Raw genomic sequence first — 72,089 nt, forward strand, 5'->3', positions numbered from 1 at the left:
CATGCATCATCATGTAGAGGTAGGAAGGTTGTTTCTAAATTTAGAAACTTCCTCAATGCATAAAACTCTCTATTTTAATCAATTACCAGACTATTTGTAATCGATTATATAAGTTGCTTGTAGTTTGCAAAGAGATTCTAGTTCCGGTTTAATCAATTACTAGTTATTCGTAATTGATTACATAGTTTAGTTGAGACCATGTCTGGTTTTTCATGAGTCTCTGCTTTAATTGATTATCAAGTGATCGTAATTGATTACTTCATTCTTAAAAGTCTTCCTAGAATCTAATCGGTTACATCAAGAATCTAATTGATTACATTGTTCTTGAAAGCTTTCCAAGTGTTGGGAAGATCACTTTAATCGATTAAAATGATAATCTAATCGATTACTTCTTCAATATAATTGATTACAATGGTGATTTAATTGAGTACAGGCAGTTATAAATATTTTATCTATAAATAACTACCTTGTGTTATCACTTTTAAGAGAGAAGAAAAAGTGCTAAGAATAAGTTTGTGCAACTCGCACCTTCTAGACTTTGTTTTCTGAAGCATTCATGGGAAAATTGAGTTGTTAACATCTTGTCAGATCAAGAAGAGATCCATTCAATCAAGCAAAGGTTCTTGCATTTGAATGATCAGGTTGTGTCTCTCATTTACTCATTTTTTCATGGGTTTTACATGTTATTAGCATATGCATGAATTTCTAAAGGCATGCTAGAAAGGGTTTTCTAGTTTGGGCTAAGGGTAGGTGTCTCTTAGGCTCTTATTCACAAAGGACCCCAGGGTTGGGTACCTTAGTCTCTTTTTCTGGCTTGGAACTAAGATTGATTGTCATTGCTTATAAGAATTCAAAGTGCATAGTAAAAATCTAATTCAGATTGAATTAGATAACCAAAGTAGCTTATCCAGAGATAACCCGTATAAATATTGGTGTACTTCTTCTCTTGATCTTATCTCTCTCTCTCTCTCATTGTATTCTTGATCAATTTGTTGAGTTTAAAGAAAATTTCTTTTTGAAAAAGAACTTTAACAAAAGGATTTTTTGTATGGGTGATTGATTTGATATTGGTTCTTAACAAAAGTTTGTGATACAATCCTTAGAAAAGAAAGTTTTTCAAAACTCTATTTTTTTAAGTTTGATTTGATTCAAAAACCAATTCACCCCCCTCCCTCTTGGCTTATGAGTTCCATAATCTTTTTCAATTGGTATTAGAGCTACATCTTGAAAGTTACTTAAGATCAAAGTTTTTCTAAAATGGGCTCTAAACAAATCACTTCCAAAGAGGCACCCTCTCTTAACCGACCACCATTGTTTGAGGGAGAACATTTTTTGTTTTGGCAAAAAGGAACAGAAATCTTTATTCAGTCAATCGATCCTGGTGCATGGAATGCTATTATTAAAGGACCATTTATAGCAACTAAAGAAGTGAAAGGTGAATTAGTGCCTAAAAATGGGATGAAATAAAAGATGATGAGAAAAGAAAAGTTCAAGATGATAAAAAAGCTATAAATACTTTAACTTTTGGTTTATCTTCTAATGAATTTTTTTGTACTGCAAGGTCAAAAAGTGCAATAGAAATATGGAAAATGCTTGAAGTCACTCATGAAGGCACTGAAGATGTAAGAAGAGCAAGAAATCACACTCTTGTATCCGAATATGAAGCTTTCCAAATGAAGAATGGAGAAACCATTTCAGAACATCAAACAAGATTCACCCATATTGTGAACCACCTTCTTAGTCTTGGAAAAATGTTTGAAGATGATGAGCTAAACATCAAAATCCTCAACTGTCTTACAAGAACTAGGGAACCAATGATCACAATGATCAAGGAATTCAAGGACTTGGCATCATTGTCGATGGAAGCTTTCTTCGGAAAATTGCTCGTGTATGAACATGAGCTAATTCAACAATATCATGTAGAATAAATAGAAAAGAAAATTAATTGCACTCAAGGTTAGTTCTTCAAAGGAAGAATGCAAAGAAAGCTTCAGTGATGATGAAGATGCAAAGAATTTAAGCTTGATGGTAATGAAGTTTGGAAATTTTCTCAAACGATCAAGAATGAAAAGGATGAGCTTATCCTCACAAGAGTGCAGAACAGCTGGCGAGTCTGCATTGATTATAGGAGGCTGAATTAGGTAACCAGAAAAGATCATTTTCCCCTGCCTTTCATTGATCAAATGCTTGAGCGCTTGGCAGGTAAGTCTCATTACTGTTTTCTTAATGGTTTTTCTGGTTATTTTCAAATTCATATTGCTCCTGAGGATCAAGAAAAGACCACATTCACCTATCCCTTTGGCACTTTTTCCTATAGGAGGATGCCCTTTGGCCTATGCAACGCCCCTAGTACCTTCCAGCGGTGTATACTTAGCATTTTCAGTGATTTTTTAGAGACTTGCATAGAGGTGTTTATGGATGATTTTACTGTGTATGGATCCTCTTTTGATGCATGTTTGGATAGTCTGGATAAAGTTCTTAATAGATGCATTGAAACTAACCTTGTGCTGAATTTTGAAAAATGTCACTTCATGGTAGAACATGGTATAGTTTTAGGGCATATCATTTCGAATAGGGGCATAGAGGTAGACCCTGCAAAAATAAATGTTATTTCACAATTGCCTTACCCCTCTTGCGTGCGAGAGGTTCATTCTTTTCTTGGTCATGCAGGGTTTTATAGGCGCTTTATCAAGGATTTTAGCAAAGTGGCCCTTCCACTATCCAATCTACTGCAAAAGGAAGTGGAGTTTGATTTTGATGACTGTCATACCCTAATTTCGTCCGGGGACCTTTGCTCGATGACGTGCGACCATTCTTTGGTCCTCGTGAGGTGCTTGGCACCCATCATTAGGCAATTTGTGAAATTCCAGGACATGCCGAAAAAAACCAAAAAAAAAAATATATTGATGCACAATCCGTAAGTTTCCGTGACACACCGGAAATCAAATGGAAGCATCGTTGCATAATTAAGTGAGGTTCCGTAACATTCCGTAAGTCAAAAAGGGGATGATTATGTAATCCACAAGGTTCCGTAACATTACGGAAAGAAAACAAGTATCGTTACGAAATTCGTAAGTTTCCGTAACTTTACGAAAAAAGAATCACCAAAAAACAGCAGAGGGGGTGTACTTAGTAAAAATGGGGGTGCAAATAGCACCCAGGCCCACTTGGGCCCTCCGGAATATTCCTCCAGAAGGCGGTTGCTTCTGGAGGAAGCAACCCTGCTCGCCTGGGCGAGCTGGGCGGCAACCACCTCCCCTATTTTGCTATAAATAGGGGAGGAAGGCAAGAAGGAAGGGGTTCAGCCCCTTTGGCACTTCTCTCTCTTTCGAATTTGCTTGGAAAAATCGTTTCCGTGAAGAAAATCTAAGCCGAGGCGCTTCCGAAACGTTTCCGTAACGTTTTCCGTGAAGAATTTCGCAAAGGTTTCAACCGTTCTTCGACGTTCTTCATTCGTTCTTCATCGTTCTTCGATCTTCAACGGGTAAGTACCTCGAACCAAGCTTTTCGATTCATTCTATGTGCCCGTAGTGGTCCACATTGTGTTTCGTGCATTTTTATTCTCGTTTTATTTACTTTTTATACCCCCTGTTGACGTGCTTAAGCCATTTTACTTAAGTCATTTCTCGCTTAACTTAAAAATAAAATAAATTTCCACCGAACGTTTGAATTGTATTATCCATTAACTTCGGTTAAAATAAATTCCGACCGTTCGGTCGTGCCGTAACCACGTTGGAAATCAAAAAGAGGTAAAAAATAATATAATAATCAAAAAGACATCTTTTAGTAAAATAAAGCGGAAAATCAAGTGGACGTTTTCTCTTTGGGATTTCTCATTCTTAATCGAATTGATTAATAACTAAAGTGAAACTAAAGGCTAAAATCAATTCGCCTAGTCAAGCTCGTCCATAAAAAATAGGCTTTTGAAGTTTGTCATTTCATTTCCTCACTAAGTAAAATGGATCATTTTTAAGGTCCAACGCCTTAAAATGATCACCTCTTAAAGTAAAAAAGAATCACTTGATAAAAAAGAACTACGTAGGTCTGATTTTCTCATCCCAAATTGAGGAATACGTAGGAGCAAAGGGAAACACCCTTGTCGACCACAAAAAGAGAAAATATAAAAAGGGTATAAAGGATATAGAGACATAAAAAGGGAACATAAAAAATCAAAGTCATGTTTGCACATTCGATTAAAGGCTGCCGTCCCTTGGGGCGGACGTGTGGGGTGCTAATACCTTCCCCGTGCGTAAATACAACTCCCGAACCTTTCACTTAAAAGTTCGTAGATCGCGTCTTTTCCGGTTTTTCCGACGTTTTCCTCAAATAAACGTTGGTGGCGACTCCGCGCGTATTCCTTTCGTGGAACACGCATCCCGCGAGTCCCGCGTCGCCCTCCCGACGAAGGGTAGGTTGCGACAGTTGGCGACTCCACTGGGGACTGTTTTTAGAGAGTTAGGCCATTTAATTTTGTGCAATGTTTTACCGTGACTTACCCCTTTGTTGGTTTCCTTTCATTATGTTCTTGTGTATATAAACTCTTTGTTGCTTTTAGTGCGTTTTAAATGTATGCATGAAATAAATATTTATTCATTTGATGCACACAAACACCAACACTATTTGCACACACTGTGAGTGAAAAAGGGCCCTATACCCGGGTTCATGGGAGCATAAGGAGTGGAGGTGAATCTGTAATCATGCTAGGTCTCCGACTTGCTTGATTACAGTGAACCCTCATCTAGAGCTTTTCTCTTTGAAAACTTATTGTTGCTAGTAGTCCCTACTGCTACAATATGTTCGTCAAAGGGGATGATACCTCTAGAAACCATCAAGAGAGATATAACTACCTTGGGGATTATTGCTAAAAGCCTAGTTAGTTCTCTCCCTTATAGGTCCCTTCAATAGGGGCACGAAGCAAACACGCTGCGTGCCATTTTTCACACTGCCATGCATGAGTATCATATACCCTTTTGCTTATGTTCGGTAAATATTGTCATACTGTGCACATTCCCGCATTGTGTCTTTTGCATAGGCATTGCATATGGGTTCTGTCTTGATCCCTACTGTAAACAAACCAACGGAGGGTCCGTGTCGCCTTCTTAAAAACGTGCGTTGGGGCATTTCGCTACCCCTAGATGTCGTATCTAAGAAGGTGACAAATTCCCCGGACCCCCGTATTCGTAAATTGCATCTGTGTCATATGCATTTCTTCATACATTCATCCATCCCACCCATGAGATATCGGAGTTTTGATTTGCACCAGCTTTTGTCTCACTTTAGTAAGCATGGGAACAAATCAAACCGGCAAGAGGTTCTACCAAGTCAAGGTCAAAAGCCCAGATACCACCAGCATCAAGGAATTAGGGCGGTTGATGGAACCCCTCCAAATGCAAGCCTTCCGCAAGACTTACGGAAAGATCTTAGAGTTGACCATAGCAGAGGTGTCCATAGAAGCCATTGCATCACTCACCCAATACTACGACCAGCCTTTGAGATGCTTCACATTAGGAGACTTCCAATTAGTACCAACCATTGAAGAATTTGAAGAAATTCTAGGATGTCCTCTCGGGGGAAGAAAACCATATCTTTCCTCCGGATGTCTCCCCTCTTTGAGCAGAATTGCAACTGTGGTCAAGGATTCAGCAAGAGGTTTGGACCGCATAAAACAGACTCGGAACGGCATAGCGGGCCTACCACAGAAGTACCTAGAAGACAAGGCGAGGGGTATGGCCAATCAAGGAGACTGGGTCCCGTTTATGGATGTGTTAGCTTTGCTAATTTTTGGGGTCGTCCTCTTTCCAAACGTGGATGGTTTGGTAGACCTAGCAGCAATCGACGCTTTCCTTGCCTACCACCATAGCAAGGAAAGTCCGGTGGTAGCTGTCTTGGCAGATCTATTTGACACATTTGACCGAAGGTGCGAAAGAGTAGCGCACGGATCATCTGTTGCCTACCCGCCCTCTGTGTTTGGTTGGTTTCCCATTTGTTCCAACAAGACACAAGACATCCATGTCCGCTCCTGAGCCATCGCTCGTGTACTGAAAAGAGGAGAATAGATTGGGACCAGCTCTTGGCCGGGATAGGAGGTAGAACAATCAGTTGGTTCCCCCGATGGAAGGAAGGAAAAGAAGGAGTCCTTTTCTCATGTGGAAGATACCCAAACATTCCGCTGGTAGGAACGAGGGGTTGTATTAATTACAATCCCAAGCTCGCTATAAGACAACTAGGGTACCCCATGAGGGGAGCACCGACGGAAGAAAGCATGTCTCCTTTCCTGGTGAGGGATCTCGGCGCACAAAATTCCAAGACTATACAAAGAATCCATAAGGCATGGGAAACCCCGTTAAGGAAAGATCAAGAGCTTAGAGGCATTCGTAATGGCATCATTGGTGGGTACCACGAATGGCTGAAAGTTCGCATACGAGGTTTAGATTGGCTCGCCAAGTTAAAAGTCGTCAGCGAAGAGAATTTTGAAGCACCAGAAGAGGACGAAGAAGTCCAAGCTCTCAAAAGCGAGTTAGGAAAGGCAAAACTCGCCAAGGAGAAGTTCAAGTTGGCTGCTACACACGTTCGGAAGGAGTGTGCCGGGTTACGGGAAGAGAATGCAATTACCGCAAGAGCCCTTGAACAAGAGACCAAGAGGGCTCGCAAGGAAGAGTATGGCCGGAACAAATTTCGCGGAGCTCTATGGGGTAGCAATAGTGAACTCAAGTTGCGAAGGGAAGAAAGGGACCAGTCGCGAGCACATAGCATGGTTCTGAAAGAGGAGTTGATTGCTTGTTCAAGGTCCAAAAGAAGCTTGTCTCAGCGTTTATGCGAGACAGAGACCAACATGTTAGCTATCATCGCCAAGTACCAAGAAGAGTTAGGTCTAGCCACGGCCCACGAGCATAGAATCGTGGATGAGTATGCCCAAGTATACGCGGAAAAAGAGGCTAGAGGAAGGGTGATCGACTCTTTACACCAAGAGGCAACCATGTGGATGGATCGGTTTGCTCTTACCTTGAACGGGAGTCAAGAACTTCCCCGATTGTTAGCCAAGGCCAAGGCGATGGCAGACACCTACTCCGCCCCCGAAGAGATTCATGGGCTTCTCGGCTATTGTCAGCATATGATAGACTTAATAATCGTTAGGAAACTTGTATGGTCTCTCAGACCTTGACTAGATATGACTTCCTTTTTGAAATAAAATGAGTTGGTCCCATGTTTCTACTCCAAAAAGCTTGTGCAAATCAAATCACTCCTACATCTCATCTCTAGCATGCATTTTCTTTCTTTACCCACTCCTCACGTTTGGTTTTTTAGGGAAAAACACCATAACTAAACGCGCCGCAAGGGATCCCTATCGCACCAGATCCAAATCTAGAACGATGGGTGATCAAGAGGAGACGCAGGAACAGATGAAAGCCGACATGTCGGCTCTGAAAGAACAAATGGCCTCCATGATGGAGGCCATGTTAGGTATGAAGCAGCTCATGGAGAAGAACGCGGCCACTGCCGCCGCTGTCAGTTCGGCTGCCGAAGCAGACCCGACTCTCTTGGCAACTACGCACCATCCTCCCTCAAACATAGTAGGACGGGGAAGGGACACACTGGGGCACGATGGCAGCCCTCACCTGGGATACAACCGAGCGGCTTACCCTTATGGATTGCCGCCCAACTATTCACCACCCATCTTGCAAGAAGATGCGGGCCACATTGCTTCTCCCGTCCATGAAAAAGAGCCTCCTCAGCAGCCCGACGAAGTCCATAAAGACCCTCAAGATTATGCTCGGAGGGATGTCGAGTTTTATCCCCCGATCCCCGAAGGGCCGGCACCAGGCACGTTGCCTCAACCCAACATCGCAGCATCGCCAATAGTTTTGTCTATGGAAGGGCCGCCCCCGGCAACTGAAGAAAGGAGGAAGCTCGATCTCCTTGAGGAAAGATTGAGGGCTGTGGAAGGATTTGGGGACTATCCGTTTGCAGACATGACGGATCTTTGCTTAGTACCCGATGTTGTTATTCCCCCGAAGTTCAAAGTGCCGGACTTCGACAAGTATAAAGGGACGACTTGTCCCAAAAACCATCTCAAAATGTACTGCCGTAAGATGGGCGCCCATTCTAAAGATGAAAAGCTGTTGATACACTTCTTTCAGGATAGCTTGGCCGGAGCTGCGGTAGTGTGGTACACTAATTTGGAAGCTTCCCGTATCCGTACTTGGAAGGATCTGATTACCGCCTTCCTAAGGCAGTATCAGTACAATTCTGATATGGCTCCTGACCGTACTCAACTGCAGAATATGTTCAAGAAAGAGGGTGAAACCTTTAAAGAATATGCGCAGCGATGGAGGGATTTGGCGGCACAAGTAGCTCCTCCTATGGTTGAGAGAGAGATGATCACCATGATGGTAGACACTCTGCCAGTGTTCTACTATGAGAAGCTAGTGGGTTACATGCCGTCCAGCTTTGCGGATCTGGTGTTTGCCGGGGAAAGAATCGAGGTTGGATTAAGAGAGGAAAGTTTGATTACGTTTCCTCCACAAACGTGAATGCCAAAAGAATCGGGGCGACAGGGGCAAAAAGGAAAGAAGGAGATGCCCATGCCGTCTCTTCAACACCCGCGTGGGTCAAACCCCAGCAAACACCTCATGGTACCCATCAGTACGCGCAACATCACCCAAGCTTCTCGGCTCATGCGGGGAACGCCTCTAGTTCAACACCCGTGCAGCCTAAGGCACCCACCCAGAGGGAAGCTCCCCAAGTTCCAACTCCGAACACGACTCGACCGGCCGGTAATTCCAACACGACAAGGAACTTCCCTCCGAGGCCATTGCCGGAATTCACCCCGCTCCCAATGACGTACGAAGATCTTCTACCATCCCTCATCGCCAATCATTTGGCCGTGGTAACTCCCGGAAGGGTCCTCGAACCCCCTTTCCCGAAGTGGTATGACCCTAATGCAACTTGCAAGTACCATGGGGGTGTCCCGGGGCATTCCGTCGAAAAATGCTTGGCCCTTAAATACAAGGTCCAACATTTAATGGATGCCGGATGGCTGACTTTCCAAGAGGATCGGCCCAATGTGAGGACCAACCCGCTCGCCAATCATGGAGGGGGAGCAGTTAATGCAGTTGAATCCGATAGGCCCCACAGGTCTAAACCTTTAAGAGATGTGGCAACCCCTAGGAGGTTTATCTTTGAGGCCCTACAAAAGGGAGGTGTAATTCCCCATAGTGGGTGTAAGGAGGATTCCTGTCTGCTACATTCCGGCGAGATGCATGACATGGAGACGTGTTTGGAAGTAGAGGAATTGTTACAGCGGATGATAGACCAAGGTCGACTAGAAGTCGGCATTGAAGGAAAAGAAGAGCAGCATATATGCATGCAATCTACGGAGGGGAGCGGTGTTGCGAAGCCCAAACCCTTGGTGATATACTTCACTAAAAGTGCAGCCTCGCAAAAGCCCGGGCACCCCTTAATGGCCAAACCTGTTCCTTTCCCGTATCAAAATAGTCACGCGGTCCCGTGGAGATATACACCTCCGGGGAAGAAGGAAGAAGAAGTCACTGACGTCAGCTCGCTGTCAGCTAAAGTAACAAGTATCACGGGGCTGAGTGGTGTGACCCGTAGTGGTCGTGTGTTCGCACCTCCGGACCTACCAGTCCAACCCGCCGACGTCAAAGGAAAAGGAAAAGTGGTGGAGGAACAAGATGGCGAAGCACCCCACGCTTCGAATAAAGATATTCCAGCAAAGGGGCCCCCAGAGAAAAAGGATGGTAGAAAGGAGGTGTCGCTAGAGGAAGCCAGCGAGTTCCTTCGCATAATTCAGCAGAGCGAATTCAAGGTTATCGAACAGCTCAACAAAACCCCGGCTAGGGTCTCGCTGCTGGAGTTACTTATGAGCTCCGAGCCTCATCGGGCTCTGCTAGTAAAAGTGCTGAACGAGGCTCACGTGGCCCAAGATATCTCGGTAGAAGGTTTCGGAGGGCTGGTCAACAATATCACTGCCAACAACTATCTTGCCTTCGCCGAAGAAGAAATCCCCGCCGAGGGGAGAGGGCATAATAAGGCTTTACACGTGTCAGTTAAGTGTATGGACCATATCGTAGCCAAGGTACTCATCGATAATGGTTCCAGTTTAAACGTGATGCCTAAGAGCACTTTGGAGAAGTTACCATTCAATGTTTCCCACTTAAAACCAAGTTCAATGGTGGTTCGGGCCTTCGACGGCACTCGCCGAGAGGTTAGGGGAGAGATCGATCTCCCAGTACAAATAGGCCCTCACACCTGTCAAGTCACCTTCCAAATAATGGATATTAACCCCCCCTACAGCTGCCTGTTAGGGCGCCCGTGGATCCACTCAGTGGGAGTCGTGCCGTCTACGCTCCACCAAAAGCTGAAATTCGTAGTGGAGGGGCACTTGGTCATCGTGTCAGGCGAGGAAGATATCTTGGTAAGCTGCCCATCCTCCATGCCTTATGTGGAAGCCGCAGAAGAATCGTTAGAAACTGCTTTCCAGTCTTTTGAGGTGGTCAGCATTTCCTCCGTGGACTCCCTCTTTGGGCAACCTTGTCTGTCCGATGCAGCGGTAATGATGGCCCGAGTTATGTTGGGGAACGGTTTTGAACCCGGGATGGGTTTAGGAAAAAACAACGGCGGCATAACTAGCCTGATAAATACTCAAGGAAATCGTGGGAAGTATGGTTTAGGCTATAAGCCCACTCAGGCAGACATGAAAAGAAGCATTGCGGGAAGGAAGAACAATGGTCAAAGTTCGCGTTGGAGACAAGAAGGTGAAGGAAGCCCGCCCTGCCACATAAGTAGAAGCTTTATAAGTGCGGGTTCGGGAGACAAAGGTCAAGCGTTCGCGATATGCGAAGATGATATTCCGAGTACTTTGGATTTGGTACGACCATGCTCTCCTGATTTCCAGCTGGGAAATTGGCGAGTGGAGGAACGCCCCGGCATTTACGCAACAAGCATAATGTAAACCTTTACGGTTTTAAAAGCTCTATAGTTGGGCCTAGGCTTTAGAGTTTTCATTTTGTTAAGGCTTTGTGTCTTTTGTTTTTGAATTTATAATACAAGGATCTTTCTTCATCTGTTCCTGGTCTCTACCCATTCTCATTCATTTGCATGTTTACTTCTTTTTCTAAAACGGCAGATTCGATGACGAGTCCCCCGAAGGTACTAATACCTGGGACCCGTCTATCAACTTCGAGCAAGAAATGAATCAAACGGAAGATGAAGGAGATGAGGATGTGGGACTTCCTTCGGAACTAGAAAGAATGGTCGCCCATGAGGACCAAGAAATGGGGCCTCATCAAGAAGAAACAGAGCTAGTAGACTTAGGAATTGGCAGTGGAAAGAGGGAAGTAAAGATAGGTACAGGCATTACCGCACCTATCCGTGAAGAATTAATAATCCTGCTAAAAGACTACCAAGACATCTTTGCTTGGTCATACCAAGATATGCCCGGTTTGAGTTCTGACATTGTGCAGCACCGATTACCTCTAAATCCCGGGTGTTCCCCGGTAAAACAGAAATTGAGGAGGATGAAGCCCGAAACATCCTTGAAGATAAAAGAAGAAGTGAAGAAGCAATTTGACGCTGGATTTCTGGCCGTCGCTCGGTATCCAGAATGGGTTGCCAACATCGTACCAGTTCCTAAAAAAGATGGGAAAGTACGAATGTGTGTAGATTATCGGGACCTGAATCGGGCCAGTCCCAAGGACAATTTTCCTTTACCACACATCGATATCCTCGTAGATAACACGGCCAATTTCGCTTTATTTTCCTTCATGGACGGTTTCTCTGGTTACAATCAGATAAAGATGGCGCCCGAGGATATGGAAAAGACTACTTTCGTCACCCTGTGGGGAACGTTCTGTTACAAGGTGATGTCCTTTGGACTCAAGAATGCCGGGGCAACTTATCAACGGGCCATGGTAGCTTTGTTCCATGATATGATGCATCAAGAGATCGAGGTCTACGTGGACGACATAATTGCTAAATCTAAATCTGAGGAAGAACACCTTGTCAACCTGCGGAAGTTGTTCGAAAGGCTTAAGAAATATCAATTAAGGTTGAACCCCGCTAAGTGTACCTTTGGGGTCAAATCAGGGAAATTGCTTGGTTTCGTTGTAAGCCAGAAAGGGATAGAGGTAGACCCCGAAAAAGTGAAGGCTATCCTTGAGATGCCGGAACCCCGTACAGAGAGGCAAGTCCGAGGTTTCCTGGGGCGTTTGAATTATATTGCCAGATTCATATCGCAGCTCACCGCCATTTGTGAGCCGTTGTTTAAACTCTTGCGCAAAAACCAAACTGATCGGTGGAATGAGGATTGCCAAGAGGCTTTTGGAAGGATCAAAAAGTGCCTAATGAATCCTCCCGTGCTTATGCCACCAGTACCTGGAAGGCCTCTCATTTTGTACATGACAGTCTTGGACGAATCAATGGGGTGTATGCTGGGGCAACATGACGAATCCGGGAAGAAAGAGCGCGCTGTTTACTACCTAAGTAAGAAGTTCACGACCTGTGAGATGAATTACTCCTTGCTCGAAAGAACGTGTTGTGCTTTAGTATGGGCGTCCCATCGCTTAAGGCAGTACATGCTGAGCCATACTACCTGGTTGATATCCAAAATGGACCCGGTCAAGTACATCTTTGAAAAGCCAGCTCTCACAGGACGAATCGCCCGGTGGCAAGTCTTGCTATCTGAGTTTGATATAGTCTACGTCACCCAAAAGGCGATAAAAGGAAGCGCTTTGGCAGATTATTTGGCCCAACAGCCTCTTAACGACTACCAGCCCATGCATCCGGAATTCCCGGATGAGGACATCATGGCCTTGTTCGAGGAAAAGTTGGACGAAGATCGGGACAAATGGACTGTATGGTTTGACGGAGCGTCAAACATTCTAGGTCATGGCGTTGGGGCAGTGTTGATCTCTCCGGACAATCAATGTGTACCTTTCACAGCCAGGCTAGGATTCGACTGCACCAACAACATGGCCGAATATGAAGCATGTGCCCTAGCCGTCCAGGCAGCAATTGACTCCGATGTCAAACTACTCAAGGTGTACGGCGACTCAGCGTTGGTAATCCATCAGCTGAGAGGGGAATGGGAAACTAGAGATCCCAAGCTGATACCCTACAAAGCCTACATCAAGGAATTGGCTAAGACTTTCGATGAGATCTCCTTCCATCATGTTCCCCGCGAGGAAAATCAAATGGCGGATGCACTTGCTACGTTGGCATCTATGTTCCAGCTAACACCGCACGGGGACCTACCCTACATTGAATTTCAGTGTCGTGGCAAACCCGCACATTGTTGCCAAGTGGAAGAGGAACGGGACGGAAAGCCTTGGTATTACGACATCAAGCGGTATGTCGTAAGCAAAGAATACCCGCCAGAGATTGCCGACAACGATAAAAGGACATTGAGGAGGTTGGCAGCCAGTTTCTTCATGAGCGGAGGCACACTGTATAAGAGAAATCACGACATGACACTCCTGCGATGTGTGGATGCCAAGGAGGCAAATCACATGATCGAGGAAGTCCATGAGGGCTCGTTTGGAACGCACGCCAACGGGCATGCTATGGCCAGGAAGATCTTAAGAGCAGGTTATTACTGGCTTACCATGGAAAGTGATTGTTGTGTCCATGTGAGGAAGTGCCACAAATGTCAAGCATTCGCGGATAATGTCAATGCCCCACCGCATCCCCTGAATGTCATGTCCGCCCCTTGGCCTTTCTCCATGTGGGGAATAGATGTCATCGGGGCCATTGAGCCCAAGGCCTCGAATGGTCATCGCTTCATCCTCGTAGCAATAGATTATTTCACCAAGTGGGTCGAGGCGGCTTCATATACCAATGTCACGAGGAATGTGGTGGTCAGGTTCATTAAGAAGGAGATCATCTGCCGATATGGTTTGCCAAGAAAGATTATCACGGACAACGGCACCAACCTGAATAACAAGATGATGGGGGAAATGTGCGAGGAGTTTAAAATCCAGCATCACAATTCCACACCCTACCGGCCAAAGATGAATGGAGCCGTGGAAGCAGCCAATAAGAATATCAAAAAGATTATCCAAAAGATGACCGTGTCATACAAGGATTGGCACGAGATGCTCCCATTCGCGTTGCACGGTTACCGGACTTCAGTGCGAACGTCAACTGGGGCAACGCCGTTCTCATTGGTATATGGGATGGAGGCGGTGTTACCATTTGAGGTAGAAGTCCCGTCATTAAGGATCTTGGCAGAATCCGGATTAAAGGAATCAGAGTGGGCTCAAACACGCTACGATCAGCTCAACCTCATTGAGGGTAAGCGCTTAACGGCCATGAGTCATGGGCGCTTGTACCAGCAAAGAATGAAGAGCGCGTTCGACAAGAAAGTACGCTTACGCAGGTTCCATGAGGGAGACCTTGTGCTAAAGAAAATGTCCCATGCTGTCAAGGACCACCGAGGGAAATGGGCCCCGAACTACGAAGGGCCTTTTGTTGTGAAGAGGGCTTTCTCCGGAGGAGCCCTGGTGCTTACCAACATGGATGGCGAAGAGCTACCTTCACCCGTGAACTCTGATGTCGTCAAACAATATTATGCTTAGAAGCTGGGGCAATTAAGGATGTCGCTGCATGTTCTCTATCTTTATGCGTTTTCTAGATTTCCCCCCAGGGATTTCCGGTCCGTTGTATCTCTTGTTACGATCTTTCAAAGAGATGAACATGGATTTGAGGCTTTTAGTCCTCACGTTAGTTTCACACCTTGCGTTAATTTGTGATCGCCTGAGCCCTTCCGCTCAGTTCATGGGATCCCCCAAGCGCTTAATTAGAATTGAACCTGAACCAACTTTCCCTAAATTTTCTGCGTTTGAAAACATTCATGCATACGCATACGCATACGCATGTATATTGTTGTGGTAAAACAGGGGCAGGATCACCTTGGGCTACCTTCTGGAGTGAAGACAAAACATGAACGGCAGAAACCAATCAAGGTAGGGTAATGATGCGGCCAAGATTGGCCATACCTGGTTGTTTATTACTTGCAGGTACTTAAGGATGAACGCAAGCGGGGATGGGGTCACGACCGACCGATCGTTGCCCTTCTCTGTGCGAAACAAGCAGGGAATGTCGCTGCAAGGCAGCCCCGTATCCTTTGTATTTTGCAGCTTTCTTTTACTATTTGTTTGTTTTAAAAAGGAAAAGAGTAATAATAAAATAAGTAATCAACGCCTAATTCTAACCTAAGTAAGTTCAAGTTAGGCAAAATGCTAATCCATGAGAAGGGAGGGGACATGGTTAATGTTCCCCTCAAAAAAAAAAAAAAAAAAAAAAAAAAAAAAAAAAGTGCAGGTTAGCTCGCCTGGGCGAGCTGGGCTCGCCTGGGCGAGCCACCCCTGCACCAAATTATAAAAATGACGAAAGGGGGGGCGTTTTTACATTCAAAAACTTCTTTTCCCCCCTTTCAAAAGCCATACCCACGGGATTGACGAATTTGCAGCCCTAGGGTCATCCTTTTTCGCATTTTTTGATTCCGTTTTGCGCTTTTGTTCATCACCAACAAGTAAGTATTCCATCCCTAAGCTTTCTAGCTTTTCATTGGTGTATTTTGATCTCCTTTTGGTGCTCTAAATTGTGGGAGTGTGCTCAAATATATGGGGCAATTTTGATTTGTTTTCTTGCTTGATTAGGTTGAATTAGGGGTTGGTATGAGATGGCCCTAGGCCTATAATGCATTTTGAAACAATAGGACATGCCACATTGTCCCCGTTCTCTTGCTATTGATGCCTAAACGCGCGCCCACCAAGTGTTCGGTGAAATGCCTCAATGGCATTAGCGTGTGACTTTTGTAAGGAGACAACCCATGGGGTATTTTGGTTTGTGCATATTTTCTATTTTTTGGAATATGTATTCATTCCCGAAAAAGGCTAGAGTAATTGCCCCACATATATCCTAGTCCTAGAAACTGAAATTTTATGCAAAAAAAAAAAAAAGCACAAAAGGAGGTGCATATTGGGTAAAGTTACCCTTTTTTGGCCAGCAATCAGCTATGGGCCACGCTACAATATTTTCCCTATGCCTAGAGGGTTAGGAATTTTGCTCATCATAAATGTGTAGGTTTAGAATAGGTAGCAAATACCTTTGGCAATTTACACTTTGGGTATGATAGCAAAATACTTGGATGTATGTACATATAATTTTTGGTAGTCAAAATGTCTCACAAAAAAATATACATAAATATGTTGCATGTTATGTAAAGAAGATACATTACCAAAAAATGTATACCTTTTAATTTGAATACAATTTTAGTCAGCAAAGGAAAATATACTTGAATTTGCATGCGGCTTTAGGTAGCAAAAACTTGAAAAGAGCATAAAATGTAGCACCTTATTGTGTAGATAGTCAAGATTCATCATGAAGTTTGTGTATGTATAGGTATTAGAAATACCAAGATGTGCACATGTGCAATTTTTGGTACCCCAAAATGCTTTGAGTATGCATGTATGTGAATTTAGCCAAGGAGGTGTGTGATGTAAGTAACAAATACACCTTGGAAGTACGTGTAAATAATCTAGGTAACGAAGCTGCCTTGATTGTATATGGGTGCATTTTTTTGGTTAATAGAATGTCTTGTGCAAGAGAACGTTTGTAAGGAAATATGCGCATAAGCTTCCTCTAAATTTACATTGATGTTTGTATTTATGGGAGGAGGTTGTATGTCATTTTTGTTTTAAGAATAGTATCCCACTGGTAAAACTAACTTTCCAAATGTTTGCCTTCGCAGGAAATGGCCCCGAGGAAGCTTGCCTCAAAGAGGTCCAGGAAGGACAAGGCAGCAGAAGGAACTAGTTCCGCTCCGGAGTATGATAGTCACCGCTTTAGGAGCGCGGTACACCAGCAGCGCTTCGAAGCCATCAAGGGGTGGTCGTTTCTCCGGGAGCGACGCGTCCAGCTCAGGGACGACGAGTATACTGATTTCCAGGAGGAAATAGGGCGCCGGCGGTGGGCACCACTGGTTACTCCCATGGCCAAGTTTGATCCAGAAATAGTCCTTGAGTTTTATGCCAATGCTTGGCCAACAGAGGAGGGCGTGCGTGACATGAGATCCTGGGTTAGGGGTCAGTGGATCCCGTTCGATGCCGACGCTATCGGCCAGCTCCTGGGATATCCGTTGGTGTTAGAAGAGGGCCAGGAGTGCGAGTATGGCCAGAGGAGGAACCGGTCTGATGGGTTCGATGAGGAGGCCATCGCCCAGTTGCTATGTATACCGGGGCAGGATTTTGCCCGGACTGCTGCCGGAAGACGGGTGCGGATCATGCGCACCAACATGACCACCCTGACTCAGATATGGATGACTCTGCTGCTCAGCAACATCCTGCCCACCGATCATAATTCCGACCTCCCCATGCCGAAGTGCCAGCTGGTGTACGCCATCCTGACACGGATGAGCATCCATGTGGCTCAGTTGATCGCTGATGCCATCTATATTTTTGCAGGTATGGCGCCCACTAGGCACCCTTTGGACCCAGATAAGTCCAACAGGGCCCTGGGATTCCCCGCACTGATCACAGGACTCTGCCAGTCGTTCGGAGTCCCCGTTGCACCTACCAAGGTGATTCGGCCGCCCATCACCCGGGTTTTTATTGAGAAGTACTGTACCCAGAGACAGGGTCAGGGTGATGCTCCACAGGCCGCAGGCGCGCCCCCACCACCTCATCAGGCTGGCCAGGCTGGGGCATTTGACATGGAGCAGTATTTACGGCATTTGGTTCGCCAGCAGGCGGCCAACCACCGAGCACATGTACGGACCCATGACTGTCTGTACCAGATGAGCCTTAGCATGCAGAGCCAGGGCTCCGCTTCTTTTTCATGCCCTACTCCAGACCAGTTCAGGGCAGAGGTTGCATGGCCCGGAGATTGGCCCGAGGCCCAAGCAGGAGAGGCACCCCCAGAAGCTCCCGGCGATGGAGAAGAAGCCCACGAGGATGAGGAGATGGCCGATTTGCTTGACTTCTTGGGAGGGAGTGGAGATACGTGACTGGGAGATCCCCAGATTCATGTTTTCTTTCATATTTCTTTTGTCATTTTTATTCTATGTTATTGTTTTGACTTGAGAGACTAACATTTGTTTTTGTTGTTTCGATTGTCATTTGTACAGCGCATACATTTTTGTTTAGATTGTTGCGTTAGTATTTATATATCACTACTATCAATGATGTTTGAAATTCTGGAACCGTGTAGAGTTCTTCGTTTAGGAACATCGTCCAAAAGTATATAGGTGAAATAAACAAAAAAAAATCATGATAAAAATAAAAATAGAAAAGGAAAGAAAATGAAATAGAAAAGAAAAGAAAGTGAAAAGAAAAAGAGAGCAAATAAGGAAAAAAAAAGGCAAGTAAGGAAAAAGGTAGAAAAAAGAAAAAAATAAGTTGTCAAGCTGAAAAACCAACATGCTGTTGAAAAGAGATGACTTCCAACTTTTCTTTGGAAAAATTCACTGATCATAACTAGTTTTTGAAAAAAATGTGTATGCACCTGAAGGGTGAATGCTGTGAAGATTTTCCCAGACGCCCAAAATGGACTCGGATGAATGCACAAATTGATAAAAGAACATATTTTGGAAACATTGGGTTGATCTAAAAATAGAGGGAATGAATCCTGAGCCCTAGCATCACATGACCATAAAAATTTGACACTTGAGTGTCCGCATAGGTGCATGCATGACCAGTTTTGCATAAAATTTCCAAATCATCATTTTTGCATTTGTGTCATGGAAATAATGTGGGGCATCCCTTTTTATCCTTGAACCAAACCAAACCCTGACATGTATCATGTCTAGCCATTCTACAAGCCTTGAGCCAAAATCCTGACTCACCATAATCCTTACCCTCGGAAGCAAAAAAGAAAAGAAGGAAAATTTCCCATCAAAGAGAAAGTCAAAAAGAAAAGAAAGGAAATTCCCAATCAAAGAGTGGGAGAAAGCAAAAGGAAAAGAAAGAAAATTCCCAACCAAAGAATGGGAGAAAGTAAAAAAGGAAGGAAAGAAAGTTCTTGATCAAAGAAACTAGAAGAAATGTGCAGAAAGGTCTTTTAACCAGACAATATCTGAACAATACAGAGTTGTCACCAAATGAACAAAAAGAAGGAAAGGAATCCACGACCTAAAATGGTCTTCTCCCTTTGATTACCAACCGAAATCCCGTGCGCTAGCGACCTTTTTTTTTCTCGCCCCGCACTAAACAAAAACAGAAAAAGAAAAAAAGCCAGAAAAATCAAAAGCCAAAAACACACAAAAGCCGAAAGAAGAAACCACCAAAAGAACCCATTCCCAAGGGAAGCCCTGTTGATCCATGATCACGCGTGTAATTTTTGATTTGATAGGAAATAATTTGCAAAGTCAAGTCATGACATATCTATGGTTCGGAATTAGGATGAAACACTTACCTGTGCGAGATTGATACACTTTGAGTGGATTTCTTCTATTTTTGTCGAACCCAGTGTTTCCTCTAAATGATCATTTAGAAACGAAATGCTAACATCCAAAATCTCATTTATGGTTATGGGAGATTTCATCAGCAGACTCTCCTTCCCCGGTAGACGCATTGTTTTTCACTCAAAAAAAAAGAGAGCATATGCTGCTCTAAATCAGTTGGAATATTTGTCTCTTTGCTAAAGCATGTTTGCATTTTAGCAAAGAAAACACTGAGACTCTTTCAAGTCTCACAAGTTATCCAGAACTACGTAGGTCTGAGTTCCTCATTGGAGGATACGTAGGAGCAAGAGCCTCGCTTTTGTCGACCATACCGCCTTTTGTTGCCATGACTCAAGAGCTGGTAGCCCGCGGAGATACCTTACGGTTATTCGCACCCTTTTGTCATCCAGAGGCGGCGGGCCCGATGACAAGCAGAGACCAAGTTTGGTCATTCTGCACCCTTGTATCATCCAGAGGCGGCGGGCCCGATGATACGCGGAGATACCTTACGGTTATTCGCACCCTTTTGTCATCCAGAGGCGGCGGGCCCGATGACAAGCAGAGACCAAGTTTGGTCATTCTGCACCCTTGTATCATCCAGAGGCGGCGGGCCCGATGATACGCGGAGATACCTTACGGTTATTCGCACCCTTTTGTCATCCAGAGGCGGCGGGCCCGATGACAAGCAGAGACCAAGTTTGGTCATTCTGCACCCTTGTATCATCCAGAGGCGGCGGGCCCGATGATACGCGGAGATACCTTACGGTTATTCGCACCCTTTTGTCATCCCGAGGCGGCGGGCCCGATGACAAGCAGAGACCAAGTTTGGTCATTCTGCACCCTTGTATCATCCAGAGGCGGCGGGCCCGATGATACGCGGAGATACCTTACGGTTATTCGCATCCTTTTGTCATCCAGAGGCGGCGGGCCCGATGACAAGCAGAGACCAAGTTTGGTCATTCTGCACCCTTGTATCATCCAGAGGCGGCGGGCCCGATGATATGCGGAGATACCTTACGGTTATTCGCACCCTTTTGTCATCCAGAGGCGGCGGGCCCGATGACAAGCAGAGACCAAGTTTGGTCATTCTGCACCCTTGTATCATCCAGAGGCGGCGGGCCCGATGATACGCGGAGATACCTTACGGTTATTCGCACCCTTTTGTCATCCAGAGGCGGCGGGCCCGATGACAAGCAGAGACCAAGTTTGGTCATTCTGCACCCTTGTATCATCCAGAGGCGGCGGGCCCGATGATACGCGGAGATACCTTACGGTTATTCGCACCCTTTTGTCATCCAGAGGCGGCGGGCCCGATGACAAGCAGAGACCAAGTTTGGTCATTCTGCACCCTTGTATCATCCAGAGGCGGCGGGCCCGATGATACGCGGAGATACCTTACGGTTATTCGCATCCTTTTGTCATCCAGAGGCGGCGGGCCCGATGACAAGCAGAGACCAAGTTTGGTCATTCTGCACCCTTGTATCATCCAGAGGCGGCGGGCCCGATGATACGCGGAGATACCTTACGGTTATTCGCATCCTTTTGTCATCCAGAGGCGGCGGGCCCGATGACAAGCAGAGACCAAGTTTGGTCATTCTGCACCCTTGTATCATCCAGAGGCGGCGGGCCCGATGATACGCGGAGATACCTTACGGTTATTCGCACCCTTTTGTCATCCAGAGGCGGCGGGCCCGATGACAAGCAGAGACCAAGTTTGGTCATTCTGCACCCTTGTATCATCCAGAGACGGCGGGCCCGATGATACGCGGAGATACCTTACGGTTATTCGCACCCTTTTGTCATCCAGAGGCGGCGGGCCCGATGACAAGCAGAGACCAAGTTTGGTCATTCTGCACCCTTGTATCATCCAGAGGCGGCGGGCCCGATGATACGCGGAAATACCCGAGTGGTTATCCGTATAAACATTCTTTTGCTATCTGTAAGACAGAACGCTTGATAGCATGCAGAGGCTGACATAGTCTTCTGCACCTTTTGTTCCTCCGGGAACAACAAGTCATTTACATGCGGAAATTTCATGGTCGCCCGCGACTCTCGTCAACCGAGAGGAGCGAAATTAGTGTCATACACTGATTTTCGGGGACCTTTGCTTGATGACATGCGACCATTCTTTGGTCCTTGTGAGGTGCTTGGCATCCATCATTAGGCAATTTGTGAAATTCTAGGAGCGACAAGTCATGGTCACCCGCGACTCTCGTCAACCGAGAGGAACGAAATTAGTGTCATACACTGATTTTCGGGGACCTTTGCTTGATGACAAGCGACCATTCTTTGGTCCTTGTGAGGTGCTTGGCACCCATCATTAGGCAATTTGTGAAATTTTGGGAACAACAAGTCATTTGCATGTGGAGATTTTATGGTCACCTGCGACTCTCGTCAAATCGAGAGGAACGAAATTAGTGTCTTATCTTTACTTTCCTTTTATCTCCAATAAAAGACAAGTAAAGAGGGGCAACTATCATACCCTAATTTCGTCCGGGGACCTTTGCTCGATGACGTGCGACCATTCTTTGGTCCTCGTGAGGTGCTTGGCACCCATCATTAGGCAATTTGTGAAATTCCAGGACATGCCAAAAAACCAAAAAAATATTGATGCACAATCCGTAAGTTTCCGTGACACACCGGAAATCAAATGGAAGCATCGTTGCATAATTAAGTGAGGTTCCGTAACATTCCGTAAGTCAAAAAGGGGATGATTATGTAATCCGCAAGGTTCCGTAACATTACGGAAAGAAAACAAGTATCGTTACGAAATTCGTAAGTTTCCGTAACTTTACGAAAAAAGAATCACCAAAAAAACAGCAGAGGGGGGTGTACTTAGTAAAAATGGGGGTGCAAATAGCACCCAGGCCCACTTGGGCCCTCCGGAATATTCCTCCAGAAGGCGGTTGCTTCTGGAGGAAGCAACCCTGCTCGCCTGGGCGAGCTGGGCGGCAACCACCTCCCCTATTTTGCTATAAATAGGGGAGGAAGGCAAGAAGGAAGGGGTTCAGCCCCTTAGGCACTTCTCTCTCTTTCGAATATTCTTGGAAAAATTGTTTCCGTGAAGAAAATCTAAGCCGAGGCGCTTCCGAAACGTTTCCGTAACGTTTTCCGTGAGGAATTTCGCAAAGATTTCAACCGTTCTTCGACGTTCTTCATTCGTTCTTCATCGTTCTTCGATCTTCAACGGGTAAGTACCTCGAACCAAGCTTTTCGATTCATTCTATGTGCCCGTAGTGGTCCACATTGTGTTTCGTGCATTTTTATTCTCGTTTTGTTTACTTTTTATACCCCCTGTTGACGTGCTTAAGCCATTTTACTTAAGTCATTTCTCGCTTAACTTAAAAATAAAATAAATTTCCACCGAACGTTTGAATTGTATTATCCATTAACTTCGGTTAAAATAAATTCCGACCGTTCGGTCGTGCCGTAACCACGTTGGAAATCAAAAAGAGGTAAAAAATAATATAATAATCAAAAAGACATCTTTTAGTAAAATAAAGCGGAAAATCAAGTGGACGTTTTCTCTTTGGGATTTCTCATTCTTAATCGAATTGATTAATAACTAAAGTGAAACTAAGGCCTAAAATCAATTCGCCTAGTCAAGCTCGTCCACAAAAATAGGCTTTTGAAGTTTGTCATTTCAATTTCTCACTAAGTAAAATGGATCATTTTTAAGGTCCAACGCCTTAAAATGATCACCACTTAAGTAAAAAAGAAACACTTTGTTCCGAAAGAACTACGTAGGTCTGATTTCCTCATCACAAATTGAGGAATACGTAGGAGCAAAGGGAACTGGCACGTGACGAGCCGGTCGGAAGTCTATACCGCTGATTCAATGTAATTGGAGGCTATAGATTCCTTTCTCTTTTGTTTTGTGAAACCTACCTTATTAAATAACAAAGAGATCTTGTTTCATTTGTTCTTGCGATTCCACCTTTTCTCATATCATTTTGCATGTTTTTGTTTTTTGTCTTGAATGGTATAGATGTAAGGATTAATCCTTTGAGGATCCTAACAACGAGGGTTATAATCGATTTTGACCGAGAAGTAAGTCAAACAATAAACGAAGAAGAGGAAGAGGACGTCCTTTCACCAGAGTTGGAGAGGTTGATCGCTCAGGAAGAACGCGAAATGAAGCCTCACCAAAAGGAAATCGAACTGATAGACTTAGGGACCGGGGAGGGAAAGAAAGAAGTGAAAGTAGGAACCGGTATGACCGCACCTATCCGCCAAGGTTTGGTAACCCTTCTCAAAGAATATCAAGACATCTTCACATGGTCGTACCAAGAAATGCCAGGTCTGGACCTCGACATTGTGCAGTATAGGTTGCCATCGAATCTTGGGTCTTCCCTGGTTAAGCAAAAATTACGAAGGATGAGACCTGAAATGTCTTTGAAAATTAAAGAAGTGAGAAAGCAGTTCGATGCGAGTTTCTTGGCTATGGCTTGATACCCGGAGTGGGTAGCCACCATTGTCCCTGTCCCAAAAAAAGATGGCAAAGTGTGAATGTGTGTAGACTATCGGGATTTAAACCGAGCCAGTCCTATAGACAATTTTCCCTTACCACACATTGATATACTAGTAGATAATACAGCTAAGTTCGCCCTTTTCTCATTTATGGATTGTTTCTCAGGGTATAACCAGATAAAAATGGCACCCGAAGATGTGGAGAAGACCACTTTCGTCACCCTATGGGGAACATTCTGCTACAAAGTGATGGCCTTCGGGCTAAAAAATGTTGGGGCAACCTATCAATGTGCCATGGTAGCTTTATTCCACGACATGATGCATAAAGAGATAAAAGTCTATGTAGATGACATGATTGCCAAATCTTGGACCGAGGACGAACACCTCGTTAATCTGTGTAAGCTGTTTGGAAGGCTGCAGAAATACCAACTGAAACTAAACCCCGCCCAAGTGCACCTTCGGGGTAAAGTCAGGAAAGTTGTTGGGTTTTATCGTGAGCCAGAAAGGGATAGAGATAGATCCTGAGAAAGTGAAGGCCATTCTTGAAATGCCAGAGCCACGCACGGAGAAGTAGGTTTGAGGTTTCCTAGGCAGGTTGAATTACATTGCAAGATTAATCTTGCAACTCACCCCTACTTGCAAGCCCATCTTCAAACTATTGCATAAAAACCAGGCGGTCCTGTGGAATAATGACTGCCAAGAGGCCTTCAAAAAAATCAAACAGAGCCTCGCGAATCCCCCAGTGCTCATGCCACCTGTAACAGGAAGACCTCTTTTCCTATACATGACTGTGTTAGACGAGTCTATGGGGTGCGTGTTGGGTCAGCACGATGACTCTGGGAAGAAGGAACAATCCATTTACTATTTAAGCAAGAAGTTTACCGCCTGTGAGATGAATTACTCAATGTTGGAAAGGACGTGCTGCGCCTTGGTATGGGCGTCACATCGTCTTAGGCAGTACATGCTCAGTCATACCACATGGCTTATTTCCAAAATGGATAACGTGAAATACATCTTCGAGAAACCGGCCCTCACGGGATGAATCGCTAGGTGGCAGGTACTACTATCTGAATTTGATATTGTGTATGTCACCCAAAAGGCGATAAAGGGAAGCGCCTTGGCAGATTATTTGGCCCAATAACCCCTCCAAGATTATCGGCCAGTGCACCCTGAGTTCCCGGATGAAGACATCATGGCCCTATTCGAAGAGAAGCGGACGTACGAGGATATAGACAAATGGATTGTTTGTTTCGATGGGGCATCTAATGCTTTGGGCCATGGAGTAGGGGCAGTCCTTGTATCCCTAGATGATCAATGTATCCCGTGGCAAGCCGGCACATTGTTGTGCGATAGAGGAAGAGCGAGATGGGAAACCATGGTATTTCAACATCAAATAGTATGTCGAGAACAAAGAATATCCACCAGGGATTTTCGACAATGACAAAAGAACGTTAAGGAGATTGGCTACTGGTTTCTTTGTGAGTGGTACCGTCCTGTACAAACGAAACCATGACATGACCCTCTTGTGATGCGTAGATGCCAAAGAGGCGAACTACATGATTGAGGAAGTCCATGAGGGTTCATTTGGGACACATGCCAATGGGCATGCTATGGCCAGGAAGATCCTTAGAGAAGGTTATTACTGGCTCACTATGGAAAGCGATTGCTGCACCCATGTAAGGAAATGCCATAAATGTCAAGCATTCGCAGACAATGTCAATGTTCCGCCACATCCTCTGAATGTCATGTCCGCCCCTTGGCCTTTTTCCATGTGGGGGATAGATGTCATAGGGGCCATCAAACCCAGGGGTCGAAGCGGCTTCCTATACCAATGTCACGAGGAGCGTGGTGGACAGATTCATAAAGAGGGAACTGATTTGTCAATACGGACTCCCTAGGAAAATCATTACTAACAATGGCACCAATCTGAATAACAAAATGATGCAAGAAATGTGCGAGGATTTCAAAATCCAGCATCATAACTCCACCCCCTACTGGCCGAAGATGAACGGGGCTGTGTAGGCTGCAAATAAAAATATTAAGAAAATTATTCAGAAGATGACAATGTCGTACAAAGATTGGCATGAGATGTTGCCTTTTGCCCTGCATGGATATCGAACCTCGGTACGAACTTCTACTGGGGCAATGTCGTACTCCTTGGTTTATGGGATGGAAGCGGTACTCCCATTTAAGGTAGAGGTCCCTTCCCAGAAGATACTAGCGAAATCGGGCCTAGAAGAATCAAAGTGGTCTCAAACACGCTACGACCAACTCAACCTTATTGAAGGTAAGCGTTTGACGGCCATGAGCCATGGGCGCCTGTATCAACAAAGGATAAAGAACACATTTGACAAGAAGGTGCGCCCCCGCAAGTTCAACGAGGGGGACCTTGTGCTGAAAAAGATATCCCACGCTGTTAAAGATAATCGAGGGAAGTAGGCCCCGAACTACGAAGGGCCTTTCGTTGTGAAAAGGGCTTTTTCTGGAGAGGCTCTGGTGCTCATCAACATGGATGGCGAGGAGCTACCCTCACCCATGAACTCCGATGTTGTCAAGCGATACTATGCTTAGGATCTGGGGCAATTGAGGAAATCACTACATGTTCTTTTATTTTTGTGTGTTCTCCTTGGTTTCCCCCAGGGATTCCTGTCCGCTGTAATTTTCTCGTCACAGTTCTTTAAAAGAAGAGAACATGGGTTTGAGGCTTCAGTCCTCACTTTGGTTTTAAACCATGTGCAGTTTGTGATAACCTGAGCCTTTTCGCTCAGTTCATGGGGTGCCCCAAGCGCTTAATTAAAACTGAACCTAACCAGCTTTTGCTAAAAAGATTGTTGCATTTGAAAACACTCATGCATACGCATACGCATGCATATTTTGTGATAACAGGGGCAGAATCGTCTTAGACCGTGGTCAGATGCCGAGACGAAGCTAAAGGCAGAAACCAATCAAGGTAAAACAGTAACGCAGTCACAGTTTGCCGCACAATGTCGTTACCTATTTTCAGGTACTTAGGGACGGACGCAAGTAGAGGCTAGGGTCACGACCGATAGATCGTCGTCCCTTGCCTAGCTCTGGACAAACGGAAAGCGCCGCTGCAAGGCAACCTAGTATCCTTTAAATTCCCAGCAATTATTATTGTTGTATCTTTAAAATATTGGATGTTTAATCTACCCTAAGGAGGGTTCGAGTAAGCGAACGCCGACCCATAGGAAGCCGCACTTATTTGATACCCAAAAAAAAATGCAGGTTAGCTCGCCTGGGCGAGCAACCCCTGCACGAAGAGGGTTAAAAAGGGGGAGGGGGAAGGTTTCTGCACCCAAAAACTCTCCCCCCTCATTCAAGAAACAAAGGCTCACGGGATTCACGAGTTTTGCAGCCCTTAGGTCACCATTTCTCACGTTTTTTATTCCATTTTGCTTTATTATTCATCTCCAACAAGTAAGTACCTCATTCTTGGGCTTTCTAGCTTTCCATTGATGTATTTTGGTGCTCTAAGTTGCATGTATTTGCTCAAAAACGCGAGGGATTTATCCTTGGATTGTTGCCTGTTTTTGATGAATTAAGGGGTTGTAGGGGATGGCCTTAGGCCTAGGTTGTATTTTGGAGTAATGGGGCATGCCACATTGCCCCTATTCCGTTGATTTTCATGCCTAAACATACGCCCACCAAGTGTTCGGTGAAATGCCTCAATGGCATTTGCACATGATTTTGTGAAACTTATCTTGTGGAACAAATTATGCACATATGGCATCCATTGTGAGTGTGTGGGCAGTTTTGTAGAAGCTAGACTAAAGTGCCAAAAGCATGACTTATGCCTAGGAATCTAAGTTTTTGGTTTTGAATGTAAAAGATGCATGAATATTAGAACATGTTTGAGAGGTTTTTTTACTAGAATTTGAACTTGCTGCCTCATGAGAAATACCTTGCGCCTAGGTAGCATGAAAAATACCTTTCAATAGTATGTATATATGTGAATATATAGCATGGAAAAAAAACCTTTCAATAGTATGTATATATGTGAATATATAGCATGAAATACTTTGCAAAGTGTGTGAATATATAGCATGAAAATGCCTTACAAAGTGTTTGAATATATAGCAAAAAATGCCTTTAAAAAATTTGTATATGTTGGATAGGTAGCGTAAAAATGCCTTTCAAAATATGTATATTTGTGAGTAGGTAGCATAAGGATCCTTTCAAAAAATGTGCCTATATGTGGAATGTAGCATGAAAATGCTTGTCAAAAACATACATGAATGTGTGTCATAAAATGCCTTTCACCAAAATGTTTTATGTGGGCGTGTGTAAATGCATGTATATAGGTATGTGTCATAAAATAGCACATGCCCCAATGTGATTGTTTTGTAAAGTGCATGTTGACACTTGCACCATATAAGTGTTGTTTGGCTCTTGTTCGTAATGATTGGTATTTTCTTGTAAACTAACTTTCCAAATGTTTGCCCTCGCATGAAATGGCTCCGAAAAAGCTTTCCGCGAAGAGATCTAGGAGGGACACCGCGGCTGAAGGGACCAGTGTCGCCCCCGAGTTTGATAGTCACCATTTCCGGAGCGTCGTGCACCAGCAGCGCTTCGAGGCCATCAAAGGATGATGAGTACATCGATTTTCAGGAGGAGATAGCTCGTAGACATTGGACGTCGCTGGCTACTCCCATGGCTAAGTTTGACCTTGAGGTAGTCCTGGAGTTTTACGCTAATGCTTGGCCCATAGAGGAGGGAGTGCGAGACATGCGTTCATGGGTGAGGGGTCAGTGGATTCCTTTTGATGCAGATGCCCTAAGCCAATTCCTTGGTGACCCGCTAGTGTTGGAGGAAGGCCAGGAGTGCGAGTTCAGTCAGAGGAGGAACAGGAATGACGGGTTCAACGAGGAGGCCATTGCCCAGCTATTATGCACACCGAGGCAGGATTTCACTCGGACCGCTACCGGGAGGTGGGTGCGGATCATGCGCACAAGCATGACCACCTTGACCCAGATGTGGATGACGTCGCTGCTTAGCAATGTCTTGCCTAGTGATCATAACTCCAATCTCCCTCTGCCTAAGTGTCAGCTAGTGTATGCCATCCTGACACAGATGAGCGTCCATGTGGCTCAGTTGATTGCTGACGCCATCTATTTATTTGCAGGTATGCCACCCACCAGGCACCCTCTAGACCCGGATAAGTCTAACAGGGCCTTGGGGTTTCTGGCATTGATCACGGGCCTCTGCCAGTCATTCAGGGTTCCCATCGCTTCTAGTAAGGTGATCCGACTGTCGATCACCCGGGCCTTCATTGAGAAGTATTGCACGCCTAGGCAGGCGCAGGGTGATGCACTGCAGGCCGTAGACGCACCGCCACCACCTCATCAGGTTGATCCTGCTGGGTCACTAGGCATGGAGCGTTATCTACAGCACTTGGTTCGCCAGCAGGCGGCCAACCACCGGAGGCAGGTACAGATACATGAGTGTCTCTACCGCTTCAGCCTTAGTCAGCAGGGGCAGGGTTTCGCTCCTTTTGCATGCCCTACTCCAGAGCAGTTTAGGGCTGAGGTCGCATGGCCCGGAGATTGGCCTGAGGCCCAGGCAGGGGAGGCGCCTGCAAGATCCCCGGGCGATGCAGAGGAGGCCCGCATGGATGAGGAGATGACGGATTTGCTCAGTTTCTTGGGAGGGAGCAGAGCCACATGACCATGGGATCCCTAGATTCATATTCTTTTTATGTTTCATCCTTTATCATTTACATGCTATTTTATTTCTATGACTAGAGGGACTAACGTTTGTTTTTGTTGTTTCGATTGTCATTTGTTTTGTGCATACATTTTGTTTGGACTGTTGCGCTAGTGCTTACTTCGTTATTGTCGATAATGTTTGTTGAAATTCCAGGACCGTGTAGAGTTTTCATTGAGCAACGTCGTCCTAAAATAAAATGAACAAACATCATGATAACACCAAGAATAGAAAAAGAAAGAGGCGTTGTGAACAAATGTCATATCTCTATATAAAGAAAGGAAAAGAGTTTTTGTATATAAAAAGTGTATGAAAAGATTTTGTGTGTATAAATAATGTGTGAAAAGAAATTCTTGTGTGTGAGCAATGAGTGTATATAAAGAAAATTTTTGTATAAAAAACGATTGTATGAAAAGGAATAGAGGTTTTATATAGACCATGTTGATATAAAGAGAAAAAGTTTTTTAATGCGTGTGTATACAGAAAAAGTTTTTCGTGTATAGGAATGTAGGTGTACAGAGAAAAAGCTTTTCTCATAGATAGCGATGGATGTATAGTTTTTAACATGCATAAGAAAAATGAAACAAAAAGGAAAGAGAAAGAAAGACCTCGAAGGTCAGCATGTTATGGTCATAGGAAGCACAAATCATTCGTAGAGAGCAAACATATCTTTTGGAAACAAGAAACTGACGCTAAGAGTTTATTTTCCAAAATAACCGAGATAAGAATGGATGGATTCGTTGAACCAATGAAAGAACATAATTTGGAAACGTTGGGTCTACTTGCATAAATCCCAAGCCTTAGTATCACAATGCCATAAAATGGATGCTTGAGTACCCACCTAGCAGTATGCATGACTAATTTTGCACGTTGTTTCCAAATCATCATTGGTATGCGTGCCTTGTGGAAATGATATGGAAGTTTAACCCGGAACTGACACCCTACACATGAATTTGTTTCGCCCCAAATATCAAAATCGGGCACGCACAATGAAAAGACCATGTTGAGACACAACCTTAGGCTACTTTGGACCTCATCCCATGAAGAGAATCCTCATCCTTTCCCCCGAAGAAGAGGACAGCAGAATATCCTCAAGGGAGAGCGAATAACGAATGCTAAAACCCGAATTCCCAATCAAAGATCGGAAGAAAAAGAAAAAAGGAAAGAAAAGGAAGAAATAAAAGGGAAGAAATGAAAAGAAAGAAAAGGAAGAAATGAAAAGAAAGAAAAGAAAATGAAAAGAAGGATTCCCGATCGAAGATCGGAAGAAAGCAAAAGGGGAAGGATTGGAGGAAAACAGAATAATTCCCAATCAATAAAGGAAACCAGGAAAGAGAACAGAAGATCGTCGGACCAGATAAATTTTTGGCGAGGTAAATGACCGCCGGCAAAGGGAAAACCCATTTTTTTGAAGTGGTTCTTCCTTTGGGATTGCCATTCAAGGTCGCTCCCGATTGGCGATGTCCCGCCCCACATAAACAAAGAGGAAAAGACCGAAACACCCAGCTTCCTCTCCAAAAACACCACCCTTGAGAAAATCCTATTGATCCATGATCGCGCGTGTAATCTTTTGGTTCGATAGGAAATCATGTGCAAAATAAAGTCATGGTGCAGCTATGGTTTGGAATTAGGGTAAAACACTTACCTGTGTGAGTTTTTTTATGCACCATGAGTGATTTTATTCCCAGTTTTGGTTTGACCCGACGTTTCCCCTGAATGTTCATTTAAAAGCTAAACGTTGACATCCTACCCTTCATTTTCGGTTACAAGGAAAACTATTTTGGCATATGCGTATTGTTTCTCTAAAATATGGTGCTCTCATGAATGATTTATTTTTCCTTGCTAAGGCATGTTTGCCTTTTAGGTGAAAGAATCCGGTGGATCATTTGGTCCCACCATCAAATCTTATTCGGAGCCCCATGAATTGATTACCATTCATGCATTCTCCACCATCGAGTCCGGAGCCCCACGAATTGATTGCCTAGCGCTGTTCATGCATCCTCCACCATCAAATCTTATTTGGAGCCCCATGAATTGATTGCCATTCATGCATCCTCCACCATCGAGTCTAGAGCCCCACGAATTGATTGCCTAGTGCTGTTCATGAATCCTCCACCATCAAATCTTATTCGGAGCCCCATGAATTGATTGCCATTCATGCATCCTCCACCATCGAGTCCGGAGCCCCACGAATTGATTGCCTAGCGCTGTTCGTGCATCCTCCACCATCTTATTCGGAGCCCCATGAATTGATTGTCATTCATGCATCCTCCGTTATCAAGTACGGAGCCTCCGGTGGGGGGAAAATACAACTTTTTTGTTATTTTCCCAATCGGTTCCTTCACCAAACATGTGTATACGTATATATTATGTTATTTTTGTTTGTTTGTTTGTTTTGTTTTGTATTGTGCAGAGAAAGAAGAAGAAGAGGCAGGAGTCACTTATTTCAAATCGTTTTGGGTTGGGACTATTGTGATTAAGATCAATTAAATTCCCATGATGGGCAAAGGATGGCCTTCAGGGGTCACCATAGATTAATTACGGAAAAGGAATAAGACGGACGAAATCAGTGTTTTATCTTTGCTTTCCTCCTATCTCCGATAAAAGGTAAGTAAAGAGGGGCAACTGTCATACCCTAATTTCGTCCGAGGACCATTGTTTGATGGCATGCAACCTTTTCTTGACTGCTTTGAGGTACTTGGCACCCATTGTTGCACAATACGTAAAGTTCCATAAGGTGCCAGAAGTCAAAAGAGAGCATTTTTACATGATCCGTGAAGTTCCGTAACATGCCGGAAATCAAAAGGAAGCATTGTTACATAATTCGTGAGGTTCTGTAACATTTCGAAAGCCAAAAAAGGGATGATTACGTAATCCGTAAGGTTTCGTAACATTACGGAAGGAAAACAAGTATCGTTACGGAATTCGTAAAGTTCCGTAACGTTACGGAAAAAGAATCAGCAAAAAAAGGCAGGGGTGTATTTAGTAAACAGGGGTGTAAATAGCAACCAGGCCCACTTGGGCCTTCCAGGAAGTTCCTCCAGAAGGCGGTAGCAACCTAGCTCGCCTGGGCGAGCTGGGTGACAAGCTTCTCTCTCTTTTCCCTATAAATAGGGAGAGGAGGGAAGAACAAAAACGTTCAACCCTCCTGGTATCTGAGGATCATTTGAAATTAGTGAAAAAAATTGTTTCCGTGAAGAAAATCCAAGACGAGGCGCTTCCATAACGCGTCCGAAACGTTTTCGTGCTTGATTTCGTGAAGATTTTCCGTCGTCTTTCGTTCGTTCTTCGTCGTTCTTCGGTCTTCAACCGGTAAGTTCCCGAAATCAAACTTTTCAATTGATTCTATGTACCCTTGGTGGTCCCCAGTTGTTTCGCGTACTTTTATTTTCATTTCATTTACTTTCTGTACCCCCTTTTGACGTGTTTTAGTCATTTATTTAAGTCATTTTCTCGTCTAATCAAAAAATAAAATAAATTTCCACTGATCATTTGAATTGTAACATCTGTTAATTTTTGTTAAAATGAAATCCGACCGTTTGGTCATGCCGTAACCATGTTGGAAACCAAAAAAAGAGGTAAAATAATAATATAATAATCAAAAAATATCTTTTAGTAAAATAAAACAAAAAAATCAATCGGACGTTTCTCTTTGGGATTTTTCTTTCTTAATTGAATTGACTATTAACTAAAGTGAAACTAAGGCTAAAATCAACTCACAAAATCAAGCTTTGTCCGCAAAAATCACTGAAAAAACGTTTTAAAGTCCAACGCCTTAAATGGTCCTCTTTGCTTTTTTATTGGTTAACATGGACCGTTTGAAAGCGTAAAATCAACACATCACTGCCTTTAGAAAGAACTACGTAGGTCTGATTTCCTCTTCGATGGAGGGTACGTAGGAGCAAGAGCCCCGCTTTTGTCGACCTCAAAAATAAAAAAGAAATAAAAGTTTAGATACATAATTTCACACAATTCTAATCCAAGGCTGTTGTCCTTTGGGTCAAACGTGAGAGGTGCTAACACCTTCCTCAAACGTAAAGATAACTCCCGAATCTGGAATATTCTTCATAACCGGTTTCCTTTGGTTTTTCTAACGTTTTCCTTTCAATAAACGTTGGTGGCGACTCCGGGCATTTTCCTCCTATGGAAGACGCACCCGTGAGCCTCGCCTCGCTCACCCGCAAAAGGGTAGGTTGCGACAGTTTGTTAAGTCATGGAAGCCCCAAATTTCCCTTATACTTGGTGGAGTGGGCCACTCAGGAATGACCTTTATTCTCTTAGGGTCCGTGGGAACCCCTTGATCACTATTTAAAAAATTAAGGAAAATAATGCAATAAAAGATACCTTTTTCTGTATTTTCGTGTTGATTACTCCTACCAAAAAGTATGACAAACCTAAGGTGTCCCATATGAGAACCTAGGTTTGTATTGAAACAAAAAATAACAACAAACCTACCTAATGAGTCCCTATGTATGCGAATCATGAAGATATTGGATGCATGGGTGATTTTAAAAAAGAGGGTTGCACCACTCAACACATTCATCATACCACCTATTATAGGGATTTGGTGCCTCATAATACCTATTTTGGGCACCAATAAAGCACAAGGATTTAAGCTCTTAAGACCCAAATGTTGCAGAAAGATTTTTGTTGTTGCAAAATGCGCTAAGTGCCGCTGCTGCACTAAGCCCCAAATGCTTACTGGAAATTACAACTTCAAGTTGGGTTTAGCGCAAGGCTAGGCTAAGCGCCAGTGTTTTCAAACTCAAACATCATGTTGGCACGCTAAGCGCAGCTGCGCGCTAACTGCGCCATACGAATTTCAGTTTTTTTTAAAAGTGGAGGCAGAGGCACTTGGGTTGCTACCCTTGCACCCAAACCTCTGTACTCTCTCATCCCTGAGCATTTTTGTTTCTGCTGTGTGCTTACTACCCTCTGTATCCCTTGCTTCCTCACACTCTGCATTACACATCCAAGTAAGTTCTTGATTTTCTTTTGCTATGTGTTTCATGCTTAACACCTTAGGATAGAGGATTTATTTTTCTTAGTTAGTATTGCTGTTAGGTTAGGTTACTTAGTTTTAGGGTTAGGTATTTTAGGACCTTAGCTAGTTTAGAAGCCCATTAGGGGCAATGTGGTTAAAAAGGGGTGAAAACCCCTGTGCATCTTTCTAGGATTCGCAATGAACGCGCTAAGCGCGCCTGCTGCGCTTAGCCTGTTCATTGCAATTGTTAATTTTTTCAGATTTTTGATGATCGCGCTAAGTGGACCATGTCACGCTAAGCGCGTTCATCTTGGCTGTTTAGCCAAAATGATGCAGACGCTAAGCACGCCTGTGCACTAAGCGTTAATGGTATACTGAGATACCCAGTGTAGTTTAGGCGCTAAGCCCAGCTTGCTGCGCTAAGCGCCACTTAGGTTCTATTTTTTTTACCTTTTTAATAAGGCTAAGTGCCCCTATGCGCTAAGCCTCAGTGTTTCTCTGTTGTGGCTGAGCTAAGCGCCAGCATGCGGCGCTAAGCCCCAGTCCTCTACTATTTCTAAAATTGTAGACTTAGGCTAAGCTCACCTATGCGCTAAGCCTATTCTGCAGAAAAAATGTTTTATGTGTCTTCGAGCAAAGCGCTAGCTTGCTGCGCTTAGCGCTTATGTTAATTTCATAAGGCACGCTAAGCGTCAGAATGCTGCGCTAAGCGCCCAGCTCTGATTTCAGTTTAATTTTTTTTTTCTTGAGAATAAACCTATGCTAATCTTGTGTGTTTTGTCTTATACTTTTCAGATGGCATCTCAGAAAAGAAAATCCATTGGTTCTTCATCTTCTCAGATCAAATATGACAGATACAAATTTTCTTCCCCTGAAGCATGGGATCGCTACACCAACAACATCTTCAGTAGAAAGATCATTCCTGAAAGAAATGTGCAACTGTCGTTTAATGACTTTGAGGAATTTCAAGAGGAGTTAAATAGGAGGAACTGGCATAAGAAAATCGCTAATTTGGAAGAGGGAAGCATATATGTGGCACTTGTAAAGGAGTTCTATGCAAATGCTTATGATCCTGAAGACAAGTCACCAAAGCAGGTCAAGGTTAGAGGGCAATGGATTGCATTTGACTCAGCTGCCCTCAATTCTTTTTTAGAAACACCAGTGGTTATAGAGGAAGGAGAAAGTCTTCCAGCATATGCAAGATTTGTGTTGCTAAGGCCAAACCAACAAGAGTTAGCAGCTTGTTTGTGTATCCCAGGCAAGGGATTTGAATTGAATTCAGACAGACTACCTTTGAAGATTTTAAGGAAAAATTTGACTACTCTTGCTCAAACTTGGAGTGCCTTTTCTTTTTCTAACTTGGCCCCCACCTCTCATACTTCTGACATCAATTTAGATAGGGCCAAGTTATTATATGCACTCATACAGAAGATGGATATGAATCTTGGATCCTTCATTTCTAGTCAGATTACACTCATGGCCTAGCATGACTCTGTAGAAGCAAGCTTCATGATGAATCAAGATTGATTCAAGGAGTTTTGATGATAACAAAGATGATGACAAAAAGCTCAAAAGTCAAGAACACTTCATGTTAACAAAGATGATGACTTCAAGAATCAAAGAATGAGTTCAAGATTGAATCAAGAACACTTCAAGGTTCAAGAGGAAATTTGATTTCAAGAATCAAGTTTCAAGATTCAAGTTCCAAGAATCAAGATCAAGATTCAAGACTAAAGATTCAAGAATCAAGAGAAGACTCAATCAAGATAAGTATGAAAAAGTTTTTACAAAAAACTGAGTAGCACATGAATTTTTCTCAAAAACCTTTTACCAAAGAGTTTTTACTCTCTGGTAATCGATTACCAGATTATTGTAATCGATTACCAGTAGCAAAATGGTTTTAAAAAAAACCTTCAATTGAATTTACAACGTTCCAATTGATTTCAAAATGTTGTAATCGATTACAATGATTTAGTAATCGATTACCAGTGTGTTTGAACGTTGGAATTCAAATTTAATTGTGAAGAGTCACATCCTTTCACAAAAAAGCTTTGTGTAATCGATTACACTGATTTGGTAATCGATTACCAGTGATAGTTTCTAAACAAATCAAAAGATGTAACTCTTCCAAAGATTTTCAAGTTTTTCTAAAGGTTATAATTCTTCTAATGGTTCTCTTGACCATACATGAAGAGTCTATAAAAGCAAGACCTTGATTTGCATTTCGATAATACTTACAACCTTTACAAACAACTTTTCCACATATTCTTTTACAACCTTTGAATCTCTTTGAACTTCTTCTTCTTCTTCTTCTTCCTTTGCCAAAAGCTTTCAAAAGTTTTCTGGTTTTTCAAACCTTGAAAACAAAACTTGTGCTATTCATCTTTTTCATTCCCTTCTCCCTTTTGTGTCTAACCGCCTGAATTCTTTTGTGTCTCCCTTCTCCCTTGTCAAAGAATTCAAAATGACACAGTCTGAGAATTCTTTTGATTCTTCCCTTTCCCATATACAAAAGATTTCAAAGGACTAACCGCCTGAGAATTCTTTTGTATCCCCATTCACAAAGTTTCAAAGGTTTAACCACCTGAGAACTTTGTCTTAACACATTGAAGGGTACATCCTTTGTGGTACAAGTAGAGGGTACATCTACTTGGGTTGTTGACTGAGAACAAGAGAGGGTACATCTCTTGTGGATCAGTTCTAGTGGAGGGTACATCCACTAGGTTGTTCAAAGAGAACAAGGGAGGGTACATCCCTTGTGGATCTTTGCTTGTAAAAGGATTTTTACAAGGTTGAAAAGAAATCTCAAGGACCGCAGGTCACTTGGGGACTGATGTAGGCACGGGTTGTTGTCAAACCAGTATAAAAACTCTTGTGTGTTTGTCACCTTCTTCCCTACTCTTTTAATTTCCGCTGTGCACTTTAATTCCCGCTTTTACTTTTGGTTAAGTTTCTTTTCTATTCTTCATTTACTTAACAACATAGTAAAAGCCTTAGAAGAGTAAATTTTTAATTAGTAAAGATTTAGGAATAATTAATTCAACCCCCCTTCTTAATTATTCTGAGGCCACTTGATCCAACAGACTCCTCGAGGCTCGGCTTTCCTGCCCTAATCACTGCTTTATGTAAAGCCCGGGAGTCCACTCTATATTAAGAAGAACTGTTGGAATCTTGATGATCCAACAGTCACATTCAGAGGACCTAGGAAGGCCAGGGGCAAGAGATCTAAGGCCCCTTCCACTTAAGCACCAGAGACAGGAGGTCCTTCTTCTTCTACACTTCCTCCCTCTTCCTCCACAGAAATCCCAAGGATTCCTCCAACATCCACACAGATTCCACTTCCAGCTCCTCTCTCTGCAGGTCCAGCAGATTTTGTTTTCACTCCTCAGATGCTTCACTCCATGCTCCAGAGCATCCATAGAGGGCAATCCATCATCATGCAGAGCCTTCAGGGCTTGGGCTTGCCCTCCATTATGAGCATGGAGGAGTTTGATGCACAAGTGGCTTGGCCAGGAGACCAGCCTTCTTCCTCTGGAGGGGGTGGGGCCTCCACAGCCCAGGAGCCTGTGACTGAGGATCCACCATCACCAGCACCATCACCAGCAGCAGCAGAGGAGGAGACCACTCCAGCTCAGACCCTACAACCATCTCCACCATTTGCACCTGCTCCTGAGGAGACTCAACCATTACCACTGGATCTTAATGAAAACCAGCCACAAGAGGAGCAGGACGTTTAAATTTTTTGCATTATGAACATTTTAGTTTAATTTCAGTTATTTTATGCTTTATGTCATTTAAATTTCAGCTTTTATATTTCAGCATTTTAATTTCAGTAGCATAGCTGTTTGTTTGCTTGTACAAAAAGCTTGATTGAACAGTGAATTGATTGAACATTGTATGCAGTGGCTTGTTTGGTATGGAATGAGTGTTTGAAAGTGATTGATTGAGCAAATGTATGAATTGAATGGATTGGGATGGTTGGATGATTTTTTTGATCAAGTTTTCCATCATTAGAAGAGAATGAGCATATGATTGGAATTATGTCTAAAAATGTTAGTTGGTTGTCAGATTGATTGTGAAGGAATGCATTAACCGTATCCCGATGAGAGTGTGATCTTTAAAATTTTGAGAGAAACGACTATCATTTAGTGTTGATTTTTGCATGAATCTCTGAAGTATGGATTGGATGCATGAACTTGAGGATGATTAAGGCCATGTTTGATTATGAATAGCTACTTAGCCAAAAAGCTAACCTTCTGATTGAATGAATTGATTGATTGATTGAACCTCGAGCCTATTCAGTTGTATCTTCTTCTACCTTATTTTATGTTGTAGGAGAGCATCATCCATATAAGATGGTTCAAGGCAAATTTGTTCCAAATTTGGGGGAGGCACTGGGTAAGGATTGAAATGGTTGAAGAAAATAGTATATAGACACTGTTTTTGTTTTCTATGTTAAAAAAAAAATTTGTAAGTATAAATAAAGTTAATAAGTGTGTATGCTATAAATTCAGGTATGAAAGCTAAGTGCCTAAGAAAAAGGGCAAGTATGGGGAAGGAATGAATGAAAAAAAAAATGAAGGTTATTCTATGGATGAATTGTTGGCAGCCTAACCCCATTACAAGCCTAGATAGTCCTTCGGATTCATTTTTATGTGTTCCTTGCTGTATGATATGAGATGAAATGCAAAGGTTGGAACTTGTGTTGGTTGTTTATGATGGAATAAGCCTAAACACTTGAGTTTGAGTGAAACAATGACTGTGAGGTTTTGGTTATTGATCCTTCCTTGATTTTTGTCATGCTTACTAGCTTATTTCAGCTGTGACTCTAATACTTGTGCTCCTATCTTTGAAAAGCTGCATTCTTGTGAGAAGTGATTGATTTAAGCATTCCATGATATTAAGTTCATATGGTTGATGTCCTTGATGAATCAAACACCATTTTCTTTTGATTAGCCACTGTCTGTGTCACTTGAGGACAAGCGAATTGTTCTTTCTTTGCCTGAGGACAAGCAAAACTGTAAATTTGGGAGAGTTTGTTAGTCGCTTTATACGACTAACTTTTGTATAGAAATCATTTTCCAAAGCTTGTATAGTTCCCCAATTTATGGTTATTTTGTAGTGATTTTTGTAAATAAATCTTGTTTTACGGTTAACACTGTCTCTAGAACATTTCCATTGGATTTAATGATGAAATCTGTGCATTTTCAAGTGAAAAAGAGGCTAAGTTTTGAATTAAAAAAAGTAGCAATTGGGCTAAGCTCAACAGTTGGGCTAAGCGCAGCTTCAGCGCACTTAGGCTAAGCGCAGTAGGTGCACGCTAAGCGCAGTAGGTGCCTTCAACTAGGCTAAGCGCGAGATTGGCGCTAAGCTCAATTTCACTTACTCACGCTAAGCGCGAAGGTGGCGCTAAGCAGAGCGTCGCGATTTCAGAGCTTATTTAAAGCCTGTCTTGTGCAGAATTAGGGTACAAGACCTTTTATGACACACTTTGTACAAAACGGCCAGGGCACAAAATTCCAGAGCAGCCACAGGCCTATTTGGGGAAAAGAGCCCTAAAAGCAGAAAAGGGGGGCAACTTGTGCATTGAAGCCTAGGTTTTGTCATTTGAGAGAGATTATTGAGTAGAGAGTGAGTGTGAGATGCTGAGAAGAGGAGGAGGAATCCCTCTTCTTGTGTAAGAAACTGTCATTCTCTGCTTTTAATCTCATTTATTGTTAGGGTTTCTTTGTAATGGCTGGCTAAACACCCTAGTTGGGGATTTCTAATGAACAACTGATGTAAATACCTAATATCTAATTGATTATGTTTTCTGTGTTCAATGCTTAATATTTGTATGCTTTTGGTTTGATCACCCATTTGTGTGCACAGTTAGGTGACTTTAGCATTGGGAAATGTATTGTTGCCTTAGAAATTCATTGAAGCAAGATCAAAACTTAATCGTACATGAGGGATCTGCGGGTTAAGTTTTGGTTTTAATTATGCTATTACAATAATGCTGCTTAGTTTAGGCCTAGTCTTACATGAGGGATATGCGGATGAAGATTAGGCTAAAATTCCGTAAGCTACTTGAGCTGAGTCTAGTCTTACATGAGGGATCTGCAGACAAAACTCAGTTTAAGTTAGTCTAAACCTAAGAGGGCTATCTAAATCGGGTGTAGTCTTACATGAGGGATCTGCAGATGAAGCTTGGATATTCAGCCTGACGAGGGATCGAAGGTTTAGTAATTTAGGCTACAACATAGAACACAAGAGCATGATTGATTAGAGAAATATATTTCTATGCATCAGCTTGTTTGTTAGAAAGACCCAACATATCTACCTACTGCTGTCATTTTATTTACCTTGCATTTTATAGTTTTTAGCATAAAAGTTTAGTTTAAATTGTGTTTGAAATTATCACTTATACATGTTATCTCAACAATGCTTCAATTCTGAACTTAATTCAGGCTAACATTAGTTCCCTATGTTCGATACTCGGATTCATCTGTTTTAATTTTAAATACTTGACGATCCGGTGCGCTTTCCGGTAAAACCCCATTGAAATTTCCTTGAGATATAAATGCACAAAAAGTAACTGCAATTGGGGGCAAGCACTTGTTGCTTATTATCCTTAGTCTATTTGTGCGTACATCAGGCATTATCATATAGAAGTAGGAAGATAGTTTCTAAGATAGGAAACATCTTTAGTGCTATATAACTTATTGGTTTAATCGATTAGCATTGTGTGTAATCGATTACATTAGTCTTTGAGAACTTGCAGATAGATCATAGCTCTAGTTTAATCAATTACCATATATTCATAATCGATTACATAGTTCATATTGAGACCATGACTATTTTTTGGGTCTTTGGTTTAATCGATTATGAGGATATAGTAATCGATTACATCGTTCTTGAAAGTGTTCCCAAAAGTGATCAAGAACACTTTAATCAATTAAATCAAGAGTGTAATCAATTACATTGTTCTTGAATGTTTTCAAATATTAGGGAAGAACACTTTAATCAATTAATTGGGAAATGTAATCGATTAATTTCATGAAATAATCGATTACATTGTCAATTTAATCGATTACAGACTTCAAACTTGGACTGTAGGTTCATAAACATCTGCACATTTTGAGCATTGGGATTTATGAAATAACATCTTTGGACACCTCGCTAAGCGCAATTCCACCTAGAAGAAATAATTCACTCAGTGAGACCCGCTTTCTAAGTGAGACTTGTAGACTATAAATACGTCCATTAGCGCAGAAAAATGAATTTTACACCTCTCTCTCTCTCTCCAAACTCTAACCCAAACCCTAGAAACCCCTCCTCCACCACCCACAATCACTGGTGACCACCATGAGCCACTGTAACGACCCGCCTCGTCGCTACGGTATCCACACTCTAATATTTTATAATTTCAATTTTTTTTTATAAAAAGAACTCCCTTAATTTTTGCTTATGAAAATAGATGTGATTTTGTTACAACATAAATTCATCCAATAACACGCCATTACTTAAGTGAATATGCATAATTACATAGGAACAATAATTCGGTACATGTCATACACATAACGAAAATTAAATATGTTCATATATATAATTAAAATTCCAGTTTTACATCTTTAACTGAACAAAATAAAACTTAAAAGCCAACTACGGAGGAGTTGATTACAAAACACAACTCTCTCCCAAAATAACGCCAACATCATCACGTCGGCTCGGCGGCTCCTCACCAGAATCTTACTCCCTACACCCTGCCACTGTCATTCTGCTCCCACGAACAAGGTTCATGATCATCACAGGTATCAACCACACGATACAAAATTGCAAGGGTGAGTTTATTATAAAAGAACCAATACCAATTCCAAATAACCACAATTAGCAAGGAACATAGGCAAACATGATAAGCATACACAACAATCATTATTCAACACTCATATCCAACAAATATTCATCATTCACATCCAATAATTACTCATCATCCATCCATGGACCCAATCAAGACTGCACAGAATGATGCATGCACCTGACTCAACACTCAGATGCAATGTGGTACGTACCAACAACAACCAAACCTCAGGAAATAGCCTAAGCGTGTCCACACGACACTCTCACTTAGGGAACTGTGCTGAGTTTTTCGAGACCACCCGGTTGTGCACGTAATAGCCCCCCTCCCATAGGTGATCAGCCTGGGAGCCCAAAGGTGTTCCCTACCAGGTGACAAGCCCCCTAGTACAAAGTACACTTGGCCACAGTTACTCTATTTCCTGTGTCGTATGAGCTATGATCACGGCCAAAAGTAAGTGCCAAAGACCATGGACCAATTAAAGCGCCTAAGCATCCCCTCAGAAATGCTTAGATTCTCTAACCACGCTAGTTACCCACGTCTGGGCCATCCGACAAGGTCAGTGCACTCTACCCCCCCTGACATACACTTCATACGACGTATGATCGTGGCCAAAAGCTAGTGCCAAAGACCCTGGAAGGTCAGTGCACAGTGGCCCCCACGATCATACACAACATCCAACGTATGAACGTGGCCAAAAGCTAGTGCCAAAGACCCTGAAAGGTCAGTGCACAGTGCCCCCCACGAACATACACAACATGCACATGCCAATGCATTTCCAACATCAATCAACAAATCGTATTTCCATGTCATTCACAACATAAATATCATCTCATCTCAATGACATTATCAACAACAACAACAACCTCATTTCATATTCACATATTCATCAATAATAACAATTCATGTTGATATGGCCTTTATTAACAACATCATCTCAAATCAATATCATCATAATTATCATTATCATCACATATCAATTAAAATCCTCAATAGCAACATCAACAACAATTCAAACAAACACAACAATATCATTTCCACACGCACGGTCTTCAAACAACACATTTCAAACAACCAAAACAATATCATTCATCACAATAAATATATATATATATATATATATATATATATATATATATATATATATATATATATATATATATATCGCATCCCATTAGTTAAAACGCAATTTTCTTTGAAGAAAAATCAGCATGCAACAGGGACAGGCAGATATCCTCATAGCTAGGTTCCCTGACCCTAGCTGTGGTGTTAAAACGGTAAATTTTATAATAAACTCCCCTTACCTATCGTGAGCTACCCCGCGGATTCCTCGTCGCGTCACTTGAGGATTCTTTTTTGTCCTTGCTCGTCGATTCCACACAAGCCTCTACCATGCCAAAACGAAGGAGACTTAGTATGGATTTCAGAAAATAAAGCTAGTAGCAGTGCTCTGGGTCAAACACCCACATCACTACATGAAAGAGCTGAGAGCATTTCGGGTTTTACAAAGGAACGTCATTTGGAAATTCCGACCACGCCAATGTGACCGGGGTTCAGTGTAGGTTACGAAAATAACATGCATTTCATGAAAGGATAACGTTTACAAAGTCTCTTTCTCTAAGGTTTTTCAAAGGAAGCATAAGACATGAAATGGCGGTTCCAAAGTAAGAAAAGATGCAAAGACAAGATGAAACTAACAAGAAACAAGCATAGAATCATGGTTACCTCGAAAGAAAACGAATGTTCAGATTAGGGTTTTCGTTCTCTACCGGAACCGCAAGCCAAGTTGGAAGATTCCGCTTCGGTTGAAGGGTTCCTCTCGGTGTGGGTTTTCAATTGAGAACAATGATGGTTTGTGGTGGCTAATGGTGGATGTGGGTGATGGAGAAAGTTCTTGGAACTTTAGAAATGGCTTTGGAAGAAAGAAAGAAGAAGAAATGACGTTTTTCCTAAGCTACACAAAAGCAAAGGCTGAAATGCTTAAATAAGAGATGCTCTCGGGAACGGAAGCTTCTAGCACACTCCAGACATCTTCTCAAAGATCCCAACGGGCAGATCATGGAAAATTGTCTTGTGAAGTTTCAAACCAAAATTAGAGAAGATCCAACAATTAACAAAGGCTGGGCAGCGTTTTTACCGAGACAGCTTCATGTAGTTTTCTCTAGAAGCTTCATTAAGAGGCTTCCTCTAGAAGCTTCATTAAGAGGCGTATAGCACACTCCAGATATCTTCTCAAAGATCCCAACGGTCAGCTCATGGACAAGTGTCTTGTCAAGTTGAAGACCAAATTTCGAGAAGATCCAACGGTTAACGAAGGCTGGGAAGCGTTTTTACCGAGGCAGCTCCATGTAGCTTTCTCTAGAAGCTTCATTAAGAGGCTTCCTCCAAAGGCTTCCTCCAAAAGCTTCCCCGTGGCTTCTTTGAGAAGCTTTCTCAAGAGGCTTCTTTGAGAAGCTAGATTCTTATCTATCCACACCCCTCTATTAACTAAATTAACTTCCTTAAAAATAATTACGGATGAAAATAACGTAACAAATAATCAAACATCAAACATAATTACTAATAATATATATATATATATATCAGGGTGTTACAGCCACCACCACTTGCTGCCACACCACCGCACGAAAAGGAACACTTCAATTTGAGCATAATCTTCAAAACTCAACTCTAGGATTCGGTAGAGAACAAAGACTTTAATCCTCCCGTCATGGTTTCTGAAAAAAGATGATCGAACTCATAATCCAAGAGGAGGGGGGTGAATTGGTTTTCAAAACAAAACAGGCTTTTAAAAAAACTTCTTTTGCACAGATCTTATCATAAAACTTTGATAAACCAATACTTAATCAATCACCTTTTACACAATATCCTTTGTTAAAGTTCTTTCTTTCAAAAAGATATTTTCTTTAACCTTTAGTAAATTGATTAAGACCAGAATGAGAAAGAAAGATAAGATCAAGAGAAGAAGTACACCACTTTTTACTCTGGTTCACTCTTTATCTCTAGAGAAGCTAATCTAGTTATCTAATCCAAACCCAAATTAGATTTTCACTATACATATAGAATTCTTACAAGCAATCTCAGTTCCTACCTTAGAAAAAGAGACTAAGGTACCCAAACCTAGGGTCCTCTATGAATAAGATCCTAAGAGAAGCCTACCCTTAGGCCAAACTAGAAAAACCTATTCTAGCATGCCTTCAACAATTCATACACAAAAAAGTAATGTGTAAAACCACACATGAAAAAGTAGAGTCAAAGATAGACACAACCTGATCAATCGTTTATGCAAAAACCTTGCTTGACTGAATAAGGTGTCTTGTTGAGCTTAAGAATGTCTCACAATTTACTTCACGAAAAGATCTTCATAATCAAATATTAGAAGTTTTGAGTCACTGTTTCTAATCACTTCTCTTCTTTCAGTTATTTCATCTTATATAATTTCGCACATAATGAACTTGTACTTAGAAGTGAGAACACAAGGTAGCTATTTATAGAGAAAACAATTATAACCGCCTGTAATCGATTAAAGTATTCTTGATCACTTATGAAACACTTATAGAATGAGAAGTAATCGATTATATCATATTGTAATCGATTAAAGTAGAGACTCCTGAATAAAACAATCATTGTCTCAAAAACAACTATGTAATCGATTATGATAAGCTTGTAATCAATTAAACCGATATGAGACATAACTCTGCAAGCTTAAAACAACGTGTGTAATCGATTATTATAAGATTGTAATCATTTAAAATAGAGAGTTTTGCCTTCTAAAGAAACTTTCTAACTTTTGAAATTTTCTCCTTACTCACACATGATGATGCATGATGCACATATGATATGATAGAGACTAAGATGCAACATACAATACAACAATCAATACAAATGCCACTCAAGAGAGTTGGGCGTGTAAATGAGAGAACTTCTTCAAGCTCTTCTTCAAGCTTCAAGGCTAAGTCTTCATGTTGCTCCCCCTATCTCTGACAATCTCCCCCTTTTTGGCTTTGATGATGCCAAACTTGAATTTGCCATTGAGTGCATCTGGAGGGCTGAGTTTTGAGAGTAGAGACTCACTTTTCTTAGTCTACCTGAAAATTTCTTAACACTAAGAAAAGTATCAATTCATATCATCATCATCATTATCAAGCATAGAGAAGTATCATTGTATATCTTCCTAATGATGCAATGCTAATGCAGTATGTTCTCCCCTTCTGCACAATGCGGTATACAATATGCAAAATGCTGAACAAATGCTAATTCAATGCAATATGCTAGTTCTCACCCTTTTTGAATTAACAAGGCCAAAAAGTTAGAACTATACATAAAATTAAAACAAACAATAGAAATATAAAGGAAAAGAGCCATAGCATTTCATTAATCATAAAAACTTTACAACTTCAATCATAAACTACTAAGCAAACTCATAACTTAATCAAGCAAAGACAAACAAAAACAAACACAACATAGGTAGAACAAACCATCAAACAATAGAAACAAGACTAAGGTTCATCCTCATCGGGGTTAAGGAGGTTACTAAGGGTTAGCCTATGTTTTCTAGTTGAGTAGTGATGTTCTCTAATGTACTGTGAATTTTAGCTGAGTGCTCTTAATGGAGGTGAAGCATAGCATCCATCTTCTAAATCATGAGAGACTCAGAAGGACTTCATTGATGTGTAGGCTCTTATGAAGCTTCAGCTTCAGCTTCTTCATCCATCTGATCCATGTTCCCTGCTACTGGTGGCTCTCCAACCATAATCCACTCATGTTCAAAAAACCTCATCCCAAGCTTCTTGAGATGCCTTTCGGTGATCTCACTAGATGCTTTGGTAAAATCCACTATCTCATTAGATACATCGACACTGAAATAGTCAATGAATCTTGAGGCAAGCACAACATACAAAAATTCATAGTCCACTAACTGACAACTTCAACATAATGTCTTCAATCAGAAGTACCCAATTCATCTTGATACTAGATTTAAGACCATATACAATTTGCAGATCATCATCAATTACCTGAGCATGATTACTTAACCTCAAAATTAGAATGTAAGTAATGAGTTACACGAGAATTTTGTCTTCTGCTGTAAGACCACCTACACCTAGGTGATTCCTCAAATTCCTTGTTGGGTGAAGAAGCATTCCCTTGGTAGGTCTGCATCTTGTTGTACCCATCAGCAGATTCTTCAAATTTGTAGACTCAACCCATGTCTAGTCCAGCTACTACCTTCCATACATCAGCGTTGATAACCATTTCTACTCCATTAACCACTCTAAGTCTAGATACTTGGGTATTCTCACATTCTTCATAGCATAAATCATCTTGTAATCGTTCTTCTTACTCTCATTAGTAAACCATGTATCCAACATGTTGAGAGCAGCTTAAGAGCATTCACCTTGCTTCCTCTTAGAAGACTTAGCTTTCTTATGAGCTTTGGAGGGGTTGCTCATCATTTTCGGAAGGGAAACAAAGGGTTTGGAAGCAGAAGAAGGTTGGGTTCAGAGATGGGTGTTTAGAGGAGGTGTTGGTGTGATTTGTGAATGGGTTAGGGTTGCCTTTTATAGAGAGGTTGGGATGTTCTAGTTGGCTGAGGTTGGTGGCGGAAGTAAATGCAAGAATAATGGTGGTTGATGAGGTGAAGACAAAGAAATGTAACGGATTACACGCAATAGACACGCAAGTAATCGATTAAAATGAAATAGTATTCGATTAAATTAGCCCTCATTTTCTCTCAAAACCAAAAGCTCCTATAAGTAATCGATTAAAATGCAAGCGTAATCGATTAAATATGCAAGAAAAACTCTCCTTGTGGCCATGGTAATCGATTAAAACGTTGAGTAATTGATTAAAACAAAACAAAATCCAAACAACTTACAGGCAAGTAATTGATTAAACGGATAGGTAATCGATTAAAACAAACAGTTTTAAACCAAAACACTACAAAAACTTAAATGGTAATCAATTAAAATACGGGGTAATCGATTAAAACAAAAGATTCTTAAAACTGATAACACATACCAAGCAATGGTAATCAATTAAATCAAGGCATAATCGATTAAAACAGGAAGTTTTGAAAACTTATAATACACTTAAACACACATTAATTGATTAAAACAAAGAGGAATCAATTAAAATAGAGAGAAATCATGCAATAATCAAGGCAAGCGTGTATTTTTCAAAAAAAAATGACTAAACAAACATATCAACAAACTAAGACACTTCAAGAGAAACCAAGAGATATAGATTGCAATATGGAACAAATTACATACAGTAAACATAACATCATTCAATGCTAGGTCCATCTAAGAGGCCTAGTTCATTTCTAATGAAGAAGAACCTATCTCTAGCAAGTGGTTTAGTGAATATGTCTACTAGTTGATGCTCACTATCAATGAATTCAATGTAGCAATCTCCTTTTAAGACATGATCTCTGAGAAAATGATGCCTTATCTCTATGTGTTTAGTTCTAGAATGCATGACAGGATTTTTAGTTACATTGATCGCACTTGTGTTGTCACATTTTAGAAGAATGTGATCAAGGTTTACTCCAAATTCTTCTAGTTGTTGTTTCATCAAGAGACTTTGAGCACAACAACTTCCAGCTACAATATACTCTGCTTCTATAGTGGAAAGTGCTACACAAGCCTCCTTCTTGCAATTCAAAGATACAAGAGAGCTTCCTAATAGCTAGCATGTCCCACTTGTGCTCTTCCTATCTAGTTTGCATCCTGCAAAATCAAAATCTAAAAAGATTGTTAGATTTAAGGAGGTACCTTTTGGATACCACAAGCCAACATTGGTTGTGCCCTTAAGGTACTTAATGATCCTTTTGACAGCTATTAAGTGAAATTCCTTAGGATTAGCCTGATACCTTGCACATAAGCAAACACTAAGCATGATATCTGGTCTACTTGTAGTTAAGTAAAGAAGTGAACCAGTCATACCTCTATATCTTGGCTCATCCACTAATTTACCTTTCTCATCTAGGTCAAGGTAGGTTGAAGTGGTCATTGGAGTTTATGCTTCTATGCATTTTCCATGCCAAATTTCTTAATAAGCCCTGTACAATATTTGGTTTGACATAGGAAGGTTCCATGTTTCATCTGCTTGATTTGGAGTCCAAGGAAGAAGTTCAACTCTTCCATCATAAATGATGTGAACCTGAGTAGGAGCGGATCGTTTGATACAGGCTACGGAGGTTTGGATGACGCCACTTCCGGTGAAGGAAGATAAGTCAGGGTAGACGCCACAAGGATTACCTTGATAAGTCTGAGATTGGTTCAATAAGGAACTCAGAGAGAAACTCTCACCAAATTTTATCAAATGCCAAAAGTTCCTTTATTGAAAACAAAAACAAATACTTATAGTGTATCTGAACAAAAAGATAAAAATAGACATGGGCCTTCTAAACAGTTTGGGCCAAAATTACAATAAAAATAAATTATAACTAAAAACTTATTTAACTTGGGCCTTCAACAACAATTAGTAGTCTTGGTAGTGCCTCTGCCTTTGGGCCTTCATCTTTCTCCACTTGGGCCTTCAATCATCATCAATGGCAGCTATACAAATGACCAGCCTTGTCTCTATGACGTGTTGGGCTTGTTTAAGTCTGCCTCTGGTCATGGGCCCTTCAAGTGCTTCATGGTCCTTGCCCTTGGTTATGTCCTCATCAATAAACATCTCAATTTCTTTTTGCATACAATTGGAAAATTCCTTACACAAAATTTCATTAGTAGCACCAAATATAATATCATCAACATATATTAGAACAATTAACAACTCACTATTTACTTTCTTAAGAAATAATGTTTTGTCAACTTGGCCTCTTGTAAAATATTTCTCAATTAGAAAACTGATCAATCTCTCATACCATAACCTTGGTGCTTGTTTCAAGCTATGCATAGCCTTTTTCAGCCTATAGACATGATTAGGATGTTCGTAGTCCATGAAACTTGGTGGTTGGTCCACATATACTTCTTCAATGAAACCATTGAGGAAGGTGCTCTTCACATCCATTTGGAATAGTCTGAAATCCATGATACATGCAAACACAAGCAGCAATCTTATGGCTTCTAACCTTACAACTGGAGCATTTGTTTCATCATAGTCGATTCCTTCTTCTTGGTTGTACCTTTTTGCAACCAATCTAGCTTAAACTGATTTAGCTCTTCATGCATAGCCATCAACTAGGGTTCATCACACAAGGCTTCATCAATGTTTCTTGGTTCAACCTAAGAAACAAAAGCCATGTTGTTACATAAAATCTTGAGTCTAGAATGGGTAGAGATACCCTTTGATATTTCTCTAATTATGTTGTCCAAAGAGAGGTCTTTCTGAGTTCTCCATTCTCTAGGGAGGTCTTTAGGAGTTGTGGTTGAGATCTTTTTGCTTTGTTTAAGTTATTCAAATTTGATTTCATCTTCAAAAGCAGAATCCTTTTCCTGAAAACATGCATCTTCTTCTTCCAAAGAATTATCTTGAACAATAAAGTTAGTTTCATCACATACTACATGAACAAATTCTTCAACGCTTAGAGTTCTCTTATTGAATACTCTATATGCTTTACTATGCAATGAGTAACCAAGAAAAATAGCCTCATCAACCTTTTTATCAAATTTTCCAAGAGAGTATTTACCATTGCTTAAAACAAAACATCTGCAACCAAAAACTCTCAGGTGAGATATATTTGGCTTTCTTCCTGTCGCAACCTACCCTTCAGCGGGAGGGCGACGCGTGACTCGCGGGATGCGTGTTCCACGAAAGGAATACGCGCGGAGTCGCCACCAACGTTTATTTGAGGAAAATGTCGGAAAAACCGGAAAAGACGTGATCTACGAACTTTTAAGTGAAAGGTTCGGGAGTTGTATTTACGCACGGGGAAGGTGTTAGCACCCCACACGTCCGCCACAAGGGACGACAGCCTTTAATCGAATGTGCAAACATGACTTTGATTTTTACGTTCCCTTTATGTTCTTATATCTTTTATGCCCTTTTTTATATTTTTCTCTTTTTGTGGTCGACAAGGGTGTTTTCCCTTTGCTCCTACGTATTCCTCAATTGTGATGAGGAAATCAGACCTACGTAGTTCTTTCTTATGCGTGAATCAAGTGATTCTTTTTTACTTGAAAGATGATCATTTTAAGGCGTTGGACCTTAAAAATGATCCATTTTACTTAGTAAGAAACTGAAATGATAAACTTTCAAAAACCTATTTTTGTGGACGAGCTTGACTAGGCGAGTTGATTTTAGCCTTAGTTCCACTTTAGTTATTAGTCAATTCAATTAAGAATGAGAAATTCCAAAGAGGAAACGTCCGATTGATTTTTTCGCTTTACTTTACTAAAAGATATATTTTTTTTATTATTATATTATTATTTTACCTCTTTTTTGATTTCCAACGTGGTTACGGCACGACCGAACGGTCGGAATTCATTTTAACCGAAATTAACAGATGATACAATTCAAACGATCGGTGGAAATTTGTTTTATTTTTAGGTTAAGCGAGAAATAACTTAAATAAATGGCTTAAGCACGTCAAAAGGGGGTATAAAAAGTAAATGAAAACGAGAATAAAAATACATGAAACCAAATGTGGACCACCATGGGTACATAGAATGAATTGAAAGGCTTGGTTTGAGGTACTTACCCGTTGAAGACTGAAGAACGAATGAAGAACGTCGAAGAACGGTCGAAAACCTTCGCGAAATCACCCACGGAAACGTTACGGAAGCGCCTCGGCTTGGATTTTCTTCACGGAAACAATTTTCCTAAGCAAATTCGAAAGATAGAGAAGTGTCTAAGGGGCTGAACCCTTTTCTACTTCACTTCTCCCCCTATTTATAGAAAATTGGGGGAGAAGCTTGCCACCCAGCTCGCTCAGGCGAGCAGGGTTGCTTCCTCCAGAAGCAACAACGTTCTGGAGGGCCCAAATGGGCCTGGTTGCTATTTGCACCCCCATTTTTACTAAATACACCCCCTGCCTTTTTTTGGTGATTCTTTTTTCGTAAAGTTACGGAAACTTACGAATTTCGTAACGATACTTGTTTTCTTTCCGTAATATTACGGAACCTTGCGGATTACATAATCATCCCCTTTTTTGACTTATGGAATGTTACGGAACCTCACTAATTGTGCAACGATGCTTCCTTTTGATTTCCGGTGTGTCACGGAACCTTACGGATTGTGCATCAATACCTTCTTTTGATTTCCGGCATGTCCCGGAACTTCACAAATTGCCTAATGATGGGTGCCAAGCACCTCACAAGGACCAAACAAAAGTTGCATGCCACCAAGCAAAGGTCCCCGGACGAAATTAGGGTATGACAGTTGCCCCTCTTTACTTGTCTTTTATTGGAGATAAAAGGGAAGTAAAGATAAGACACTAATTTCGTTCCTCTTGGTTGACGAGAGTCGCGGGTGACCATAAAATACCTCCGCATGTAAATGACTTGTTGTCTCCGGGGGAACAAAAGGTGCAGAAGACGATGTCAGTCTCTGCATGCTATCAAGCGTTCTGTCTTACAGATAGCAAAAGAATGTTTATACGGATAACCACTCGGGTATTTCTGCCCGTCAGCGTGACTCAAAAGTCAGTATGACAGATCTTGTGAGCGCGGAAGATAACGTAAATCTTCGCGTGTCAACGGGCTTGCCGGCCGCGATTGACGAAGGGCGCAGAAGACGACGTTAGTCTCTGCGTGCTATCAGGCTTTTCGTCTTACAGATAGCAAAAAAGAATGTTTATACGGATAACCACTCAGGTATTTCCGTCCGTCAGCGTGACTCAAATGTCAGTATGACAGATCTTGTGAGCGCGAAAGATGACGTAAATCTCCGCGTGTCAACGGGCTTGTCGGCCGCGATTGACGAAGGGCGTAGAAGACGACGTTAGTCTCTGCGTGGTATCAGGCTTTTCGTCTTACAGATAGCAAAAAAGAATGTTTATACGGATAACCACTCGGGTATTTCCGCCCGTCAGCGTGACTCAAAAGTCAGTATGACAGATCTTGTGAGCGTGGAAGATGACGTAAATCTCCGCGTGTCAACGGGCTTGTCAGCCGCGATTGACGAAGGCCGCAGAAGATGACGTTAGTCTCTGCGTGCTATCAGGCTTTTCGTCTTACAGATAGCAAAAAGGTTTTGAAAGAGCGGACAACCACTTGGGTATCTTCGCATGTAACGTGACTCCAGTGCCAGCATGACAGAACTTGTGAGGGTGGCTGACAAAAGCGAGGCTCTTGCTCCTACGTATCCTCCAATGAGGAACTCAGACCTACGTAGTTCTGGATAACTTGTGAGACTTGAAAAAGTCTCCACCGGAAGATGCTGGCATCTCCGGAAAGGGCGCAGATGACCACATTGGCCTCTGCTCGTCAATCACACTTGGGGTCACTGAATGACGAGGTGCGGATAATCGTAAGGTGTCTCCGCGGACTACCAGCTCTTGGGTCATGGTAACAAAAAGCGGTGTGGTCGACAAAAGCAAGGCTTTTGCTCCTATGTATCCTCGAATGAGGAACTCAGACCTACGTAGTTCTGGATAACTTGTGAGACTTGAAAAAGTCTCGGTGTTTTCTCCACTAAAATGCAAACATGCTTCAGTAAAGAGACAAATATTCCAACTGATTAGAGCAACATATGCTTTTTTGAGTGAAAAACTATGCGTCTACCGGGGAAGGAGAGTCTGCTGATGAAACCCCCGCATAACCATAAATGAGATTTTGGATGTTAGCATTTTGTTTCTAAATGACCATTTAGAGGAAACACTGGGTTCGACAAAAATAGAAGAAAACCACTCAAAGTGTATCAATCTCACACAGGTAAGTGTTTTATCCTAATTCCGAACCATAGATATGTCATGACTTAATTTTACAAATCATTTCCTATCAAATCAAAGATTACATGCGTGATCATGGATCAATAGGACTTCCCTTGGAAACGGGTTCTTTTGGTGGGTTTTTTGGCTTTTGAGTTTTTTGGCTTTTTCCTTTTCTGTTTTAGTTTGACGCAAGGCGAGCAAGTCACCGACGCACAGGATTTTGGTTGGCAATCAAAGGGAGAAGACCACTTTAGGTCATGGTTTCCTTTCCTTCCTTTTGTTCATTTGGTGACAATTCTGTATTGTTCAAATATTGTCTGGTCAAAAGACCTTTCTGCACATTTCTTCTGCTTCTTTGATCAGGAACTTTCTTTCCTTCCTTTTTCTTCTTCTTTTTTTACTTTCTCCCATTCTTTGATTGGGAATTTTCTTTCTTTTCTTTTTGCTTTCTCCCACTCTTTGATTGGGAATTTCCTTTCTCCTCTTTTTTTTGCTTTCTCTTTGATTGGAAATTTCCTTCTTTTCTTTTTTGCTTCCGAGGGTAAGGATTGACATTCTCACCCTGGGTCAAGGTTTATGGTAAGTTAGGATTTTGGCTCAAGGCTTGTAGAATGACTAGACATGATACATGTCAGGGTTTGGTTTGGTTCAAGGATAAAAAGGGATGCCCCACATTATTTCCATGACACAAATGCAAAAATGATGATTTGGAAACCTTATGCAAAACTGGTCATGCATGCACCTATGTGGACACTCAAGTGTCAAATTTTTATGGTCATGTGATGCTAGGGCTCAGGATTCATTTCCTCTATTTTTAGTCAACCCAATGTTTCCAAAATATGTTCTTTTATCAATTTGTGCATTCATCCGAGTCCATTTTGGGAGTCCGGGAAAATTTTCACAGCATTCAAAGAAGAGTTGGAAGTCATCTCTTTTCGAAAGCATGTTGGTTTTTTCAGCTAGACAACTTATTTTTCTTTTTTTCTCTCTTTTTTTTTTCTTTTTATGAGGTATTTTGCTACCTAAACATGTGTATATTTTTGTGAGGTATTTTTGCTATATACATGCATATCCAAGGTATCTTGCTACCTAAACATATATATATATATTTTGTGAGGTATCTTTTTGCTACATACATGCATATCTAAAGTATTTTTCACTACCTAAACACGCATACATATATTTTGTGAGGTATGACTACCTTCCGAGCTTGCGCTCGTTTTATTTAAATTCTTAGGATCATGAGCAACTAGGTGTGTCCCAATATGACTTGAGAAACAAAAGGTGATCAAATAGTAAGCAAAAATTTAAAAGTTACTAGGTTGCCTCCTAGTAGCGCTTCTTTAACGTCTTGAGCTGGACGCCTAATGATTTGTCGGTCATGGACCTAGTACTTTGCTTACCTTTGGCTTTGGACTTGGTCGCCTATTGGTCGGCCATGTGTCGTAGGCAACGCTCTAACCTTTTTATGGATGAGCTGAGGTGAACTCTAGAGGTGGTGGCGATGTGTCTATTGCCCGCTACCGGCCATCCCAATGCTGATGTGGTGTTTCGCCCTGCGCCTGCCTGGGGGCGCAGTACTTCTTGATGAAAGCTCGATTGGTAGGGGGGGCCTGATGACCTTGCTGGGGGCGACAGGCACTCCCTTGAACTGACAGAGACCCGTATTTAGAGCTGGCAACTCCAAGACCCTGTTGGCCTTCTTCGGGTCCACTAGGTGTCTTGCGGGCACAATCCCTGCAAACAATAGATGACATCAGAAATCAGTTGGGGGAGGTGCATACTTACCTATGCCACGACGACATGAACTTGCTGGGGGGGAACGGGCGCCCTGTAGGGCCGACAAAGGCCCGTAACCAGAGCTGGAAACCCCAGGGCCCTGTTGGACTTCTTCAGGTCCAATGGGTGTCTCTGTGGGTGTGATCCCTGCAAACAATAGATGGTATCAGAAATCAGTTGAACCATATGCATACTTACCCATCTGGGCAGGGGGAGATTGGCATTGCGGTCGCTGGGCAGAATGTTGCTAAGTAGCAATGTCATCTATATCTGTGTAAGAGTGGTCATGTTGGTGCGCATGATCCGCACTCGTCTCTCTGCAGCGGCACGGGTGAAATCTTGCCCCGGTATGCATAGTAGCTGTGTGATAGCCTCCCTCTCTGGTTGTGCTTGCACAGTTGGCCCTCCTCCAATATCAGGGGGTGGCCCAGGAACCGTTAAAAGGAAACTACTGGTCCCTTAACCGGGAGTGCAAGTCTCGGTTAAGCATTTAAGGACAGAGGACCTTAAATTCTCTTAAGGTGCAGATGTGGAGCACACTGAAAATGAGGACACGTAACCCTCTAAAGGTGAGGGCGTGCAGCCCTCTCAAGGCGAGGATGTGTAGTCCTCTGGAGGTGAGGGTGTGCAGCCCTCTGTTGGCGAGGACGTGTAGTCCTCTCAAGGTGAGGGCGTGCAGCCCTCTGTTGGCGAGGACGTGTAGTCCTCTAAAGGTGAGGGCGTGTAGCCCTACGAAGGTGAGGACATGCAGTCCTTTGATGGCGAGGGCGTGTAGCCCTCTGAAGGTGAGGACATGCAGTCCTCTGATGGCGAGGGCGTGTAGCCCTCTGAAGGTGAGGACGTGTGGTCCTCTGACGGCGAGGGCGTGTAGCCCTCTGAAGGTGAGGATGTGTGGTCCTCTAAAGGTGAGGGCGTGTAGCCCTACGAAGGTGAGGACATGCAGTCCTCTGATGGCGAGGGCGTGTAGCCCTCTGAAGGTGAGGGCGTGCAGCCCTCTGTTGGCGAGGACGTGTAGTCCTCTCAAGGTGAGGGCGTGCAGCCCTCTGTTGGCGAGGACGTGTAGTCCTCTAAAGGTGAGGGCGTGCAGCCCTCTGTTGGCGAGGACGTGTAGTCCTCTAAAGGTGAGGGCGTGTAGCCCTACGAAGGTGAGGACATGCAATCCTTGGATGGCGAGGGCGTGTAGCCCTCTGAAGGTGAGGACATGCAGTCCTCTGATGGCGAGGGCGTGTAGCCCTCTGAAGGTGAGGATGTGTGGTCCTCTGATGGCGAGGGTGTGTAGCCCTCTGAAGGTGAGGATGTGTGGTCCTCTAAAGGTGAGGGCGTGTAGCCCTACGAAGGTGAGCACATGCAGTCCTCTGATGGCGAGGGTGTGTAGCCCTCTGAAGGTGAGGGCGTGCAGCCCTCTGTTGGCGAGGACGTGTAGTCCTCTTCAAGGTGAGGGCGTGCAGCCCTCTGTTGGCGAGGACATGTAGTCCTCTCAAGGTGAGGGCGTGCAGCCCTCTGTTGGCGAGGACGTGTAGTCCTCTAAAGGTGAGGGCGTGTAGCCCTACGAAGGTGAGGACGTGTAGTCCTCTCAAGGCGAGGACGTGTAGTCCTCTAAAGGTGATAGGTACAAGTACCCAAGGGTCCACCCTTATGAGAAAGCAAGAAATCGACTCATCGAGAGGGCCGGTCATCCCAAATCCACAAGATTTTGACATTAGATGTAGGAAATCTATGCAGTTAACATGATTTTTAGGGATGCAGATGCATGCAACCTTTGTCGTGAAATTTGGTAAATGCGGACTTCATATGAAACAATGCAATGTAATGGAAAGTTGTACAATGTTCATGACATTCTTTCCCTATTTTGTGATTTTGATTTTGATTTGATTTTTTTTTTTTTTTTGGAAAACACAAATTGACTGTCCTTTTGAAAGAGGTGATAGTCCATGCAACCTTATCCTATCTTTTGCAAATCTCTCCGAGAACTCCCTCTGAGTGTTGTTCTGTTTGATTTAGTCATTTGACCATTTTGGAGTGACGACAATGGAGTCGTTTGATGTTTAATCAATCCATTGAAATCCTAGGGTTTGTCCCCCTTTTATTTTTGTTAAAAACATCGATGGGTGAGAACTTTTGATCGGCCCTTAGGTTCGCTTGAGGTTTATGCATGGTGCCTTTCATTGCCCCAGTGTAGGGCTATGAGGTAACCATCGTTGTCTTGTTTTCATAGCCTCGTAGCGAGGAAGAATGAAAGAAGGAGTTAATTCTTGCAAAAAGAAGTTTTTCAAGGACGAGAAATAGTTGAAGGATTTTTCGATGGATTAAGTCAAATGACTCCTATGTAGAAGCAAGATGTTTTGATGTTTTGATGATGCCAAAGGATCAAGTGCTTCCAAGTTTTATTCAAGACAAGAAATCAAGATATATGATCAAGTTGATCTCTAGAATCTTAGGAAGAAGTTTCCAAATTGAAAAAGCAAAAGGTTTGGCCAAAGAATTCTATCTAAATCATTTTAAATTGAGATTTACTCTCTGGTAATCAATTACCAACAGCTGAAAATGTTTATAATAGTCACTAGAAATTTGAATTCAAAATTTATAATGTGTAATCGATTACACATGGATGGTAATTGATTACCAGCAGTTTATTCAAATTTTAAAGCCTGTGATTGATTACACAAGTCTTGTAATCGATTACCAGAGGAGATTTTCAGAAAATAATTTCCAAGAGTCACATCTATTCAAATGGTTTATGAATGGCCATCAAAGTTGGCTTGGAAGCGCGAATTTAAAGAGAGTTTTCATTGCTCAAAAAGTTTATCCTCTCAAAAGATTAAGAGTTTTTCTGAACTGAACTGTCTTATACTCTCAAAAAGATTCCTTGGTCAACCACTTGCATATTCAATAAGGAATTTTGATTGGTCTTCATTGTACAATCTATCTCTTTTAAGAGAGATTTCTTCTTCTCTTCTTCTTATTTCTGAAAATGGATTAAGAGACCGTGGGTCTCTTGTTGTAAAGGATTCCTGAACACAAGGGAAGGGTTGTCCCTGTGTGGTTCAGGCTTTGTAAAAGGAGTTTTACAAAGAGAGTGAAAAATCTCAAGTGGGTTGCTTGAGGACTGGACGTAGGTATGGGAAGTGGCCGAATCAGTATAAATCAAGTTTGCATTCCTCTCTTCCCTTAAACTTCTTTTATTTATTGCTATTTATCTTTTTCTTCAAAGAAGTTTATTTTGAATTGTCTTTTGAGTAATTCATGTTAAGGGTGCATTGTTAATCCGAAAAGAGAGAGTGAAAGTTTAATTGGGGAATAGTCTTTGTATCTTAATTCAACCCCTCCCTTCTGAGGCCATTTGTCCAACATCCTAAACTTTCCAGAATGAGGTCACATGAACGTCTTGAAAACACAGTTAATCAAATGCTTTCCCCTCTTTTTTTTTTTTTGAAACTTATTTTTTTATTTTGAAACTTATTTGTTTTGAACTTTACTCGTTGTTTTACGGCACCCCCACCAACGTGCAAGACGAGTAATCTCTGATTGAACAGTCTTGGAAGTCAACACTCAGGAGCGCAGGTCGCTTGAGCAAACAGACCAATGGCTTGCACCCACATTCCGGTGAAAGTTGAATAAGCAAACATGCGTTTGTGAGAGGATGAGGGACAAAGATATCAACTTTATCCATTTCATTTAACATTGTAACTATGGTTTACAATAATGGCATAAACTTGGAAACCCTGATGAGTCATTAGAGACACCTAACAACAGCCTTCAAAATTGCCCCATGTGTGGCATCTCTTGTCAATGTCAGGATTTACATGCGATTCTCCTCAAATTTCAGCCAGCCCGCATCAATTTAACCTTGCACCTTACGCTTCAGAGCCCTACAATGCTCAATGGAATGCCCCAGGGCCCCTCCACGATATGCACATGTTGCGTTTGAGTCATACCCTCAGAAAAATGGGGGTTTGAGGGAACCTAGCAGGGGTTATGGCTACCATTGCATTATCAAGTAGATATGTGAGCAAGTTAGCATATGACACCGGAATTTGGGGTGAATCCTACAGGCTTTTCGCTGCAAAATTCATTTCTTGGTTGGTGTTTTGGTTTGTGCCAAAGGTGGTGTTTAGCATTGGTTGTGTGGTAGGTGGGTTTTGTTGTCGATTTAGGGATGGCCTTTGTGGATAACTGGGCGGTGGGTAAGGAGAAGGTTTGTTATTGGCTGAGTAAAGACATTGTTGGGTTGGTGGGAAACTTGGCCATACAGGAATGGCAGTCACAGCATGGGTTTCTCCCTCATCCTCACCCTCTTTATTTGCCCCAGTTTTCTCATTCGTCCAAGCAGGATGATTAAATTTGCCTCTTTTCAGATCCACTTCGATCTTTTTGCTGGCGAAGACCAAATCTGTAAAACTTGAAGGTGTGTAACCCACCATTTTTTTCATAGTAGAACACCGGTCACGTGTCTACTATCATTGTGATAATCTCTTTCTCTATTTTTGGGGGTGCTACTTGAGTTGCCAAGTCTCTCCATCTTTGGGCGTATTCTTTGAAAGATTCGTGCCCCCTTTTTGCACACTTTTTGTAGTTGCATTCTATCCGGAGCCATATCAGAATTGTACTGACACTGCCTAACGAAGGCAACCATTAGGTCCTTCCAAGAATGGACTCAGGAAGGTTCCTAAATTAGTATACCAGGTGACAGTTGTCCTAGTAAAACTTTCTTAGGAAAAATATATCAGCAGTTTCTCATCTTTTGCGTATGCCCCCATCTTCCGACAATACATCTTTAAGTGGTTCTTGGAGCAAGTAGTCCCTTTGTACTTGTCAAAGTCCGGCACCTTGAACTTGGGAATGACCATGAGCCTTTCCTTTAGATGATCCGCCTTTCCCTTTTCGGCCATAGCAGGAGGGGCTCTTCCCACCGCAAAATGCAATGGTTGTGGTTGTGGGCGAAACTGAAGGCCCTCCAAAGTGTTTTCAAAGGATATACCACCAACTGCGTGCCCTTCAGTGGCATATCCGAGCCAAGGCTCGAAGTCAACTAGATCGTGGTGGGGAATTTCATGTGTCTCCCCCATGGTTTGAGAGATATGTGCCTGATCAGATTGAGGTTATTGGTTCTCAATGAGTATCGGAGTGGAGTTATTGAGATTTTCATTGAGAGTGTATGCCACATTGGGTGGTGTATAGTTGGGAGGCAAGCCATATGATGGGAAGGCGTGCTCGTTTTGAATTTGCACATCATGGGGTCGTCCGTACTTCCCAAATCTTTGCCTACCATATTTGAGGTTGAATGATTCATTTGCTTGAGGCCAGATGGGAGCATCGGGTTCACCTTAGCGACAGCGCTAGTAGCGGCAACTATAACCGCATTGGCTTCCATTATCTTCTTCATGCTCATCATGGCCTCCATCATTGTGGCCAATTGCTTTTTCATGGCCTCCATGTCGGCCTTCATCTTTTCTTGCACCTCCTCTGCTTCACCCATTACTCTAACTCTAGCACGAGTTCGGTAAGGGCGCTGTAAAGCGTGTCCTTTTCTTTTTGATAACAATGATTAAGTTCATTTTATTTTATTTTATTTTATTTTTCAAGGAAAGAATGCAATGAGCAATGCAACCAATGAAAAGCATGGATGTATGCGAATGATGTACAGTTGAAGTATTGCGAATTTTTACGCAGGATATGGGGTTGAATCAATTTAGATTTTCAACATGGTCCATGACATCTTTGTCAAGGTGAAACTGGAAGTAACAAGGACATCAACAATCCTAAATATGTTTGGCAGTAGACGAAGCAGTGATGTGACTCGATTCATCTTTTGCCCCAATTTTGCAAGACGGTTACTTCCATATTTCAACTTGACTTGATGAACCTTTTTGTAAAAGCTTGAGCTTGGTTCAACCCTATAATCCAAGGAATGACAATTCTGATCACCAATACTTCAACAACATCTCATAGGGATGAATGACTCGGGCATACTTTAAGCTTATGCACGGAAAATGTAATTATGAAATTGAGATGCCCGAAGAAACACCATTTCCTAGTTAACCATGCATTAGGTACCATGTTCAATTATTTTGTTTTGTTGTTGTGTGTTTTTTTATTTTTAGAAATGGGTTTATGATCCCAACATGGTTGGCTCATGGTGCCTAACACATGCAACTAAGAATGTAGTGTGAAGTTTCACGCTTCCCCTTTTTTGTTTTTCTTTTGTAGAGGAAAACGCAAGGATGAGCAAACATGAAAACAAATGGTATGCAATTTTGCAGATCAAAAAGTTTGTTGAACGCATATGCATGATGATGCCATGACTCATGCAAAATGTGAGGCTGGAATATGATAACGGACAAATGCAGGAGCGATATGTTCATTATGATGTTATGAAGAGATGCTTATGCGATGCATGATATGAATGCATTTTACGGACACGAGAGCCCAGAAAATTATCTCTTCTTACTTGCACATTTGGGGGCGCAGTGCCCCATGTGTACAATTAAGAAGGTGATATGGACCTTCCGGCTTCCCGTGACAAAGGACGAGACCAACATACAATGCATGCTACAGATAAAATGCGGGAGTGACTTGATTCGCACTGATTTTTGGTGTAAAAACGTGGGATAAACTCATTTTATTCAAAAAGTTATAACAAGTCAAGATCTAAGCGACAATACAAACTTCCTTGCGGTTTCTAATCATATGGTCCATTAAGTCTATCATATGCTGACAATAGCTGAGAAGTCCGTGGATCTCCTCGGGGGCGGAGTAGGTGTCCGCCATTGCTTTGGCCTTGGCTAGCAATCGGGGAAGTTCTTGACTCCTGTCCAAAGTAAGAGCAAATCGGTCCATCCACATTGTTGCCTCTTGGTGCAATGAATCAATTACCCTTTCCCTTGCTTCCCTTTCTGCTGATATCTTGGCGTACTCATCCTCTAGCCTTTGCTCATGAGTCGCCGCTAGATTTAGCTTCTCTTTGCACTCATCGATGACGGCCCACATATTCCCTTCAGTCTCGCTTAACTGTTGGGACAAATTTCTTTTCGACCTAAGGCAAGCTTTTAGCTCGTCCTTCAAGATCATGCCTTTGACCCATGATGATTCCTTTCACCTCTTTGGAGCTTGAGCTCACTATTGCTGCCCTATAAAGCCCCTCAAAACTTTGCTTTGGTCGTGTTCTTCCTTTCGGGCCTTCTTGGTTTCTCGTTCCAAGGCTTCAGCGGTGGCCATATTGACGTCCCTTAGTTCATCATACTCTTTTCAGACTTTGATGGCTATGGACTTGAACTTCTCTTCGACTACCCGGGCTCTTTCAAGCTCTGCCTTTAGGGCTTGTACCTTATCACTTTATTCCGAAGCTTTAACCTCATCGTCTCTCACAGTCTTTAGATTTGGGAGCCAATCCAATCCTTGTGTTCGGATTCTCAGCCACTTATGATAGCCGCCGATGATCCCATTACTGCTTCCCCTAAGCTCTCTGTCCTTTCTTCACGCCGCATCCCATGCCTTGCGAACTCCTTGGAGTACCCTCGCGTTGTGGTCACTGAAACCCCGTGCGATGAAAGGCGTGATGCTTTCGTCTGATGGCACTCCTCTCATGGGGTAGCCAAGCTGTCTTATGGCGAGGACGGGATTATAATTAATACAACCCCTTGTTCCCATCAAGGGAACATTTGGACATCCTTCGCATGAAGATAGAATCCTGATTCTTCCTTCCTTCTAGCGAGGGAACCAATTAACAGACGCCCTTCCATGCTAGCCAAGAGTTGGTCCCAATTCACCTTTCCTTTTTCGACGCACGAGCGGTGACCTTGTAGCAGATAGACGGGCCTACCTTCTTAGAGAAAAAGGTGTGAAACCAGCCACTCATAGAGAGCCAGTGCACAACAAACAATTCTTGCGCCGCTCTTTTCACATCCTCGGTCGAACGTGTCATACATGGCCAAAATGGCGACGACTGGGCTTTCCTTGCCATGATGAAAGGCGAGGAAAGCGTCAATCACTGCTAGGTCCACTAACCCTTCCATATTCAGAAAGAGGACCACTCCAAAGATCAAAAGCGCCAAGATGTCAATAAAAGAAAGCCCATTCGCCTTGATTTTCCAAGGCCTTTGCCCTTTCCTCCAAACACTTCCTTGGTACTCCGACTACCCCATACCTGTTTTGCTTTACCCGGTCCAACTCTTGTGCTGAGATTTTCACTACCTTGGCAACTCTTGTCGTGGAGGGATAGAACCCAGAGAAAAGATATGGCTTCCTTCCTCCCAGTGGGCATCCCAGGATTTCTTCAAACTCTTTCACAGTCGGCACTAGCTGGAAGTCCTCGAATGTGAAGCACCTTAGGGGCTGGTCATAATACTGGGAAAGGGATGCAATCGGTTCCATGGAGACTTCTACCCTAGCTAGGTCCCAAATCTTACCATAGGCTTTGCGGAAGGCTTGCCGTTGAAGTTGACCCATTAATTGCCCCAACTCTCGTAAACTAGTGACCTCTAAGCTCTTGATTTTGACTTGATAGAACCTCTTTTTAAGCGAAGGATTTTGACTTGATCCCATGTTTTACTAAAGTGAAATAAAATCTAGTGCGAATCAAAACTCTGACATCTATCATGGGTGGAATGGATGAATGCATGAAGAAATGCATATGACACAGATGCAATTTACGAATACGGGAGCCCAAGAAACTGTCTCCTTCTTAGATACAACTTCTAGGGGTAGCAAAGTGCCCCAATGTATGTATTTAAAACGGTGACACGGACCCTTCGTTGGTTTGTTTACAGAGGGGATCAAGACAGAACCCATGTGCGATGCATATGCGAAAGGCGCAACACGGGAATGTACATAGTACGACAATATTCACAAACAAATATAAGCAAAAGGGTACATGACACTTATGCATGGCAGTGTGAAAAATGGCACGTAACGTGTTTGCTCCGTGCCCCTATTTAAAGGGACCTATATGGGAGGGAACTAAAAGGGCTTTTAGTGATAATTCCCAAGGTGGTCATATCTCTCTTGATGGTTTCTAGAGGTATCATCCTCTTCGAAGAACATACTGCAGCAGTAGGGACTACTAGCAACAATATGTTTTCAAAGAAAAAAAACTCTAGATGAGGGTTCACTGCAATCAAGCAAGTCGGAGACCTAGCATGATCACAGATTCACCTCCGCTCCTTATGTTCCCACGAACCCGGGTATAGGGCCCCTTTTTTTTTTTCAACTCACCGTGTGTGCAAATAGTGTTAGTGTTTGTGTGCATCAAATGAATAAATATTTACCTCAAGCATACACTTAAAAATGCACAAAAAACATCAATGAGTTATATATACAAGAACATAATGAAGGGAAACCCAACAAAGGAGTAAGTCACGGTAAAACATTGCACAAGATTAAATGGCCTAACTCTCTAAAAACAGTCCCCAGTGGAGTCGCCAACTGTCGCAACCTACCCTTCGGCGGGAGGGCGACGCGTGACTCGCGGGATGCGTGTTCCACGAAAGGAATACGCGCGGAGTCGCCACCAACGTTTATTTGAGGAAAACGTCGGAAAAACCGGAAAATACGCGATCTACGAACTTTTAAGTGAAAGGTTTGGGAGTTGTATTTACGCACGGGGAAGGTGTTAGCACCCCACACGTCCGTCACAAGGGACGGCAACCTTTAATCGAATGTGCAAACATGACTTTGATTTTTACGTTCCCTTTACATTCTTATATCTTTTATGCCCTTTTTTATATTTTTCTCTTTTTGTGGTCGACAAGGGTGTTTTCCCTTTGCTCCTACGTATTCCTCAATTGTGATGAGGAAATCAGACCTACGTAGTTCTTTCTTATGCGTGAATCAAGTGATTCTTTTTTACTTGAAAGATGATCATTTTAAGGCGTTGGACCTTAAAAATGATCCATTTTACTTAGTAAGAAACTGAAATGATAAACTTTCAAAAACCTATTTTTGTGGACGGGCTTGACTAGGCGAGTTGATTTTAGCCTTAGTTCCACTTTAGTTATTAGTCAATTCAATTAAGAATGAGAAATTCCAAAGAGGAAACGTCCGATTGATTTTTTCGCTTTACTTTACTAAAAGATATATTTTTTTATTATTATATTATTATTTTACCTCTTTTTTGATTTCCAACATGGTTACGGCACGACCGAACCGTCGGAATTCATTTTAACCGAAATTAACGAATGATACAATTCAAACGATCGGTGGAAATTTGTTTTATTTTTAGGTTAAGCGAGAAATTACTTAAATATATGGCTTAAGCACGTCAAAAGGGGGTATAAAAAGTAAATGAAAACGAGAATAAAAATACATGAAACCAAATGTGGACCACCACGGGTACATAGAATGAATTGAAAGGCTTGGTTTAAGGTACTTACCCGTTAAAGACTGAAGAACGATGAAGAACGAATGAAGAACGTCGAAGAACGGTCGAAAACCTTCGCGAAATCACCCACGGAAACGTTACGGAAGCGCCTTGGCTTGGATTTTCTTCACGGAAACAATTTTCCTAAGCAAATTCGAAAGAGAGAGAAGTGCCTAAGGGGCTGAACCCTTTTCTACTTCACTTCTCCCCCTATTTATAGAAAATTGGGGGAGAAGCTTGCCATCCAGCTCGCCCAGGCGAGCAGGGTTGCTTCCTCCAGAAGCAACAGCCTTCTGGAGGAATCTTCTGGAGGGCCCAAGTGGGCCTGGTTGCTATTTGCACCCCCATTTTTACTAAATACACCCCTTGCCTTTTTTGGTGATTCTTTTTTCGTAAAGTTACGGAAACTTACGAATTTCGTAACGATACTTGTTTTCTTTCCGTAATGTTACGGAACCTTGCGGATTACATAATCATCCCCTTTTTTGACTTACGGAATGTTACGGAACCTCACTAATTGTGCAACGATGCTTCCTTTTGATTTCCGGTGTGTCACGGAACCATACGGATTGTGCATCAATACCTTCTTTTGATTTCCGGCATGTCCCGGAACTTCACAAATTGCCTAATGATGGGTGCCAAGCACCTCACAAGGACCAAACAAAAGTTGCATGCCACCAAGCAAAGGTCCCCGGACGAAATTAGGGTATGACACTTCCTTTATAAAGTTCACAAAGAGTTTTCTTTAGAATAGGTCTAATAAGTACTATAGCAAATAGTATGTACAACATTAGCCCAAAAGTACATAGGTAACTTTGTTTCATTTAGAAGAGTTGTTGCTCCTTATTCAAGGGATCTATTTTTCCTCTCCACAATAGCATTCTATTAAGGTGTTCTTGGGATAGAAAAATTATGGTGAATTCCATTTTCTTCCCAAAAGTTTTCAAAAGACTCATTTTGAAGATCACTTCTAAGTGAAACAATGTTGAGATCACTCTTTCCTTTGTTCAATTTTCTAAAAAGATCTTTGAGATAGGAAAGCTCAGTTTGCAACTTCATACGTGCTGCATAGTGATCCTTTTCAAAATTTTCAAATTCAGTTTCCAAAGACTTGCAATCATTCTTATTGAGAAAAGTAAAGGTACAAACACAATCAGTGGCTTTATAGCTTGAAACAATTTTTTCATCTTCTTGCTTCAATTTATCCTGCTTAATTTGTGTAGAAGCCAATTTGGTGATACACAATTTTAGATCGTTTTTTAGCTTTTTGTTTAAAACAAGTTGTGAATTTAAAAGTTGTAATCAATTACCATTGGTGTGTAATCGATTACCTGCAATGCAACTCTTGAAATTCAATTTGAAAAAGCTTAGAAAAAATTTCAGAAAAAGCTTTTTGAAAAGACACATCTCTTCAAACCATTTTGAAAAGGCACAAAGGGCCTATATATATATGTGTGTCTGACTTCAAAAAGCAAGAGAGAGATATTCTAAGAGAACTTCACTGTCAAATGCTCTCTCAACAACTCTTGGGCAAAATACTTGCAAATCTATTGAGAGTTCATCCAGGAACTTCAAATTGTATTGTCACCTCTAAAAGAGAGAAATTCCTCTAGGAACTTCAATTTGTATCATCCACTCTAAAGGAGGGAAATCTTTTTGTTCATCTTAGAAAGTTAGTTGTAATCAAGAGACTGTTTGTCTCTTGAATTGTGAGTTTCCTGAACACAAGGGAAAGGGATCCCTCGGGTGTTCAGAAGTTGTAAAAAGGATTTTTACAAAGTTAGTGGAAATCTCAAGTGGGTTGCTTGAGGACTGGACGTAGGCACGGGAAGTGGCCGAATGAGTATAAATTGAGTTTGCATTTCTCTCTTCCCTTATCTCATTTATTTTATTGTAATCAATTTTGTCTTACACATTTAAAGAACATTATTAAATTGATTGTTGCTTCTTCTTCTGCATTCTGAGCCTCTTTTAAAAAGGGGGTTAAAAATTTGTTAGTGGGAATTTTGTGAGACTTAATTCACCCCTCCTCCCCTCTTAAGTTATTGAGGCCACTTGTCCAACACAAGCCTTTGAGCTTCTTCATGCATTTCATTAAATGCTTCCAAAACTTCTTCAAATTCAGAATTTACCTTAGTTTCTTCCATGGTTGATGAGTCATTCATTGGCTTTGCCATCAAGCATACATTTGCAACTTCTTCATCACTAGAAGAGTCGGAGGATGTAGATGCATTATCTTCCCAAGCTATGTATGCCTTTTTCTGTTTTCTATCATTCTTTCCTTTCTTTTCACTGACTTGTTTTCTAAGGTAGATAGGACATTCAAATTTGATATGACCTTGCTTACCACATTCAGAGCATGTGAAGGTGTTGTTGTTGCTTTCAATCTTCTTTGTAGATTTAGAGAATTTTTTGTCTTTGGACTTTTTGAGAAATTTACCAAACTTATTTACCATTAAGCTGTAATTCTTTGCCTCTTCTTCACTATTGGAACTTTCTTTGTAATCTTCCTTTGAAGAGTTAGCTTTGAGTGCAACTCCTTTTTTTTCTTTTTTTTGTTTCTTCTGCATGAGATTGTTGAATCAACTCATGTTCATATGCAAGCAATTTTTCAAAGAGAGATTCCATCGACACTATTGCCAAGTCCTTGGATTCCTTGATTATTATAATCTTTGGTTCCCAAGTTCTTGTAAGATAATTGAGGATTTTGATTTGCAGCTCTTCATCTTCAAACATTTTTCCAAGACCAAGGAGGTGATTGACAATATGGGTGAATCTTGTTTGAAGTTCTAAAATGGTTTCTCCATTCTTCATTTGGAAAGCTTCATATTCGAATACAAGAGTGTGCTTTCTTGCTCTTCTCACATTTTTTGTTCCTTCATGAGTGACTTCAAGCATATTCCATATTTCTTTTTCACTTTTGCACCTTGCAATATGAAAGAATTCATCAGAAGATAAACTAGAAGTTAAAATGTTTTTAGCTTTTTGATCATCTTGCACTTTTCTTTTCTCATCATCTTTCATCCCTTCCCATTCTTTAGGTACCAATTCACCATTCACCATTCACTTCTTTAGCTTGTATAAAAAGACCTTTAACAATGGCATTCCATGCACCAGGATCAATTGATTGAATTAAGATTTACATTCTCTTTTGCCAAAAAGAAAAATGTTCTCCTTCAAACAGAAAAAGGTCAATTTAAAGATGCTCCCTCTTTGAACGTGATTTGTTTTGAGCCCATCTTTAAAAAACCTATGATCTTGAGTAACTTACAAGACGTAGCTCTGATACAAATTGAAAAAGATGTTGGAACTCATAAACCAAGAGGGGGGTGAATTGGTTTTCAAAACAAAACAGACTTTTAAAACTAGACTTAAAAAAAACTTCTTTTATGCGGATCGTATCACAAAACTTTGACAAACCAATACTTAATCAATCACTCTTTACAGAAGATCCTTTGTTAAATTTCTTTCTTTCAAAAAAAATATTTTCTTTAACTTTTAGTAAATTGATTAAAGCCAGAATGAGAAAGAAAAATAAGATCAAGAGAAGAAGTACACCACTTTTTATACCGGTTCACTCTTTATCTCTAGAGAAGCTAATCCAGTTATCTAATCCAAACCCGAATTAGATTTTCACTATGCATATAGAATTCTTACAAGCATTTGCAAGCAATCTCGATTCTTACCCTAGAAAAAGAGTCTAAGGTACCCAACCCTAGGATCCTCTGTGAATAAGAGCTTAAGAGAAACCTACCCTTAGCCCAAACTAGAAAAATCTATTTTAGCTTGCCTTCAGCAATTCATGTACAAACAAGTAATGTGTAAAACCACATATGAAAAAGTAAAGTCAAAGATAGACACAATCTGATCAATCCTTTCCGCAAAAACCTTGCTTTATTGAATAAGGTGTCTTGTTGAACTTAAGAATGTCTGACAACTCACTTTATGAAAATATCTTCATAATCAAAGATTAGAAGTTTTGAGTCACTGTTTCTAAGCACTCTTCTTCTATTCTTTCAATTATTTAAGCTCATATAATTTCACACTTAATGAACTTGTACTTAGAAGTGAGAACACAAGGTGGCTATTTATAGAGAAAACAATTATAACTGCCTATAATCGATTAAATATACAATGTAATCGATTATTTCAACGAATTAGTTAATTATATTATCTTATCAATCGATTAAAGTGTTCATCCCAAAAACTGGAAACCTCTCAAGAACAATGTAATCGATTAGATCCTCAATGTAGTCCATTAAAGTGTTCTTGATCACTTCTGAAATACTTATAGAAATAGAAGTAATCGAATATATCACATGGTAATCAATTAAAACACAGACTCATGAATAAATCAATCATTGTCTAAAAAACAACAGTGCAATCGATTATGATAAGCTTGTAATCGATTAAACCGATACAAGACATAACTCTACAAGCTTAAAATAACTTGTGTAATAAATTTTTATAAGGTTGTAATCAATTAAAATGGAGAGTTTTGCCTTCTGAAGAAATTTTCTAACTTTAGAAATTTTCTCCTTACTCACACATGAAGATGCATGATGCATATATGATATGATAGAGACTAATATGCAATATACAATACAACAATCAATACAAATGCCACTCAAGAGAGTTTGGCATGTAAAAGACAAAACATCTTCAAGCTGTTCTTCAAGCTTCAAGGCTAAGTCTCCATGTTGCTCCCCCTATCTCTAATAGTTTCTTTGAGGAAATCATGATTTCTATGCTTTCTCGTTGTTAGTTTGAGCCTTTCTTAATATCTCTTGTGATTTGGATACCATTATTGGATTTTTTTGCATTTCCTTTGAAAAACCCTTGAAAATGAGATATTATAAAAGTCGCCTTTTTATAAAATGGATTTCATTTTTGTGACCTTTGCTGAACCCTAATCACATTGGCGGGAGCAGAATTTTAAAATGATATGTCTTTGATGTGGACCCCAAATACACCATTTTAGTCCCTTTTAAAAATTTAATGGGTATTTGACCCCGAATGTTAATATTAACATTGTCTTTGAAAACTATACTGAATTGTCTTTGATTTGATATATAGAGCCCTGGGTTTGGACCAAATGACATGAACCTAAAAGATCTTAGAACAACATCACAAGGAAATAACAGAGAGATATTATAAATAGGTGAGGAGAGTTTATGGTTTTTTATTGTTTTTGATACCATAATTGGGGTTAGGGAACCCAATTATGGGATTGTATGTTTGTCCCTATTGCATACTGGTTTTCAAGAAAAACAATGTTTAAAACTAATGGGATGCAAAATATTTGTTTTTGATGAATAAACTGTGAATGATGTTGTTGTTGTATTGATTTGGAATTTTTAGGAAAAGTCTTAATTACAAAGAAGACTTTGCCCAAAATTTTATATATGTTCTCTCGTTTAATTCTGTTAGTAAATGTTAAATGGGCTTAATAGTTGCTTGCATACTATCGTTCTTCTCCTTAATTTAGAATTTTCCCTAAAATACTTGTCTCTTTATATTATGAATGGTTGTTATATGTGATTTATGTGGTCTGAAGACCTGAGGAATCTGAATCCCAGACATGAGTTTATATATGTATATGTGGAATGTTGTTGCTTGTGATGTTGATGATATTGAGATGAGATGATGATGTTGTTGTTGATG

The sequence above is a fragment of the Glycine soja genome, chromosome 4 (assembly GCF_004193775.1).
Source record: "Glycine soja cultivar W05 chromosome 4, ASM419377v2, whole genome shotgun sequence".
NCBI classification, from domain to species: domain Eukaryota; kingdom Viridiplantae; phylum Streptophyta; class Magnoliopsida; order Fabales; family Fabaceae; genus Glycine; species Glycine soja.